The 72,089-nt window shown below is 37.9% G+C and overlaps 2 protein-coding genes across 2 annotated transcripts; one reads left to right on the top strand and one right to left on the bottom strand.

The window, feature by feature from the left end:
* The first annotated feature begins 25,942 nt into the window (after positions 1-25,942).
* Positions 25,943-31,681, top strand: LOC113318656 (V-type proton ATPase subunit F-like). The gene is made up of 5 exons (XM_026566861.1): positions 25,943-26,094; positions 29,459-29,539; positions 30,014-30,095; positions 30,413-30,495; positions 31,270-31,681. The coding sequence occupies exons 2-5, from the start codon at positions 29,480-29,482 to the stop codon at positions 31,432-31,434; spliced, it is 390 nt and encodes a 129-aa protein (XP_026422646.1). The 5' UTR covers positions 25,943-26,094; positions 29,459-29,479; the 3' UTR covers positions 31,435-31,681.
* Positions 31,682-53,246: 21,565 nt separating this feature from the next.
* LOC113316171 (glutamic acid-rich protein-like) lies at positions 53,247-53,837 on the bottom strand. The gene has a single exon (XM_026564389.1). It carries the CDS (start codon positions 53,835-53,837, stop codon positions 53,247-53,249), a length of 591 nt encoding a protein of 196 aa, XP_026420174.1.
* Positions 53,838-72,089: the final 18,252 nt, after the last annotated feature.

Raw genomic sequence — 72,089 nt, forward strand, 5'->3', positions numbered from 1 at the left:
TAGCCCTCAAAAAAATTTCCCAAATCTTGTTTGAATCCCGAATAGAAATCCAAAGCTTCATTAGCATGGCCCTATTAACATCATTCAATTTCTTAATGCCAAGGACACCTTCACACTTTGAGAGACACAGATCATCATATAGAACTGTAAAATATTTACGTTTTTCAGCATCACCAGACCAGAGAAAATTCCTAATGGCCCTTTCAACTTGCTTAATAACCGTGCATGGCCATTTGTAAACAGCCATAGAATGAATAACTTAGCTAGAAATCACCGACTTAATTAGCACAAGCCTCGCCTGAAAGGATAAAAGCTTACCTTTCCAGCCAGCCAGCTTGTCCATAATCTTCTCAACAACTTGACGAACATGAATATGGCGAACAATACCAGGCTTCAATTGAATTCCTAAATATTTATCTGGGAACATAGCTCTCTCCATACCCAAATAACTAGAAATATCAATAGCACGGGAAAGTCTATCACCTCCATAATAAAACTTGCTCTTGGCATAGTTAACGCACTGGCCAGAAGCATTTTGATACAAAACGAGCATATTCTTCAAGTTTTGCAAACTATGAAGATTACCTCTGCAGAAAATAAGGATATCATATGCAAAAAGCAGGTGTGTAGGCTCTACACCTTTTTTACTAACCATAACATTCATACTTCGACTTGTAAACAACTTAACAAGATTGCGACTTAAAACATCTTCAATAAGAACAAAGATCAAAGGGGAGAGAGGATCACCTTGAAGCAAACCTCTAGTAATACTGAAGTAACCTCCAGGGACGCCATTAATCATAATAGAAATCCGAGCTGAGCTAAGGATATTAAGAACCCACTTGCACCAAGAATCAGAAAAGCCATATTGACGAAAAACTTCAGCTATGAAATCCCAACTCACCATATCAAATGCTTGAGCAATATCCATTTTGAGGCCAACATTACCATGCTTCCTTTCCGTATTGATCTCATTAATCAATTCAGACGCCAAAGCTATATTCTCATGGATATTTCTACCATTCATAAACGCCACTTGCTCTTCAGAGATCAGCTTATTTAGAACAGTACCAAGCCTGGTAGCCATAATCTTAGTAATGATCTTGAAGGAAAAATTGCTCAAACCAATTGGCCTATAATCTTTAATAGCATCAGATTTGTTATTTTTTGGAATAAGAACAATAAAACTAGAGTTAATGCCATTGGGAATTTTACGCATATACCAACAGTTTGCAATGGCGTTAAAAATATCTCTAGAAATAATGTCCCAACACTGTCTATAGAAATAACCTGTGTAGCCATCTGGGCCAGGCGCAGAGTCAGCTCCCAAGTCAAAAACCACCACTCTAACTTCCTCCAAAGACGGAATAGCATCCATGAAAGCACTTTCAGCAACTAAATTACTCTCATGATCAATATCAAACAAAACTGGATCAATACTAACGTCACCACCATTGAACTTGGCCTGATAGTGATTAACAATGAAATCCTTAATATCATCCTGCAAAAATAAAGTAGTATCGTTAGAAACCTTAAGCTCTGAGATGATTTTTTGACTTCTCCTCATACGAATGTTATTATGAAAGAAACGAGTATTCTGGTCACCATCCTCCAACCAAGTTACTCTAGACTTCATCTTAAGCATAACTGCCAACTCCGTTCTCACATCATCAACAGCCTTTTTAGCATCAGCCGGATCATAATCAAGAAGATCACTCTCAGTTTCTAGCTTCAACTCAGCTTGCTTCAATCGAAATTGAACATCTCCAAAAATATTTCTATTCCAAGTCTTCAACACCTCCTTTAATCTCTTTAACTTGGAGGTAAAAACAAAAGGGGGAGCACCATTAAGCTCCAAATTCCAGTTCTCCTCAACCAGCTGCATAAAACCTGGATGAGAAAGTCACATTTTCTGAATTCTAAAGGGAACTCTATCCGGCCTTGGATTTTCAAAAGCAAACCCAAAAAGGTGAGAAGGATCTGAACAAACCCTAGGCAAGGCCTTACATCTCCAATTAGCATACTTATAGCACCAAGCATCATTAACAACCGCTCTATCATGCTTAGAAACAATTCTTTGAGCACCACTTCTATAATTAGACCAAGTATATTTCTTGCCAATAGCATCATCCTCAACCAAACCATTATCAGAAATCCTGCTACGAAACTCATTCATATAAACCTCTTTGATCGGCCTTCCACCCTTCTTTTCCTCCAAGCGTAAAACGCAATTAAAATCACCCAACACCAACCAATGAATAGATATATAGCCTAAAACCAATTGACGCCAAAGTCTTTTCCTTGCCACCGGATCATAAGAAGCATGAACAGCCGTTATGAAATCACCCGCAAAGTTCACAGTAATAGCTTGTTTTGAAGAAGATAAAATATCATGCTTCAACAGAGTGTTCCTCCATAAAATCCAAATATTACCCTTTTCTCCATCAACTTCATTTGTAATAACATCTTCACAAAAATCAACCAATTTGAGCGACCTAACAAAACGTACAGTGCAGAAAACATGCGGCTCTGCAATGCAAATTACGTCAGGTTTGTGCAAGAAAAAAAGCTCAGTGAACTTGGCTCTTTCACCCTCCTTATCCAAGCCTTGAGCATTCCAATAAAAGACACGCATTATTTAACCACGCTCCTTGAAGGGCTTGCCGAACCCTTATCATCTTCTTTGCGCGTCTGACTTCTACCCCTTCTAACATCTTGGATTTCCTCCTCAACCTTCTTGGTACCAGGTTTTGGTTTCTTTTTTGGCGTTGTTTTAGAGGAGCCCTTCTTAGCCAAATTGTCCAACTTCTTTTTTTAAGCTAACTCTTTTTTAAGTCTATCTTCTTCATCTTTAGCGGCGCTCCATTCCAAATTTTCAGCTTCAGTCTCTACGTTGCTAGTATTCGCAGATTGCAAGGTATCTGGGGGATTTTCCTTAGTAGGCAAGGCATCAGCTTCAATGTTCTCTTCCTCGTCTTCACTATCTTCAATACCAGTTTCAAACATATTAGAAGTCTCAAGAGCTTCATCATTTCTAACTAGAGAGGTTCTTCTAGCTATTCTATTTGAAGAACTAAAACCATCATCAATTTGTTCCAAAACAAAATTAGTTTGCAGCTCCCCCGTTATATTTGTAACTAGGTGAGAATCCTGAACTAGTTACAAAGGAGGGAGCATAAGTATACCTTTACCAAAGATGGGAGAACTTTTGTAATACGATCTATTGACTCTCCTCTTGAGGGATTGATTACAGCCACTCAGGCTAAACGGTTGGAGAATGCTAGTACAAAGTTCATTCTCCTTCTGATCCGTTCTCTTGAAGAGAAGTCGAGTAGAGTTAATTTGGAATACATTAGCAAACAACAACAAGAATACCTAAGAAGGTTAAGTATGTTTGAACCACCATTACTAGATGATGATGAGATGACAAGATGATCTTGCCACATTTAGAAGATTTGTGGTTTGATAGAGAAGAATCACTCGAAGAAGATTGCATTATGGAGCAAATAGCGACAAAGACACTCCAGGAAGATAATGAGACTTTTCTAAGTAGATGTCAAGGTCAAGTTCCCGGCAAGGAGAGATGTTTCAGTAGGGTGAAAGGAACTCAAGAGTTCCCTAACCTACAAATATAACTTTCACAGGAGTTCAAGTTCTTGAAAGGATAAAATCCTATATTAGGAAGGATTACTTGTTTAGGATAAATTCCTAGTTTATGAATGAGTATTGTTTTGAGCAGTATTCTTAGTTTAGGTAATATACCTAGAAAGGGAATTAGTCCTACAAAAGGAAATAGATTCCTAAGAGGTTTAGGAAACCAAACCAAGCCTATAAATAGGGATGTTTAGCTCATAACTAAACACATCTAGTTAGTGTGTTCTTAATATTGACGCACCTAGACACACAGATACTAGGCAGAGAAAACCTAGAGAAAGCTTGGAACAAACTTATGCAATCTTAGCAAACAGTTTAAGATTAATTCATTGTTAAAGAAGATTGTGAGTGTAGCAAAGAGAGAATTGTAATCGGTTTCTTGTTCATAATCTAGAGAAGATATTTTCTTCGAATTTCTACTTGTGTTCTGTTTTCTAAGTTTCTCGTCTATTATTATTCTAAATTCCGCCTATATAGTAATGGCTACCAAGGTACAGAGATCAATACGTATCAGTATTCTAACAAGTATGAAACTTACAATCTATATTTCAAGATATGAATTCAAAAAGAACAAATCTTGTTTTTTTTCCAATTAATAAGGACTTAAACTATCTAGGTTGAACACCATATTATATTAAACCGCTACAGACACTTGCCTACTATCATACTTCGGACTGGGATGTAGTTGAGATCGATTTAACCCTCCAAGCAATTCAGTTGCAGACGTGTTCCTTAATCCTCTTGAACCTCGCAAGATTCTGCGCACTTGATTCCCTTAGATGACGTCCTTTACAGCCTAAGAGTTGCTTCAACCTCAGCGAAGACTTTTGATACCAATCTTCCCCAGCAAACAAGCATATTTTATTTTCCTTTGCATTTTGAATTCTAGGTTTGGAAATTTATTTACAATAGACAAAGCCCTGGAAACCTCACGAATCAGGAAAACTTTCACTCATTTAGCTGAGAAGCTCGGATGACTAACCACCTTTTAATATCAATTCAAATAAATCATAGAAGAGTATAAACATACATTTGAGAAATCACAAAGTCTGACACGAATAGAACTTTATGATCTCTATCTATTTCATTTCTGATCTGAGATTGCTATAACCTCAAAGGTAAATAAGAACAAGATTTGTATACACGAACTATCAGGTAAAAGATAGTCTGATCGGGCTTCACGAATACCTAAGTGAAGTCTTCAATGTCGTAAAGTAATTATGTTTCTCAGAGAAAACCTAGATTATAGAGGATGACTCTAGCAAGTAACGAGGACATAAGAGTACCAGGGATTAAGAAATGAAGTTGCAAGAGTCTCTCTATTTATAGATTTTCATGGCTCTAGGTGGCTCTGAATTCAAGCTAAAATAGCTTGAGATCCAAGCAAACACTTTCTCAGTTCAGACGAAATTCTTATTAGGAATACATGTAAATGTGTGAGATGTCTTCCTTGAAAATACACAGAAGAATATGCACTATAGTCCGGTGTTCTGAAACCATACACGATGATGGTTCATGTTGGAAAGTATGCTTATTGAACTTACAAGCATAAGTGGTATTCAATAACACTCAAGACTTAAACCATGATCCATAAATTCAAGAGATTTTGTGAACAAAGTTGTCTTATAAGTGTGTATGAGAGTTGTAGCAAAGCCAAACATATTTGTAAAATAGTTCGTGGGCTTCTGCTTGAATCATAACTGGGTAGGTATACGTGCCGGGTATGCATACCTATGAACAGTCCAAGAACTCAAGCTCTAAGGGTACGCGTACTAGGTATGTGCACCTTAGCCAGTTCTCATAGTTAGATCCTAGGGGTACGCGTATTGGGTATACGTACCTCCCCATATTCTCGATCTCAAATCAATAAGGAAACAATTTGAAACATTCCCGATAGCCATTGAAAATAAATAGCATTGCTTGGGCAATTTCTAAATGATCAACTTGAAACAAAAATAGCTCATGAACAATAAATTGTTCTTAGCCAAGATTGTTAAGGATCTCGAGAGAAATATCTAGACAAGCTTGATTCAAAATTTCTACTTTGCAATATTAAATCACTAAAATTATACGATATAGTCTCATAAGATAGAATGGACAATGTCGTGAGTAAATAGGATATACAAACTTCACATACCTCTTTATTGATGAAGTTCTCGCAAATGTCTTTGTTTGTTCTCCAATCTTCAATCTTTGAGGGTTATTTCTATGATGTCTGATACTCAGCTACCATATTCTAATCCTAGTCCTAAACTTGACTTTAGTAGGCTAGAAATAAAGATATAGTTTTGTGCAACTAATGTTCACAAATATCTTGAGATAGCAAAACTTGCGAGTTCGACCGAATAATTCTCTATTAATCTCCCCTTTTGTCAACTTTAGTGACAAAACTACCAATACATAAGGATTCAATAAAATAAACCTTTTATCTCAAATATTAATCATGTTTGATTTCTTGAGTCTTCAACATTTTCTTAAATTCTTTGTACTTCAAGTTCTTCTATGGTTCCGTATATGATCGTTTAAACACCTTTATTGTTGAAGATCTGTAATGATAACAATTTATGAGAATACTTTTTTAAAGCATTTCTAGAATGACAAAGTCCATTTATTCAATGGTTGTTACATCGGTGCGTAGGATTTTTACCTACCTTTGAAGCAATTGGACTTTGAAGCAATATTGCGGTGATATGTTTTCCCCTTAGTCCTTACTTATCTCTTTGCATAATAGGTGAAACCTACGCTTGTAATTCACTCCCCCTTATATAATGCTTCAAAAATCCATATGATATAGTAGAAAACTACTAAATAATTCTCCCCCTTTTTGTCAACAAAATTGGCAAAGGTGAAAAACAAGGGATCATAATGAACTACACGAAAGAGTTATCGAGACTAAAGATAACATACCAAATTTTTAATCTGCAAATAATCTTGGTGGTATTGGTCTAATAGTGCGTAATTTTGTAGGAATTCAACAATCAGCAAAATGCATCCATTTAAAGGAAGTTAGAAACGCGGAGCAAGCTGAAAGCATGGGTCTTTTGGAAGCAGTGAAATGGGCAAAGGAGCAAAACCTGGCTAGAGTGGTCTTTGAGCTTGACGCGAAGTTAGTGGTAGATGCAGTCAATAAAAATCAAGGTGTTGTGGATTGGAGATTGAGAAATTTGATCAAAGATATTAAACAGTACTTTATTTCTTTTACTTCTTGGAAACTTAGTTATATTCCCAAAGAAAGGAATAAAGTTGCAGACATTCTTTCAAAATTAGCTAGAGTAGATGGTGTTCCTCATACTTGGGGTTTAGTTCCACCAGAGTAAATCAGGCATCAATTAGCTGAAGATGCTAAGAATGTAACTCTTTAATTCGTTTCTTAATAAAATCACTTTTTTGCTTCAAAAAAAAGGTACACTCATCTCCTATAATTCCAGATTGGCACTCCCCAAAATGGTATAACAATTAAGAACAAGTTCAAAATTTAACTCTTCCCCATTAGATATCATTCTCCATAGAACAACATGAGTGATCTTTCTCTAACAACAAGAGAAGGATTTCTTGGATCCACAAACAAAGACATTTGCGAAAATTTGCCTTGTGACTCCCACAGAAAACCAATTTCTATTCCCTGATTATATCTAAGCATAATTTGGTCTCCCAGAGGTTGTGTAAAATTAGCCATCTTCTTAGTCAAATGATAGCTAGAAGGTAAAACATGAAAAATATAGCTAGAAGGTAAAACATTGAAATAGAAGCACAAACATTATCATTAAGTTCAATTGGTAGAAACCTTGTTCAAAGATACAAAATAAATAACCTACAAATTCATCCTTTCACCCTAACATGGATTAGCTAGACATGGTTTTCTCAAAAACCATGAATCAATATAAATAAATCCCTAGCTAATCAAAAACGGAATAGAAAACAAAAATCGCAAACCCTTCTCTTATATTGTTTACGGCTCTGTAGCCTCCTCCTCCCGTCTTTCTGTCTCTGTTGAGATATATGTACTGTTGCACAATAAGTTTCAAATAGGACCGCACAAGTCATGGTCCAAATGCCTAGTCCAAACACACCAGCAATATCCAAATTCTGACCCATTAACACTTTTTATATCCGACTATTTTGGACGATTGCAAACAACTTCTCTGTCGTCATTACTAGATTTACATCTCCAGTATTTAGTCCCTCTCCAATCTCCAGTCTTAGTAGAAAGAATAAGCCTAAAGAGATGAGATTAGAGTTTCTTAGTTGTAGAGCGATGCAGACGAAGAGACACTAAGAGAGAGAGAGATATAGAGAGAGTTTTATAGAACTTGTTGTTCTAACTATTCCCGTAGGATCCAAATGTCGCACAAGTATTTGTAAGTGTGCGAGATTCATAAAAGGCTGTGCGATAACGTCGCAGGAGGATAAGAAATAAAAGGAAATAGGAAATAAAAGGAAATATGAAATAAAAGGAAATATGAGCTGTCACCCACTAGGTAGAATCCTATATAAAGAGAAAGGTAGGAGAGAGAAAGGGAGAACTGGATTATTATTAACTTCTTCTTCCTTCTTCAACCAAGAGCTCCAAATACTCATTAATTGAGTCTCAATTGTAATCCATATGTAATTACAAACAATTATAGTGAAGATCCCTAACCCCGTGGATGTAGATCACATTGATCGAACCACGTAAATCTTGTGTCTTATTTTCTATTTTTATTATCTTTATCTTTATTTTCATATCAAATAAGTTTAGATCTAGAAATTATTATCATGATATTATAGGGGGTGTGTTGTGGGATTTCCTGCAACTACATAATGGCGCTAGAAACAGGGACATGCTTGTTTGATTGAAGAAGAATCAAAGAAATTAACAATTGTTGGTGAGAGATTACGCTGGATATATGATATTTAAGGGCAACTATGGAAAATAAAACGAAATCTCATGATTTCAGATAAAGAACCAGCGTCATCAATTGGAGAAAGATCTAAACAAACTGCCTCAACAACTCGTTCGAAAAACCGAATTGATTCCTCATATTTGTGATTTTGTGTTCAACTTTCGGATCTGGAAAGCTTGGACTGATGATGAAACAGGAGACCAACAAAGGCTAGTTGGACTGATGATGGGAAATTACAAAAGAATGGGAGGAATTATTTTTCAGAGAAGAATTATTTTGCAGCGAACATAAGGACTTGCTATGTGCGAACATAAAGGGAAGAAGTCATACGAATTAAAAGGAGCTAGAATATTACTTAACCTCTTATGGTCTTTCTACTTGCGAAGACAAGGGGATGGATTTTGACAGAGTAAAATAAAGCAAAGGTGACTTCAAAGATAGGTTCAAAGTTCCAACACTGGACGAAAATGAAAAAGGAACAACCACAGAAAGGAAGAGGATCGGACTGTGCTGCAAATTCGCACAAGAGATATTGAAGAACGACCAAGGAGAAGACAACATACTTCATAACTGCATACAAAGGAGTTGTCCTATCAGCGGTATGAAGACAAAGGCCAAAAGAAAAGAAGGATGATGAAATCACAGAGATGGAAGAACAATGAGAGCATAACAAATAGATGGAGTAGTTTGTTTATATATCAGGTGTAAACAGGAGATCAAATTTGAAGAAGAAGCTGCGAAGAAATAGCAAGCTGAGATGGGCCACCAATTAGCCTTGAACAAGAGATAGTGTGAAGGGAGATATAAAAGGGCATTCGAGTCAGCAACGCGGAGAAATTTAACAAGCGAAAAGAAGAAGAGTATGCGAAGAAAACAACTTCGACAGCCCATTACTAACCTAACTAATCGCATATAAAGAACAAACATGGAAATTATATCTACATGAGAAGGACTGTATTGTTCTATAAATTTGCACAAGGGATATTCGAATCCCATCAGCTTGAAAACAAGCTTTCAAAGAACAGGAGTTACATCGAATAGCAGGGACGAAGAAAGAGCAGCAAGAAGAATAGTCTACAAACCTAGGAGAAATCATCAAACCTCTAGAGCACGAACAGATAACTCGATCAACCTCTTCAGCGATTTGCATTACCAACCATGGTCACTGGCGGAATAATAAAAATTTCTTTCGCAAGAATAGCTTCAGAAGAGGAGAAAATGACATCTTCGTAAAAAGGCAACGAGTTTGAAATGAATCCGCGAAGATGAAATCTTAAGTTAGATTGCCAGGAAAATCAATTCGAGCAGAATTCAACATGAAGCATTCATGATTGTATTTATATTTGCTTGGCGAGATTGTAACTTTGTGTGGTATTATTTAACAGGGGCAAAATGCAAAAAACACAACAAAAAACGAACCTCAACCAGTTCCAAGAGATTACGATTAAAAGAAACTACTAGTCTATGTATACCGTTGCTAAAGGCAAAGCAATCAACACAGAATGGCGAAATAAGATCCTGCGAAGAGATAAGATCCTGTGAAGTGACAAGATAATTCGAAAAGATACAAGCAATGTTATCCAAACTAGAAGGACAGTGAACAAAGACAGAAGTTCGGAAGAAAAACTTTCTTCGTCAACAAACAACTTTGGCGAAAATAAAATCGGAACTAACCAGCGAAGAAAAGAGATAAAATATTCAAAATTTACTTCACAAGACAGACTCAACGAATCAGTGTACTTCACTAGAGTGCTTTTCTTCATCACCTATCCAGTTCGGAACATCTATCAATTCAGAGAAGAAAATCCATTCAAATCGTTAGAGTTACTTGCATACGTAGTTGGTTCACTAGAAAAGATCAACCACAAATCCGAAGGAAACGAGTAGAACGATTGAGAGGGACGCATTCTTTCTTTTACCACCTTTGACTTTAAAAATTACGTAGAATATATCAGATAATATCGCAAATTCAAATTAGGGTTTTATGATTTGTATTAGGCTTCACATGACAATTATTAACAGCTAATGGTACTCACAGGGGCATGTATATATCAATAGGAGATGAAATGGAGATGAACAATCATGTGGCTCAATAACGGAAACAATTAAAGAGGAAATGCAAGTCCAAATGGAGCTAGTTGCAATCCAAACGCAACGAAGATAAGTAGAGAAGAGATAGATTAACTCGCACCAAAACAACCATATCACCAGCAAAACATCAAGAGAAACATGACTTGGTCAAGCAGTAGACGAAGTTCACCGTCAGCTCAGTAAAGATTAATTGGCAAGAAGAGGATTATTTTCAAAGAAATAAACTTGCGAAATAAACACCCGGAACAGCTCATCTCGCAAAGAGGGACAACTTATAAAAGGAGTCAGCCAAATGAGCTATGCGAATTTCGCAAAACAAAATGTAGTAGATTTCTACCATGAACAATCACGCAAAACAAGATGCAATAGATGCTCTTGTTTCATCATCACATAAACTTCTACCATGAACAGATAAGGGAGGAAAAGTCTCAGCAAATAAAGTTCATCAAGGAAGCACAAGAAGTTAAGGGAGAGAAAGCAAAAGAGTAAGTAACTAATGGAGAAATATCACCTACACAGGAGAAGAAAAGAAAGACAAGACAAAATATATACAAAGAACGATTACAAAAGAATAAGATACGCAAAGTTTACCAAACTAACACAAATGAAGGTCAGTACAGATGGTTCAGGGTGTAGTCAATGAGCTTGAAGACGCAAGTTCGAATCCCATCTTTTGCGTATTTTTGAACTTCCATTTTTACAAAGAATTTCATTCCTTCGCAAACAAGAGAAGAAGGTCAGCTTCGCACAGGAAGTTCGCATACAAGAAAACTAGCACAGTTGGTCAAGAGGCATGAATGCAAGCAGCAGGTCGCAGGATCAATTCTTGCTTCTCGCACATTTATTTTGTGCGACATTTATACATTTCAAGGATGCTAATTTCGCAAGCAAACCATGTACTTCGCGCCAGACGACAGCAACAACAAATCACATGAAACCTAAGTACCACTTCCTTGAACATTTTATTTTACTTATAGAAAATAAAAGATTTTTGATTTGCCTGACAAAAAGCGATACAATCGCATGACTACAAAGATTTCAAAATCACAAAAAACCGAGAAAATTCAATTTATATATTTTTCCAGAATATTTCTTTTACAGAAAATGAAAGATTTTTTTATTTACAAAACGCGATACAATCGCAGAATTACAAAAATTTCATAATTACAAAGATTTCCGAATTACAATGTATTAGAATTTCTATTGAATGTTTGCTTTGCTTCGAATGATATGATATTATGAGAATGAAAGAATGAATGAAAGAAATGACAGAAATAAAAGAATGAATGAAAGAGTAAAGAAACGCGAAAATTTCGCAAGAGACAATCTAAGATCCATAAAAATCTAAGATTAGAATGGGGCGTACACCCTATTTCGCGAATAAAATTTCGCAAGAGGCAAATGTAAGACCTAAAGTACGTCATATAAGGGGGTACCTGTTGCATGACTCAGGGAAAAGGTTACACCGCCCCTGGAACCTGAGTCATGGAAAATTTGGGGTCAATAAAGCCCATCTAGGAGAGGTACCTTGGATTTTCAACCTAAGCTTTTGCTTTAGGTTGGACGACTAGGGGTCTCTCCTAAGGAGTGCAGAAATCGATCAAGGCGCCGAGGTACACGGTTGAGTCAAGAGTGCGGGGGGCGTTGGAGCCTCTTTACCACTCTTGAAAAGTCTTGGCAAATGATACACTCGGCCCGAAGAAAACCCCACTTAGGGTGTAGTCTCGTAACCATAATCCATATAGGCGAAAGGGATAAGAGGCTGCGAAAACAACTGGTTGTTGTTAAGACTGGATGGGAGGAGCTAACCTTGTATGGTAGAAGTATGCCTCCTTGAAGAGGCAACCAGGGGGAAGATAAGGGCGGCACCCTCCATTAGGGAGCTGATAAGTGTCTTAAGACGCAAATGTCATGAGGCTTCTTACTCACGGGAGTATCAAAGCTTGTCATATTCGTGCGACAATCCTGAAGAGACAATAATACAAAAGAGAAAGATAAGACGAGATCAATGGGTCAGTACATCAAAGTGTAAGGACGTCCTGCGATTTCGTCGCAAGACGATAATGTCATGGGGCTTTATTTTCGCAAGAATATTTAGGCATGTCATATTGTCGCAACAATCCTGAAGAGGCAATAATACAAAAGAAAAATTTAAGGCAAAATCAATGGGTTTTTGCATGAAAGTGTAAAGACGTCCTACTATTTTTTCGCAATGACAAGAGGTGGCATAATAAGACCTTTAACTAGGAAGGCAAAATAAGACCACAGAAGAGGGTACGCAAATAAACTTGCGAAGATGATTATATGTAAGCAAATAAGCTTGCGAATATGTACATGGAAATGAAACTGAGGCAGTGAATATGCCGCAGACTTGATATTATGATCATACTGTTATGAGATACTAATAGTGCAGGAAAGAGGAAAGATGAAACACAAGTAAGAACTTGTGAGGAACAATAACTACAAGAAGAGGAATGCATACACTAAAGAAAAAGGCGGATAAATGAAGAATGGAATCAATTTAAAGCTACATCAATTTTAGACGGCAAAATGAGTTAAGTAACACAAACATTAACTATACATTGCAATAGATAAGCATTCTCATCATACAAGCATCATACTCGCATCATAAAAACATTGCATAAGCATTTCATGGCATAAACATCGCATACACATTTCATAACATAATCATCACAAAAGAATTGTATTCACACAAGTACTTTACAAAACTGCATGGAATAATATTGCAGAATTTCGCAATAATATCGCAGAATTTAGTAGAATTATTCAGGATTATTCAGAATTTCGCAAGATTATTCAGAACTTCACAGAATGATTCATAATTTCGCAGAATGATTCAAAATTTCGTATAATGTGTCAAAATTTCACATAATGTGATTCTTCCGAATGATGTGATTATCTCGCTCAATTATTTCGCACAATTATAAGCAACTTGAAGAGATTATATTATCCCATGAGCACAAAACATGAGACAGAGGCAAGATAAGAATGAAGAAACAATTCGCCCATTCAACATTTTCTCAAGGATTCTACCCTCATAGATAAAGAACAGAGGCAACTAGGGATTACCAAGAAAACATTTTATCTTCTTTATCTCCTCGGCAAGAATCATTTCCAAAATGGACGTTCACTAATGAACAACAAGAATCCTCACCAAAAATGGAGTAATAATTTCGCAAGAATAGAGGCAATACTTATTACTCTCATTCAAGGACGGATACTTCTTATATATTTCGAGGATTGAGTACTTCTTATATTTCTTCAAGGATACTTCATACTTCTTATACTTCAAGGGTTGATACTTATTATTTACTTCGCAACGCTCCAGAACTTCACAAAAGAATAGAGGCAAGTACGTACTTTTCAAGTCCAGTATTCTTTCGCTCGTTCCTTCATCAACAAAGATCAAAGACTACTCCAACAACACGTATCTCGCTCCTACAACTACAACAACGGATTTTTTCCTGAAGATCGCTCTTCAAGCAATATTTAAGAAAAAAGAGGCAAGATGTAGGATCCAAATATCGCACAAGTATTTGTAAGTGTGCGAGATTCATAAAAGGATGTGCGATAACGTCGCAGGAGGATAAGAAATAAAAGGAAATATGAAATAAAAGGAAATATGAGCTGTCACCCACTAGGTAGAATCCTATATAAAGAGAAAGGTAGGAGAGAGAAAGGGAGAACTGGATTATTATTATCTTCTTCTTCCTTCTTCAACCAAGAGCTCCAAATACTCATTAATGGAGTCTCAATTGTAATCCATATGTAATTACAAACAATTATAGTGAAGATCCCTAACCCCGTGGATGTAGATCACATTGATCGAACCACGTAAATCTTGTGTCTTATTTTCTATTTTCATTATCTTTATCTTTATTTTCATATCAAATAAGTTTAGATCTAGAAATTATTATCATGATATTATAGGGGGTGTGTTGTGGGATTTCCTGCAACTACAATTCCGTATTAGAATAGCTCTGTAAAAACCCTAATCGCTAGTCGGTGAGATAACGATAAAGATAGAAGATCATCACATTCTCCTAGATCCCAAGAATAGCTAAGGATAGATAACCTGTCTAGTATATCCTTAAGATGACTCCTCGCAAACTATTCTCTTTCTGTGTGGATAGGTTGATGCCCACACGTTTCCGTAAACCGCCAGACCAAAACTCTAAGTTTATTATCCCCCTATTTTTGACGTAACCAGCCTTTGTATGTGATGTGTTGTATGATATGTTAGCATTCTTATGAGTCGTCACAAGTTTGCATATGTTTGCTCATGGAGGCCATTTGGAGTCATGTGAAGATCTTCAGAAGGCTTGATATATCGGTATGTGTCATGCGGAGAGCACAAGCAGCTTGGATGAGGTCTATCGTGACCTAATCGTGAACGTTGATTTGAGTTGTTTGGCCTCGCCTGAGGCGAGTGGTAGAACGTTGACCTATAGGAGAAAGAGATCTTCTACCTTCGAGTGATGAAGTCCTCTTCACCTAGTGAAAGCTCTCCGTTTTGGAGCAATGAAGGCTCTCTTCCTCGAAGCAACATAGGCTCTTCACCTCGGAGTGATGGAGGCTCTTCGCCTCGGAATGATAGAGGTTCTTTGGCCTAACTAGGTTTCTTCAGCTTCGAGATAGCTTATCTTTCTTCAGGAGTTGAAATTCGTCTTGAACGCTTTCTTGGATGGAGTTTGGGGCTTCACACTGACTCAATTGTATTTGAGTTCACACGTTCTCTGCATGGCCTGACAGCTGAACTTACTTATGGGTCTGAGTACCTCGACTAGATTGGACGTTTCAGCAAAGCGACGATTTTTCCTTAGTCTACCAAAATGACGATTTTACGCTTGGACCGTAAAATGACAGTTTTACCCCCAACCATCTAAAAATCCCCTACTCCAAGTAGCACCAATAAGGTCATGTGAAGAATGCACGTGATTTCAAAACATCTATTCCCAGTTTATCTGTAACACCCGGGGAAAAACTGCAAACAAAAGAAATTTAAAATTTGAATTGATCTTATTTAGGTTCAACTTTTTTAGTACATTTGTTGTTCTATTAGTGAGCTAAAAACATACGTTGTACCAACAATATCCTGAAGCTACTTGGTGAAGAAATATGAGCGGAACCAGCATCCCTAAGTGTGTAAAACTTAAACTCAATCTTAGATCTATCAACACACTCTAAGGCTTCATCAAACTCTACCCCCACAAATGAAATTCAATGCCTTTCTGTAGGTGTGAAAAGAAACTTCAATCAGGTTACCAATCTGAACTCAATTTTGCAACCAACAATCTTTGTTCTTTAAACCCCCTCTAAGTTCTCAAAAAACAGCGAGTAACCACTTATTTTCAATGAAACAATATCGTATGAATTTTATTTTGGATTATGTATTAATGAGAATTGATATCGCATACGATAATGGACAGAATGATTCTCATGTGCAGGCTTGAAAATGGAGACAAAAGGAAATTAATCATATCACAAGAGCACAAAGAAAGCAGCACCATTGAAATACCAAGATTCGAAAGCAGAATAAAATCACTCTTTTCTTATGATCTTAGTTTTGTTCTTCTGGGTGTTTTATGAATCATTTTTAAATCATTAATTAATTTCGTAAGAATTTGGTAACATGGATTTGATCTCTAGGTTTTTATGAACTTGAAAGTGTTAGAACTTTTTGAACTTTAATGAGTTTGATGGGTTGATGGTAGTATTCTATCTTCTTATGGGTGTATTGACAATCAAAAGATTTTCCTTTTGTGATAAATGAAAGCAAGTATGGAAGTTATGTCTATAATGTAGTAACTCTAGCAAGAAAATATGTAATAACTATAACAATGAGTTAATAGTAAACCTTCCGTGCTTCTGAAGCAAAGATCTTCAGACCTATTGAATCTCTTCGCAGAGCAGTTAAATGAGAGCACAACTGGATAAATAATTGAGGATTCATCATCAAGATAAAACATCATCACATAAGATAAGTAATTAGGAGTCTGTGATAGTCGGTAAAGCATCAGCTTTCCTAATATGGAAACCAAAAACCACTGTTACCTCTAAATTTTGGGGTAATATAAAAACAATGCACGATCCTATCTCTGCCCCTAAACATAATTTCAAATCTAAATCCAAATATTTCCTGGATATATATTTTACCAGCTGATGTTGAAAAACCTTCACCTATAAAATCCCAAAAAAACGAAATCAGTAAACATAAGAACGTAAAGGAGAAATTATTAAAAACTCAAAAATCAAAATAAAACATAAACTTTAACTTCTTTCTGGTTTTAATTGAGAAACCGTGCACCACCTGGAAAACTTTAGAAAGTGATATAATAAGTAAAAGGCAATGATATGATGAAAATCAAATAAAACCGAGAAAGATGTAAAAGAAAGTGAGAAATTATGATATAAAAAAGAAATGAAAAAAAGTGAGAAAAGGACATTTTTTTCACCTGGTTTACATCTCTATTAGAGGCTAAATTAGGGTTTTCACTCTTGACTGTAATCCAGGGAGAAAGCCTTAATACCGCAACTATAATTTTGTCACTGAATTTTACTCTCTTATTATTTTTGTTCGTTATTCCATTTTCGTCAGTGTTTAGAATTGTGTCCAACTTCTGTTCATAGTCCTATTTTTTTTAATAAACTTTCAAATACCCTTAAAATCTTTTATACGTATAAATTTATTTTTAGCAAAACCTAATTTAAAATATTAAAGAATATTTGTATAATTAGGAAACAAATGTGTTAATATCGTGAGGATTATAAATATGAAATAAATAAATAAGTGTTTTGATAAAAATCTTAATATTAAAAACTACATAAAATTGCTATGAGGATTATAAACAAGAAATAAATTTAAAAAAAAAAACTAAAAGATATCTAAATTTTGAAAATATAACCAATGAAGTAAAGGAGAAAATATTCTACAAATTTAGTTGTGAAATAAAAAGATCGTATAAACTTTATAAGGAATTTAATTTTAGAAGCCACATTTATTTTTGTTTTAAAAGGAATGAATAATTAAGAAGAAAGACAATTTTAGGTAGTTTTTGATATTAACGGTTTTATCAAAACAAAATAGGTAAATCCAGTAACTAAGGGTAGTGTAATAAAATATTATGATCCCCTTAATATTTTTACAAAGTCAAAGCTGACTAAAATTAATAAACGGGGGGAGTATTATTAAACGTCAATTTCGCATAAGATCTTAAATTTTATTACTAAACGTTAATTCTATTAATAGGTTTTGAGTGAAAAAAATAGGTGGGAAATTTACCATCAGGAGCAAGAAATTCTATTAATAGGATTTGAGTGAGAACAATTAGGTGTGTTCGTGTATTTTAAGCGTATATACGGGTTTTTCTCAAATTGGTTTTGGAATTTTAGATTTATTTTCGAAAGTAAATATACACGCCAAAAATCAACACAAATAAATTCCTGACATATTATGAGATTTCCTAGATTTTTCCTAAATTAACTTGGGGATTTAGATGGTTTTTCTTATTCCCAGCACCACTTTCCCTATTTCTCATTCACGTTAATTCTCATCCCAGTAATCATATGTACCACCCTTATATACTTTTCTATATCTTAAATACTATCTATTTGACATTTTATTTGCAACCAATAATAAATCTACCCAACAACTAAATATACAAATAGAAAAACCTAAGTTATAGGTGGTCTTGATTTTATTAAAATGACGTAAATATGGTGGTGTAAGAGTATGAATAAAATTTCAAACAATCAGGACTAAGGATTTTGTCGACTAACCAACATAAAAGAGGGTGTATGTTATCTGTTAACGTGGAGCAAGAGATCGAATGAAAAAAAAAATTACTGAAAATAAATGGGTAGTGTCTTTTTACATAGCAGGCAAGCGAGCAACAAGCTGTGTCGCAAGCCCTTTTTGGATTGCAAAACCTATCCTTTTAAAAACAAACTCTCTCGAACCGGGAGTCATGGCATTACTGTGCATGACTTTCTGAACTCTCTTGAGAAGTCCAACCGCCTCTGGAGCCAAATAACCGAAAGTGTCAAAAGCAAAAGGGATAAAAGCATGTACATTATCAATACACGCTTTCTCATGCTTTGCTATCTTACCTGAAGCAGCTCTCAGCGCTGCTTGGCCAACTGTAAAGGTGTCATGCCCAATGCCAACTAATGGATAAACACCCGTGAGGTCCACACATGCATGTTTGTCGTTAGCCCATCCAAAAATAAGAACATCAGCTGGCCTAAGTGTAGATCTCCCTTCAAATGGGTTAGTCAAGAAATTGACAACCGCTTCTTTCTTTGCTGAAACAATACATCATACAACGTATCCCTCACATGATCATGTCTATATCTATGTTCTCTTTTAGTTATGAGATCGAATTAATTTTATAAAAAATTAACGATCACGAAATAAGAGATTAATCAGTTTTTAAGCCAATTAGAATTCGGGATTTCGTTAGCCACCAATGAAAAAGAAAGCTGGCGCAACTCTCAAAGTGACGTGAAAAAGGAATTGGGGTGTCTAGTTTTTTTCTTTTTTTTGGTGGGATAAAACGGTGGCTCACGAACTAACCACAGTGGAGGGAGTACAAGAACAATCAGACTTCTCATGTGTTTAGAGCGTCCACAGTGGTACGATCCAAACCAAAGATCAAAGACCAAAACAAACGATCAAATTTGAGTTTAGTCTGTAGTGTCACGTTAAGGCAGTGGAGTATATTTAGTCGGGCGGATGTATAATCCACGCTTGCATGTGGAGCGTTGGTATAATCTTCGTTTGGGCTGGGCGGAGATATAGTTAACGCTGGTTGTGGGGCGTTGGTAAAGAATACGCCGGTTGTGGGGCGTACATATAGTTCACGCTCGGAGAAGGGGCGTAGGTATAATCTACGCCTGGTGTGGCGAACGTATAATCAACGCCTGAATGAAGCGTACATATAATCAACACCTGTTTTGAGGCGTACGTATAATCAACGCCTGTTTCAGGCGAACGTATAATGAACGCCTCATTCAGGCGTACGTATAATCAACGCCTCACTCAGGCGTACGTATAATCAACGCTTCTCTCAGGCATACGTATAATCAACGCCTCACTCTTCTCTCAGGCGTACGTATAATCAACGCTTGGTTTCACTCAGGCGAATGAAGGAATCAACGCCTCATGGAAGGCGTACGTATAGTGTTGGACTTGTATTAACACACGTATCGAGCACGTGTGGAATTAAAGCCCAGACAATCTCTAACCACCACGTATAGCCCACGTGTTCACTTGCCCTTTACCCTAATCTTCTCCGTCTTCTTCTTTTCTTTTCTACCTCCTCTTTGTTTCTACCGCCCACAAACACAGCTTCTAAACCAACACATCACAGTAACGAGCAGTAAAAGTAAAGAAAAAAACGAGATACTTGATGAACCCGGGTTAAAAAAGAGGTATGTTTTTTTTTTCTTAATCTCTTTTGTTTTATCCATTTTTTGAAGATCCAAATTCCAGACCATAATTATAGATTTTGTTAACGCCCCACGCCAGGCGTATATATAGTTAACGCCCCATCCCGGCGTTAATATAGTTAACGCCCCACTCCAGGCGTATATATAGTTAACGCCCCAGCCCGGCGTTGATATTGTTCACGCCCCATGCCAGGCGTTTATATAGTTAACGCCTGTTGTTGAGCGGACTTAATAGCTCCGCCCCAAGCTTGAGTTTAAAAAAAAAAATTAAAACGTTAGACAAAATTGATTTTGAAATTTTTTTATACCGTTGGTAATTCGAACGTTGAAGAAAATGGAACGTTGGATAATTTGGAACGTTGGAAAGTTTGGAAGACATTTTGGAACGTTGAAAATTTCGGAAGAAACACCTATATATACACATGAGATCCTGTGACATTTTCCCACGACTAATACTTCAAACTATCTATCACACCAATAAGAAGAAATATTGCCTCTTAATATATTAACCGGTGCTGCGTTGCTACGTTGTTCATAAACATGTGGCCAGTCACCGGGTAGACGCTCATCCTCGACTATCATATTATGTAAGATAATACAAGTTTTCATGATATAGGCAAGCACATCTGGATTCCACATTCTTGCAGGTTGTTTGATGATTCCAAATTGTTGTTGAAGTACACCAAATCCCCGTTCAACATCTTTTCTTGCACCCTCTTGCATCGATGAAAATATTTCCTTTTTCCTACCAACCGGATGTTTAATGGCCATAATAATAGTAGGAATCTCTGGGTATATTCCATCACCTAGATAATACGGCATATCATATGAATGTACGTTCACCTCATAGCTCACCGGCGGTGCTTTTCCTGTTACAAGACTTCGAAAAACATATGAACGGTTCATAACATTAATATCGTTGTTAGAGTCGGGCATACCAAAAAAAGCATGCCAAAACCATAGGTCATACGACACCACTGCCTCCAACACGACACTTTCGCTCCCTTTATACGCGGTGTAAGCCCCAGATTCTGCCGACGGACATTTATCCCATTTCCAATGCATGCAATCTAGACTACCCAGCATCCCAGGAAATCCCCGATCTTTGTTTTGCTTGAGCAACAGTTCAATATCACCAGCCGTTGGTTCACGCAAATATTCTTTCCCATACACATTCACAATCGTCTTACAGAACCTACGAGTAGCTTCCAGCACAATTGTTTCTCCTATGCGTAAGTACTCGTCTATTGCATCTGCCGCACATCCGTAAGCTAACATTCGTACTGCTGCTGTTAATTTTTGATGAGGGTTTAATCCTAAAACTCCACAAGCATCGGGATTTTGAACAAAATATCTGTTTGCATTGGTAACACCTTCCACTATCCGGTTAAACAATTGTCGACACATTCTAAATCTTCTGCGAAAAACATTGGGTGGTTGGTTTGGGTACGGGGAGAAATAGTCGTTCCATAGAAGTTCAGCCCCTGACTCACGATCTCTTGGTATTCTGATACGAGTTTGAGGCCATTTTGAATTTGTAACAAGGACTCCCAAACTAACGGCCATGTTATTTTTCATAATTGCTATTGCATCATCATCCGAGGAATAAAAACTACTATTAGAAGAAGAAGATGAAGAAGAAACAAAAGAGCAATAATGAGCGGTTTTCTCATAGTGTTCCATTACTATATGAAGCAGAAGAGATGTATTGTTATTCATATATTGAGTGATCAGGTCTTTAATTTATAACCCATTTTCAAGAGCATTAAAAAAACCAAAAATAGATATTTTTTTGGGTTCACGCAAAAGTGTTTTCCAAAAAAGATAAAGTGTTTGTCAGTGACCTGATATGACTATACTATATATGATATGACTATACTATATAAGATAAGAAAAGATAACTCCAAAGACAGGTCATCTAAATAGTCATAACAAATTAACCCTTCATATTATCATTATCCGAAGTCGAAGATCTTGGTGCCATAAAAGGCATGTGCGTTCTCGCATTGGTATTGACTGAGGACATTGTTGAAGCTGATCCTTGATTCATACAACTCCAAACTTGTGATGGCATTGTTTGGGAAAAGGAACCGTATCCAAGGGGAGGTTGGACAGTGTGCGGCATACGGAAAAGAGATAGTTGTTGCTGCAAATCAACGTTCGCATTATTTAGCCTTTGTATTTCTGCTTCTTTCGACATAATAACGTCCATCCTCTCCTTCGTTTGTTTTAATGTAAATTCGCGAAATTGTTGATTAAAATCAGCATTTTCTTGAAATAATGTGTAAGCTTCATGCTGTCAAGAAAAAATAAAATACATAAGTACAAATATACCAACAAAAATCGAACGTACAATAAAAAGTCGAAAGTACACTTACGTGGGATAATAGATGTGGAGGAGGGATATGTACATGTTCAACAGGTTGTTCAATTGGGTCCGTATACAAGTCACTGACATACCCATATGTTTGGGCTTCCCAAATAGGATGAGTCACGTAATCTTTGGAGTTGGTTACCATTCTCCAGTATTGTAAATATATATCATAATCTTTAACAACTTGCACTATCTCTGTTGCATCGACCAAACCTTCTTTTTTTAGGCGTTCGGCTTGAATATTGCCAATATCCCCTATAACTGTGTGTAGTCTTATAGGAACAGCGAAAGTACAATGGTTTTGCCGCCAACACCTTTCACCAAGATACATGTTGTGTTGTACAGTTAGAAAGGGAATAAGAATTTAGTAAGTATGTTATATAGAAAAAAAGTATGTTACATAGTAAGTATGTTATATAATAAAATTTAATTATTAACTCACAATGCCCATGTAAGAAAATATATATCTCGAGTCTGATAGCCGCGTAGCCGTGCATCCCATATCAGATGCAAGAACTTCTCTGTATGATTCCCATGGGCGTCATGTCACTTGTTCAGCAGTAAGCTTACTCAGTAAATCCCTACAACGGAAAATATCATTTGTATTCTTCGGTACATTCTGTACTCGCCTCTGGGATTTCTGGTCGACATATGCCCAGGTATTCATACCCCCAAAACTACTCCATCAAAATAATTAGCCAATTTAATAACTTAGCAACAAAATAAACAATGAGAGGAAAAATAACTAGATTGAAAGAATACCTCTAATACTTGGAATGGACCACATAGTGCCTTCTGTCTCCTCCCAAATAAACGGAGTGCCGCATACAATTTCGAAAACGCAGCACCACCCCAGTCATATGTGGATACTACATCAAGATTTTCAAAAGCAGCTAACCATCCAGCATCAATATAAGTCTTTGCATTAGAAAAGAAAAAATGTCCCAAAACATACATGAAAAAGGCAATTGCTACTCTATGAGCAAGGGTGCTATCATTTTCAGCCGCAACCAACTTGTCTTCGAAGAAATATGACCTTAAATATTTAATTGTAATTGAATTTGAAACCCACGACGGTGCTTTTGGACAGAGCGTGACATCTTGGATATCCGGAAAGATATGCTCACGAACATGTTCAAATTGGTACTTCCCCGAATCATAAGGAACATCAGGCCCATCACCGATACTCAGTCCAGTCAACATGAGCCAATCTAGGGGGTGAATCCCATCTCACCAAATGGGAAGTGAAAAGTGTTTGTTGTATCCCAAAACCGCTCAGCAATATAATCAACCATTGAATGGTTGGTTTCGCTACATTGTATGTCCAGTAAATTTTACCATCCCGCTTTTTCAATAATATATTTAGCTCTAGGACAGTGTTGTGAAATAGTTTGATAGTGATGAATTACCGATGCCAAAGATCCACGATGTTGATACTTCAATTTGTGCTCCCCTGTAAATGTGATGTCCGTAGTAGCGTGCGGTTTATCATCTTGCAGTATAGGAAACCTCCCTAACCGGGGAATATCAACCTCCTTAATTGTACCAGTAGGGATTAAGTTATAATCCTCTTCGGCTACAGATTTTTGTTTCTTGTTCGTCTTCATGCGACCATTGAACCGCGCTGTGAATTTGTTCAACATCTGTGCACACACAATATAGATGCAGTTACATTATTAAAAGACCAACCCTCATTAACGAATATTTTTATTAGTCCATCACCATTTATATTCCAAATACTATAAATCCTTAACACAAACCATATCAATTCCAAATTCTATAATTCCACAAACACAAATTAAATCGTCACCGATGCATTTCGAAAATCATTACAAGATTCCACAACCCAATTTAATCACTTCAATATTCCATAAAAATCACTAAAAAATCAATTCCATACTCACGCAATTAGCTCTTCTACATATGTAACTCCCAAAATTTACATAACTACAATTTACATAACTAAAATTAATCACCTCAAAATTCAATAAAAAACAATACAAATTCAATTATTGGTAACCATATTCACATACAACATGCAGAAAAGCAATAATTAATCCAATAATTTACATAACTACAATAATTTAAAATTAATCCAATAATTTTAAAATTAATCCAATAATTTACATAACTACAATTATTGATAACCATATTCACTAAAATTAATTACCAACAGACAACATGCAGAAAAGCAATAAAAGGAAGCTCTCAATTGAAATAGGTTGATTGAAACAGATGAAGGGTGAGAACTATTTCCCACATAATCTACATAACCACAGATTTTTACAATACCCAAAAATTATAAATCTATTCCGCCCACAAATTAGATCTTCTATAACTATTTTAAAAAAAAAATTAACCAAATTTACATACGCAGCAAATATGGTTTTTTTCACATACATATTACTCTCTAAAAAAACATAAAACACACATACCCAATTAAATTTAACCAATTTCATATTCATATTTGTTCGTTAAAACCCAATTTTATATAAACTAATTTTAACAAATAAAACCCTAAATAAATTATACAACAATATGGATAAAACAAAAGAGATTAAGAAAAAAAAAATACCTCTTTTTTAACCCGGGTTCATCAAGTATCTCGTTTTTTTCTTTTCTTTTACTGCTCGTTACTGTGATGTGTTGGTTTAGAAGCTGTGTTTGTGGGCGGTAGAAACAAAGAGGAGGTAGAAAAGAAAAGAAGAAGACGGAGAAGATTAGGGTAAAGGGCAAGTGAACACGTGGGCTATACGTGGTGGTTAGAGATTGTCTGGGCTTTAATTCCACACGTGCTCGATACGTGTGTTAATACAAGTCCAACACTATACGTACGCCTGCCATGAGGCGTTGATTCCTTCATTCGCCTGAGTGAAACCAAGCGTTGATTATACGTACGTCTGAGAGAAGAGTGAGGCGTTGATTATACGTACGCCTGAGAGAAGCGTTGATTATACGTACGCCTGAGTGAGGCGTTGATTATACGTACGCCTGAATGAGGCGTTGATTATACGTTCGCCTGAAACAGGCGTTGATTATACGTACGCCTCAAAACAGGCGTTGATTATACTAAGCTTCATTCAGGCGTTGATTATACGTTCGCCACACCAGGCGTAGATTATACCTACGCCCCTTCTCCGAGCGTGAACTATATGTACGCCCCACAACCGGCGTATTCTTTACCAACGCCCCACAACCAGCGTTAACTATATCTCCGCCCGGCCCAAACGAAGATTATACCAACGCTCCACATGCAAGTGTGGATTATACATCCGCCCGACTAAATATACTCCACTGCCTTAACGTGACACGACAGACTAAACTCAAATTTGATCGTTTGTTTTGGTCTTTGATCTTTGGTTTTGATCGTACCACTGTGGACGCTCTTAGAGACTGTTGATGGAACCAATCAAATAAATCTAACTGTCCAGCCAGGCAGAGACACAAAATTCAAATCAATAATTCGGTGCAACAGTAAGGGTATAACTGACAATCGGGTTTTCTGATTTTCAACACCACATCTTCAATCTCTGCTCGTGGAAACACACCAGGATCTCTTTTTCGTTTTGTCTCTATATCCAACGAAGAAGAAGAAAGAACCATTAATTATCCAGCAAAGAGGTTTGATTTCTTTTCCACTATGTTAATTAGGCTTTTACGTTGTATAATTGAGTATCTTTGAGTTCGGAGATATTAGGGTTAGTAATTCTCTTTAGTAAGAGCAAATTTTGAGCTAAATCAGTCCTTAGACCAACATGTTAGTGTTTCTCATGTTTTGTGGCTAGAATTTCATAATTTTCTTAATTCTTAGTAGGATTTTAATTGACATTTATAGTAATCATTTAACTGTAATAGGATCTAGTTTTCTTATTTCTGATGGTGTTTGGTCTCTCGAATCGACTAATTACATAGATGCTTAATTTTTGATTTCATGTGCTGTTGATTTGAATTTTGAAGTGATTAAGTGATCATAATATTTGTTTCCTACTATAGTGATTGCGAGGCTTAATGTCAAATCACTGTTGATTTATGGTGGCATTGTAGTGAAGTTTCACAATTTGTTGGAGTTTATGGATATAGGATTGAAAATGTTGGTTTTAACAAAGGCTTAATATACTTGATAGGAACGCACACAATTCCGTGAATAACCCTGATCTACTATAGATAGGTTTAGTTTTTAGTCCTATACAGTATGTATGTACTATATACTAAGTGGTGAGGGAGGCCATTTTTCGGCAATTTGGGTTTTCGTTAAAATTGTTGGCTTGAGTTCTTCTCTCTTTTCTCATTAATTCAGGGATCATCATCGGAATTCACTAGTTCTTACAGAGATTAGACCTCTAATTCATGTTGTTCTATCATTAAATCTAATCCTTTTCATTTGATAAAGTCAAAATTCTCAATTCCTTTTAGTAAAGGTATTTTATGCAGTCGAGCTAAATAAGGAGAAAGACCAAACTTTAACCCGGAGTGAGGGTCCTTGGAAGGTTGAATCTCAGTATCTTAAGATTAGAGAATGGCCACCAAATTTCAAACCTGAGAATCATAAAAGTTCTTCTGCCTTCGTTTGGGTGAATTTACCAGGTTTAAGGTTAGAAATATTGGAAGGAGAAAGAGATTTTGTTCACCGGAAAAGCTGTTGGTAGACCTGTTCAAGTAGATGAAACTTCTTTGGTTAGAAACGTTGGGTACTATGCGAGTGTATTCGTAGAAGTTGATTTTGCATCGTACTGTTCTTAATAGAGTGTGGGTTCAGACTGAATTGGGTTTTTTTTATCAATAATCAGAATCCCAGAAGCTCCTTAATTTTAAGTCATTGTAAGATTGTAGGGCATCCGGTGTCTGTATATAAGTTGATGATTTTCTACTTTGGATTTTGGTAACTTCGACATGGGTTTCATATCTAGCCTACCCCGACTTGTTTGGGACTAAAGGCTTTGTTGTTGTTGTTGTAGTGAATGTTTACAAAAGAAAAAGAAGAAGATTTCTAATATGTGTAAGGATATTATTCGAAGGGGCGTTGGAGGTAATGTTTCTTATGTGATTTCAACCATAATAACTTTGACAATTGATCAGAGTCTGATTATAGTGAATGTGAAGAAGCTGATGAGGCATCTTCTAATGCTAATATGGATATGGGTAGTCTTTTAGCTGCTGTAGATATCGTCCTGCCCCTGGAACTGTGGTAAATATAGTAGAGAGTATTGATGGTAAGATAACCACAGATTTGATCAATATTATTCCTCAAACTACTTCTTTGTCTCAGAAAGAAGGGAAGGAGGATCTGAAGAATTGCAATAAATCTGATTCTATCATAGGCAAGTCAGTTCATCTACTGCAGGTACTGTCGAGGAATTACACTCGAATTGAAGTCTAGGATAAGGGAAACCTTTGAGATTTCTGGTTTGTTATTGTTCATGGTTACTGTCCATTGTACTATTAGGTTTTCATGCCAATGTTTGAAGTCAGTTGTAGATGTTGGTTTCTAGCTCCAGGGTGAGCTTCTTTCTGGCTGTTGAATTTTTCTTAAAATTGTGTTTGGTATTAGTTTTGAGTCAGCCTTGATGTCAATTGTTTGCTTTTAGTGCTATGCTCATCTGAGTGAGTTTTCTTTTGTTAGTATTTTGGTGGTAAATTAGGTTATTTTCTAAATAATAAAATGATGATTAAGCAAAAAAAAATATATATAAAAATGCACTACAAAAAGTAAAAGGGAACATGTAGATGGGTGCAATTGGTCATCTCAGAGTTAGTTCTTTTTTCCTTTTGGTTGGGAGTTGTTTTAGTTGGTGCACCAATCTACAAAACTGGGCTTAATCAATGTATCCATTATGGGCTGTCCATTGTTAGTTTAGAGTCTGCATATATTTCTTTTGATATTGAAGTGTTTCCGGAATAGTTTTGACAGGGATATGAATAATGTATACTCCATTTGTCAGGATCTTGCCATTAAGGCCAGCTCTGAGTGGCTTTTATGTTACTAGGAAGAATTTCTTGAGAAGTTGAAGTAATGAGTGGCTTGAATCATTTTTGGATTTGGTTGGATAAAGATCTGAGGGTTACCACCTCCTAGACTTGATGATGAAGTGATACGTGGAGATAAGGTAACAGAAAATTTTGTTTCCAGCGTTTTAGAGATGGTTACCTGCAAAAGAAGGTCAGGAAAGGAAGTAAAGAGATGGCAAAAGAAACCTGCTGATGTATTTTCATTAGTTAATAACTGCTGCTGGGATTCCATGTATCTGGTAATGCCACCACATTTTCACCAAGTAAATCCGATCTCAAGAAGAAAGATTTAGTTCATAAAAAAGTTTGTGCTTAGGAATTGGAAATCAAGATGTCAAAGAATCACCTTGATATTACTCCCTAGTTAACTGGCGGTGGCCAGAATCAATGTTTGACGAACTGCTGCTATAATGGGAACGACCACATCACATTACAGTTATTGCAGTGTATTATGCCGTTCCACGTCAGTAATAACGGCTGTTATAAACGTCACATGAAATATTTGGTTGTGTTTCTTGTGTAGTTCCTTCAAAAAAATTGGTAGTAGCAATATTAGGGACCAAAATAACCGATGTATCGGCCGTTGTAACAGTCCATATTACTGGTTTTAGTTATCCATTTATTATGAAAGCCACGGCAATGGTAAAGGACAACTTCAAACATTGGCGAAAATGGCTTAAACACCTTATTTGAGAGCCTCGTGAAAAAGGGTAGAGATATTAGACCATCACTATTTAAATAAACCTATGAGTACAACGAATAAAAATAAATGGTAGATGGGTGTGGTGGGTAATTTAGTAGTGCAGTCATTTGAAAGTCTTGATGGTGATTTTGCCAGTGTTTTTATCCTCATCCACGTGTCTTCTTTGATGCTTACATGATTTATGTTGTATACTTACATTGAAAATTAAACCTGCTTTCATTTAGTTAATACTGTGCCCATATGCTCTAACAAGTGTTATTCTCCTGCTTACATCAGAAATTTGTTGTCTGTCTTTTGATGGCGAATAGGGGAACTGCGTCTAATAACTCAGCACTCATTGCTATGATTGCTGATGAGGTATGTGTATATAAGTTGCTTAATATATGCTCCGTGTACATTTAAATTTCATAAAGGTCATTTCATATTTGGGAGGGTTGGATCCCCCATTTCCCGTCTCCTCTGTGGTTAAAGCTGAGGTTGGACTTTGTTGTTAGAGATGGCGGTTGGATCAGCAGTGGGGCTGATCCAGCTGGCTGAATCTCAACAGTGGAGTTAGGTCCAGCTGTGCCTTATCAAAAGAAAAGAAAAAAAAGAGTTAAAATTGGAGTTCTAGACTCTTATTTATTGATTGGTTCCCTATCTGTTAGTTTATTTTCTTTTGTTGATCTAGTAGTAGTATCTTTGTTCTTTAAAGATTGTATTCTGAATTGCAATGATTTCCTTTCTGTAACATCACAAAGTTAAAAGGACATATTTCAGAGTCAAGTTAGATATTGAGGATCACATATAGTTTGTAGTGCCCCTTCTAATACATGATTTTTCTTTATGTAGGACACTATAACTGGATTTTTGCTGGCTGGAGTGGGCAACGTTGATTTGCGTAGGAAGACAAACTACTTGATTGTTGACTCGAGTATGATCATCTTTGGCTGTGAATATTATGATTTATGATATGTTCTGCTAGAACCTGCATGAAATCACATGCATGCTACTTCATATTCTAAATTAAAATTGAACTTTGATTTAGCAGTACATGCTTAGGTATAAAACTGACACACACTTGGTAACTGTATACACTTGACAATGAAACGTTAAGGAAATACGTGCGTTTTCTTTTTCATACCCGCACTCTCTCAGCTGATGGAACAAACTACATTGATTATCATTTCAACCTCTTCCTTCGTTCTTTTAGTTTGTTGCATTTTTAAAAAATGCTTTGTTTTGTTTCAGAAACAACTGTAAAAGCAATTGAAGATGCATTCAAAGATTTTATCTCAAGGGAGGATATTGCTATCGTCTTGATTAGTCAGTATGTAAGTTGTTAAATTGATAGCATACTGCTCGCAAGCATATAGTTGTTAACTGTTTAACTATAATTACTATCTAGTCCCAATGATTCCTGCTTTTCTCCTGGCAAGCATTTCTCTTTTTATGTTATTTTTTTTGTTTGTTTTTGATAATTTTTACCAACTTTTGTTAATCTTTAAAGGGACTCCTTACCAAGGGATTTCTTTGGTATTGTTATCCTGACAATGTATGGTTTGGAAAGATTAGAGATATGGTACATCAGGGTAATAAAACCATAAGATTACAAAAATGAACCACTGTTGCGACATTGTTGAAGACTTTAGAATGGATCGGATTTTTCTTAGATTGATGTACAAGAAAGAAAGAGCAAAACTAATAGTGGCCATTTGTCTTATTTACTATATACAAAGAGAAGACGTGAAAAGGGAGAGATAAAGTTGAGTGGGTTAAGTAGGAAGTAATACTAATAAATTGAATCTTTGTATTGATCTTGAAGGATCTCATGAGTAGCACAGATTAGATCTTTGTATTGATCTTTAGGGGAATCTTAAGAGTAGCACCAGGGGTCAGGAGGATTCAGTACCATGGATGGAGCTATTTTTGGTACAACCTAAAAAGTATAGGATGAAACCTTTGAATCACACCCTAAACGACTAGTTACTGCTTTCTGATTAATTTTATTTTCCTTGCCTGACAGTGGTTAATTGAATAGTTGGAAATTTTGTATACTTGTTTCTAATGGAAACCTAATTAGTTTCTCTATGCATTTCTTTTATCAGGTGGCAAACATGATAAGGTTTCTAGTAGACAGCTACAACAAGCCGGTCCCCGCAATTCTTGAAATTCCTTCCAAGGACCATCCATATGATCCACAACATGATTCGGTTCTTTCACGAGTCAAGTACCTCTTTTCTTCTGAATCAGTGGCTGGAGACAGGCGGTAGGGCGATATGCTTCTTTTTCTTCAGGTTGTTTATCTTTATATATGAGCCTCGAGTGTTATTCCCGTCCTTATTCTTATTGTAATATGTAGCCTTCCTTTTTATTTCTATAGGAACTGTAACTGCAAATTGACAGATGCGTGTTGTGAAAATATTTCAAATAAATTGTGGAAGTCTCAGCGAGAAGTTTCTTTTATTGTTTGGATTGTTGAAGGGATTGAAATACAAGTTGAGTTGGTTTTTCATCTTATTACTTTTGTTGGCAAAAAGGAGTAAACTGTGGCTAGTTTGGAAGTAACGTGACTTCTTTTTTCTGGTCCTGCACTTAGATTTTTTTTTTCCCTCTCTTTTTAAGGAACTAATGGAAATTCAAAGTTACAATGAGTTTAAGATCGAAAATAAGAGAATACAAAATAACAAGAACATACCGTACAAGTACAATACCGAGAAATCCGACAAGAGAAAGAGAAGGATTACCGGAGTAAGACAAATACAAATATGAATAAGATCCGATTAAATCGGAGGAAGAATGGTTTTTCACGGAATCAGAATCCAACCATTTAGTTTTTTTTCTTCTTTAGAAAAATATGCCCCCAAAATAGGAGTGATTTGCTCAAATCTCTTGAAACTAGTGATGGAGCTTCCGTCGTCAAAGAAATCATCGATGAAGATGAAGATTTCGTCGTTGGAGAGCATCACTATCGATCTTGAAACCCAACCCAATAACCAAGAACCATCATTAAAGCGAAGATAAACCTCAAAAGTGTAGATAAAACCACCATAATGGTGTAGATAAGAAGAAAACAAAATAAAAATTAAGCTATAACTACTAACCTAGAAAACAAGAAATAGTGAAGAAATCTGCTCAGATCCAGCCCAAAATGGACTAGATCTGAGCAGAGAAGGGTTGTTCTTGATGGTATTGTTGTTGAAGAAGGAGTGAGAGAGGAGAGAGAAATCTGATGTGGTTATTTCTTTAACAAAGTCTGGGTTTTATGTTTTCACTAGATTTTAAGTTTTATATGTGGTCCAAACAGGAGATTCAACCAAACGGCTGTTACAGCGGTTTTCTTTTTTCTTTTCTTTTTTTGTTTTTTTTGGGTTAGAGCAAGGGCTATAGGTAGTCTCCACTCCTTCACCCTGAAATATCATATTAGGGAGTCTCTCAAACCCTCCTTCACCCAAAGTATACACCTTGAGATGAAAAAGTTGGGAGTTTTTTTTCTTTGGACATGTTGCGAGACGGCTGACTAAAAACGCAGTGGGTTTGGAAGCTACCCATAGCCCTTACTCTTATAAGTTGTTATTGATAAATGTGATATAAAAGTATTTTTTTTTTCTCTTTCTAATATGAAATAGATGCAAATTAAGCGTACGCAAATTATGTCCTCCTATAGTATCCTTATAATACAGGTAGGAGCTAGGAAAACAAGTTTTTCCTAGCGTATATGGCTACCTCATTAACAACCACCTGGCCAGTCTATTAACTTAATTCCATTTCCAACTATAGAAGTCTTTGAACCAAAAGAATCCTTAGAATGGGATTCCAACTTTAGCATCTTTTAAGATTTCAACAAGAGTATAAGAAAAAAACAATTTTGGTATTTAAAAAAAAAATCTTGGATCATACTATTTGTAGTCCGGGAAATACTAGCTAAGGACCCATTAATGATCGCAACAACATTCTTGCAATTTCTCTCTAGGTGTCCAATTGCTTATTTTTAGCATATTTATAACTTCTAAAGCTGATAGGGCATCTGTTTGTTCCTCATCTATTATTTTGTTGAAGGTGCAATTCTCTATGTCAAGCTTGCATGATTGTGTAAATTAATCGTGTTCCCATATTATTTGTATCTTTTAAAAAAGATGTATGAAAATTAAGTTTGAGTTCCTCACTGACCAGAGGATTTCAATTTATATTATTTCTTCCTATGACATCTTCGTGAGAAGGTACCCAATACTTATCATTAATGTTCTTCCAGTTAAAAAACATATAACGTCTTGGACAACTAAGCATGAAATAGCTAATTGAAGAACTGACGTTAAAATACTTTTCTCCTTGTCTGAATAATACTTTAAGTAAAAAAATGAGAAGGTAATTTAATACTTTCCATTGATATTCTTCTGATTAAAAAACATATAACATTTTGGACAATTAAACAAAAAATAGCTAATAGAAAAACTGACGTTAAAATGTTTTTCTCTTCGTCAAAAAATGATACTTTAAGTAAATAAGGAGAGAAGGTAATTTTTAAGTATTTTTTTCATTTATATCCTTGTTGAAAAGGAGAGGATACCAAGTACACCACCAACTTTTTCGTTCGGAAAACCGTATGGACAAAACCTAATAGAATCACAAGTTTGTCAAAGCAAAAACCCTTGAAGAAGATTGTATATAGAGCTTCTCCCCTTCTCTTCTACAATCAATATGTATACACCAAAGGTTTGTGTACCTGATTGTGTAAAGAGCTCTTGGACGATCTATGTTAGATCATTTGTCGGATGAACCCACCAAGCGTTGGTATGTCAAATTTGGTTGTCATATTTTGGCTCCAAAAATCGAAGCTGCTTGATTAAATTACTAAATTCAACTTCGTTAGGTTACAGTTAGAACATTATAAATGTTTAGACAAGATCATATTACTCTGAAGAACCTGAAGACGTATCGGCATCAACAAACACATCATTTAGCTTCGATTGTGTCTTGTATACTTATATAAGATCTAAGCAATTGAAAAACTCTCTAACTAGTTCATTTGAGTCATTTGAACTAGTTATGGTGAAGAATAATATGGTTAATATGAAAGTGCTCATATGGCTAACCATTGGGTTAACTATTGTTGAACCAACAAATGTGCATGTTTGGGTACGGTTACACAAACCTATAAACGTGCATTTTATTTGTGTGTAACAAACTAAGTTTTCGACCTAACGGTTGAAAGATATTAGCTTGAATCTAATCAGGTTTTCATCTAACGGTGAATATTGAATGCTTTGTTACCAAGCTAACATTGATTGCAAACCCTGATTTGAAAGACTATATAAGGGAGAACTCTAGCAACTGGGAAACCTAATCCCCACACCTCCTGTGTGATACTAGTTGTATTATCTAGAGTCGATTCTCCTTTAACCTTTGTTTTCTTCTTCTAAACCAGGTTAACGACTTAAAGACTTCATTGGGATTGTGAAGCCAGACCGACACTATTTTCTTGTAGTTGTGTGATCTGATCTTGTTGTTTCTATCATACGAGTACAATTGTAATAATTGGCTTGAGATTGATATCTCCGATAGGCAAGATATAAAAGTAATCACAAACACTTCTCTCATCGTTTGTGATTCCGCAATATCTTTTTTCTTTGTGTCGATTAAGATTAGGTTAACGACTTAAAGACTTCATTGAGATTGTGAAGCCAGACCGATACTACTTTCTTGTAGTTGTGTGATCTGATCTTGATGTTTCTATCGTACGAGTACAATTGTAATAATTGGCTTGAGATTGATATCTCCGATAGGCAAGATATAAAAATAATCACAAACACTTCGTCTCATAGTTTGTGATTCCGCAATATCTTTTTTCGCTGCGTTGATTAAGATTATTGTGAGGTGATTGATAATACTAGGCTGTTCTTCGGGAATATAAGTCTGGGTTATCAATTGGTTCTTGTTCACCTTCATTTATAAAAAGACGGAACAAAACTCGTAGGTATATTCGTGGGAGACGGATTTATCTATTACCGTAGACTTTTCTGTGTGATACAGATTTGTTTATTAAAGTCTTCGACTTTGGGTCGTAGCAACTCTTAGTTGTGGGTGAGATCAGCTAAGGGAATCAAGAGTGTAGTATCCTGCTGGGACCAGAGATGTAGGAGCATAACTGTACCTTGGATCAGTGTGAGATTGATTGGGGTTCAACTACAGTCCAGACCGAAGTTAATTTGGAGTAGGCTAGTGTCCGTAGCGTCTTAATACAGTGTATGTTCAAACTGGACTAGGTCCCGGGGTTTTTCTGCATTTGCAGTTTCCTCGTTAACAAAATTCTAGTGTCTGTGTTATTTCTTTTCCGCATTATATTTTGTTATATAATTGAAATATCACAGGTTGTGCGTTGATCAATCAATTAGAATATCCGACCTTTTGGTTGTTGATTTAAATTGATTGACACTTGGATATTGGTCTTTGGTACCATCCAAGTTATCTCTCTTTTATTTGATAAAAGACTCGCAGATTTCTGTTTGCTTGAGTAAAGATCAAATCGACAGATTGAGATATAAACTCTTTGATATACTTTTTATCTAGATTGAGTCTGACTGTCGAGTTGATTCTATAGAAAGTATATTGGAGTTTTTTCATACAAATTGCTAAGCGAAATATTGGGTGTGGTTGTTGTACCCCCGCTTTTTCAATTTGTTATCACTAAGGAAAGGACAATGGTGCTTTAACGTTATATCTAACGAAAGAGTAAAGCATAGACTAAAGGGGAATAACATATCATATTGATACTTGTAGTTATATGGACTACAAAGGGAATAAAGAAGACGTGCGGATTGAAAATCTACCGATCTCACCTTTAGGAGGAGTATTAGCTTTGTTATTATAATGTCAAAAACAATTTATGGATTGAATGTATACAGGTTATTGTGCTGTTGAAACTTGGAATCAAGCGTATGTGTAATGAATTCTTGTAATTTGTTTATCCATATGATGTAAGAGTTTTGTCACTAAAATTGACAAAGGGGGAGATTGTTAGAGCATTGCTCGCTGGTGCATTCCAACTCATACCTTTATATGCAGCTGGGGAGAGTTTACTATTACCTTGGAAGATGTTGTTGCTTTGTTGCATCTTCCAATCACATGTAACTTTCCTGAAGAGCTTTCGACGGAGGAGAAAGCAATTTCCAACACCTTAACAACTGAGATGAAGAGAATTAACAAGGCTTCTGGCAAAGGTTGTTATGCTCACTGGTTAACACACTGGTGGCCACGATATGTCCCTCTCGATGAACCTAACAGTATGTTGTCTATTGCTGCTTTCTTGTGTTTATGGCTGTCCAGGGACGTGTTTGAAGACGCCAAAACTTTGCTAAAGCCGTTTGTAATCCCTTTTTCCATTAAGATGGCTCAAGGTGAACAACTTCCCATAGGTAGCTTATTCTTGGTTTCTTTGTACTCTAACCTGGACTCCTTGGTTATAGACTCCAGTGTTTCGAACGGCTTTATGAAGATTGAATGCTACGCCAATACGATGTTTCTCCAGGCCTTGATGTGGGAACTCTTCGATAAGTATGCACCTATTCCCTGTAGTATCTTGCAAGGGTTGAATGTTGCTGATTCTCGACGTATTTTCCCCGAGAAGGATAACGCCAGGATTATGCGTTGGTCAACAAAACAGCCTCAATCCAAGACGCGCTTCATTGATGTAGTAGACGATGAGTCTGAGTTTAACTTCCGTCCCTGGGTGCCGATTCCTCCTCATGTTTCCCAATTGATAACTTTCAATGCTGGAGAAAGCATGGCTTTGAAATCTGGTGCTGACTTGAGCGATGGCGAAAGATCCTTCATATTGAGCTGCACTCCAGGTTATCTAATAGCAGCAACATATGGAGACTTTTCGATGGAGGAATACAACATTGACAGAGCATCCCATCAGATGGGTATGGATCAATGCATTCCAACTTTTCGGAGGAGCAAACCATCGGTGGAACAGATTAAGACTTGTTTAGACCGTACACATGTCGAAGGAAGCTCTTATTGGTTCCCTTGTGCTGACCGAGTTACATATGTAACTCCGGGTTATATAGATTTCTGGAACCAACAATTTGAACGCTTACATGATTTCGTAAGGGTTAATAAACCTTTGGTGAAAGGGCCTCCTTCTGCTGATATGATTGCTTCTCGACCCAGATTGAAACACATCTCCGGCGGCGATAAGCGAAAGACATCTCCAGGATGTTCACCAGTATGTATCTTTTGCACATTCTTCGTAAAATTGAAATAATTGCCTTTGATTATCACCTCAATTTCTTTTGCAGGACGGTCGTGCTGTGAGACCTCGTCTTGAAGTGAATTTCTCAGAAGCTGAAACAGTTATTCACGATGGAGAAGGTAGGAACAAGAATTGTAAGTTGTTGTCTAACACCATAAAGTCCCCGGTTGTTTCTTTGGTGAGTTGTCGACACTTTTCCGCCGTGACTTCTTCTTCCCGTATTACTAGGATCGTAAAACCAATATTTGTTATTTGGTTATAGAATTTTGCTCCGTCTAGTATTGATGGTCTTCAATTCTCTGCTGCTGGGCAGACAATTTCTGATTCGAGCGTTGAAGAAGAAAATGACGTGAGTACTCTTCCTCATAGCCAAATATAATGCTTCATATGTAAAATGCTAATTGTTTTAGAATATGTCCAGTAGGATGTCTCCATGGAGGTGGAGAGTGCTGATACTCGGTCATCCTATGAGAATAGAGATGAAGAAAATTCCAAAGGTTCGGAACCGAATGGAAGTAATGAGCCTCTTGATGTTGACACGGGCAATCCCAATTCTTTGATCGCTTCGGAGACTCCCCAAGTAAGCACATATCTTGTAACCTCTTCATAGAAGTATGAAATTGTTTATCTGTGAATGAATGAATGAGAATCCATGTGAATATACGAAAAACTTTGTCGAAATTCGTCGTCAGAAAATTCAGAACCCAGTCTTTTAGCAAAAATACCATAAAACCTTCATCTGAAGTCGGATTTTCATGGTCTGGATATGTATCTTTAAGCCCATAGAATTTCCAAGCTTTATCATAGAATATTTTTAAGTTTTGAGCGCGTTCAGAGCCTTAAAAGGGCGAAACATTAAACTTTCAGGAGATTTTCAGAACTTTTTCAGACTGTACGTTGTTCGATGTTTTGACCACATCTATTTGCTAGTTCATCGGATTGTTATGAAATTTTGATATGTGGTATAGGACATCCATACAAAGAGAATGGTATATAACTAATCCTCAGATTCCTTGTATATTTCTCCTAGTTTGTCATCTAGTACAGGGAAGAGTACAGTCTCTTCAGACGAGCTTGCCGCAAAACGTATTTTCATGACTTTCATGCTATTTGCTCGTGCCTTGAGTGTATAATTATGAACCTTGATGATGTTGGACTGCTTGTATATTGTATTTTATGATCTCATTTGGTTTCATTTTTAGATTGCTCTAACCTCATGTAATCTTCGCATTAGGTGTCAAATAACGAAGTTGAGGATACTGAAACCAATAAGGATAACTCGATCTGCCCTGGAGTTATTGATGAAGAGACAAACATCCCTGTACTTCAAGGCCATGAGAAGGTTGTCACTGAAGTTATGGAAACCCCGATTATTTCTGGTTCAGTGGTAGAAGAAACCGAGCTACCAGTAGAGAATACTGAAGAAGTTGTTGCCTTGACTGTAGAAGTTGCTCCAGTAACTGAGAACTGTATAGTGGTGCATTAATATCCAAGTGCAGGAGTTGCTTTTGATCCTCCATTTGATGCATCACTCCCATATCATGTACGAGAAAATATGGAAGAAGTTTGGTCACATCATTGTTAACAGGGATCCTGGACGCGCTTATGCTTTAATAATGCAAGTAAGTGTTGTCTTGCGTGTCGTAAGTGATATACGCGCTAGGGCCAAAAATACTGTGACTCCAGATGTACTCTTTGATTGGGAGTTCAACTTGGAGAATTCTGAAAGACTAGGCTTCAACGTGAAGTGGCTTCGTAATAAGATAAATGATATCAATAACTCGTGTGAGAATAACATACCCTTTCCCAATGATGTTGTGATGGATAAAGAAGACAAGATCGCCAAGCTGACTGAGGAGCTGAACATGGAGAAGGCATCCTTGCAAGTCTTGAAGGATGCAGAGGAGCGAAAGTCTTTTTATGTTGATTTTCTTTGATTTCCTTTTCATAATCTCCTGAACTTCTGAACTTCTGAGAGATGTGAGGTTTTATTTTGGTTTTGATATCGATTGGTTTTAGACTGAGTAGATGATTGAGGATTTCTTTTTGGATTTAGTAGAGATTTTCTTTAAGTAAAATGAACTGAATTGGATAAATTGCTGAATTCAAATACTGATTGCAAGTATTGCAAACGTTTTGGAGGAATTAAAATACAATGAAAGAAAATTCTAAATGCCAAACCCCAGACTCCATGAATGCTCAAATGTCCAGTACCTCAAATGCTCAATAATTTCAGACAAATGCCTTAAGCCAATTCTCGTGAATTACTGGAAGGGTTCTGCCATCTGTGTTGATCAACTTGTAGTATCCTCCGGTTATGGACTTAGCAACCATAAATGGTCCTTCCCAATTGGAGTTCCTTGCAGAATGGAGATCACGTTTAGTTGCCTTGAAAACCAAATCTCATTCCTTGAATTTGTTCGGTTTAGTGATCCGCGCCTTGAATATTTTCTGTTGATTCCATGGTTGCGGCACATATGGACACTCGTGCAAAGGGGAGTATCCATCATACTATCTGTCATGCTTAGCCACGTCTTCAGAAATGAATCTCTCGATAGAATGACCAATTTGAAGAGGCTCTGTGCGTAACCACTTGGTGTAATATTGCTGAGGTGATACTATCCACTCGTAGCTTTTTGTAATTGCTAAGTTGTTAGCAGGGAGAAGTCCCTGGACTATAGTAGCATATTTGAACATTGGTATTATTGGCGCATGAAGAGGGATAAGACTTGCCTGAGTACGGAACCTGTTGTCAAAGGCGTGTGCCTTTTCTCCAGGTTTCTATGTGAGCTCCATTAAAGTTTTAACTTCCTCCAGATGCTAAAATGGTGGGGGCATCCTCTATTTCCCCCCGAGTCAGAGCTTTCTTCGACAGTAGGATGTGTTGAAGGCATTGGAGCCATCCCTCCTACATGAATCCAAGTTCTTCCAAGGATCATGTCATATCCTGGGTCTTCCCGGATTATGTAAAACTTGGTCTCGGTGCAGATTGAGCTTTCTTTGACTTTGAGGATGATGTAGCCATATGCGTCTCTGGAAGTCCCTTCGTGATCCATGATTGCCATGGGAGCGTGAGTAGCCTCTTGTCGAGTAATGCCAGCAGCTCTGAGAGTTTTCAAAGGAATGATGTTGATGGCAGTGCCGACATCAACAAATGCCCTCTTGAATTCATTTCCTTTAAAATGCACCGTGGTGAGCAGTCCCCAGTCATACATTTATTTGTCAGTGGCTGAAGGTTCAGGAGGTACTTCTGGAATCAATAGGTATTTTTCAGACACTATGTGGTTCAAATATGTGAACATGTCTCCCCTTTGCGCCTTCGACAGATAGAGTAATTCGCAGACATGCTCCATCAATGACTGAACTGCTTCTTTGACTGGTTCTTCAGAGATGGAGAAAGTCCTGACTGGGAGGGGATCTCTGTGCACTCCTTCAGCCCCCAGATTAAGTTCTCCTGACTCAACTTTTTCCCTGAATATGCGTTTCAAAACTTTGCAGCTACTTGTGGGGTGACTGACGAACCTTTGGAAGAGGCAATAACGAGGATTTTACATGTCTTCTTCAGTTGGCTCTTTCCTGACATTTGGCAATTTGATTGCACCATCTTGGATCCAGACATCCATTAGTTCGAGCACCTCTTCAATGGGAAGGGGAAATTCGGGTGCATCTTGATCAGGAGTCTCTGTACGTTGGCCAGGGGATTGTGCATCTTGTTTATCCTTTTTTGTGTTTTTGAAGGAGTTGCGGTACGCTTATGCGGAGGTTCGGCTTTTCGTTTGCTCCCTTCTGCAACAACGTTTGTGGAGGGTTGTAGGTTGTACTGCTTGTTGATCAGACGTCTGTTTCCTCGAGTGTCTCGCGATTCTTCAACCTTTGTATATTTTTCTCTTTCCAATAGAGAAGGTGCAGTATTTGCCGATCTCTTTGCAGCTTCGTGAAGCTCCGAGAAAGTCTGGAAACGAAGATTCTCCATTAAAGCTCTGTAGATCGGGATCATGCCATTGATGCATAAGTCCACCAGTTGTTGTTCCGTGATATTTAGATCATGGCAGTCCAGGGCCTGGACTCCGAATATCTTCACGTAGTCATTGGGAATTTCACTGACTCTTTGAAATATTTTTCCAAGATCAGAGAGAGTGACTTGTTCTGACACAAAGAAGTACTTTCTGTAGAAGGCATTAATCATTTCTCCCCGATTGTTGATAGTCCCTGGTGCGATGTTGTTGTACCAGGTGTATGCCTTGCCTTTCAATGATTTTGAAAATTCCTTGAGGCGAACAACATGGTTGTGTTCGTGTTCCCCCAAGGCTTCCAGAAAACGAGAGACATGTTCTCGAGCGTTTCCAGTTCCATCATACAGAGTGAAGGTCGGAGAAGTATAACCTTTCATAAGAGGAATCCTTTGCGTAGCGGCAGGGTATGGAGGCTGGTGACGATGGACATGTGATGTCTTATCCTTTCCACGGTTCTCCAAAAGGCGCTCCAAATATTCCCGAGTAATGAAATTTGATGGTTCCTTCGCTGATGGATCGTCTGTGACTTTGCGGACTTCGTCGTCATCCACTGTATGAATTGGAACCTCCTCAGGATCAGCATCTGAGGATTTCTCATTTTCCTTTCCCTTTCCTTGAGTTTTCTCTGACATCTTGTCAGTGAGAGTCTTCAGATAATCAAACAGCTCCTTTTGTGTTGTAGCCATATCAGTTTGATTCTTTGCAAGAGTTTCTTGCATTTTGATGAGATCAGCCATGGTGGGTGGTGGGTTTCTTCTGGCTTTCTCAGGATGTCGGCGGAACAGAGGATGACCTTTCGTGTTAGCGTGAGGAGGAGTAACATCACCACCGTCAGTGTTAGAGGCCGGAATGGTTTCCGGGATATCCTCATTGTTGTTGTTGCTAGTGCTAGCGTCGTTTGTATTGGAACCTGTAACTAACCCAGACCTAAGACCAGACATCTTTTGAAATTGTGAGATTGCAACGGAGAGATTAATCTCCCACTATGGTCGCCAATCTGTAGATGGGGAAAAACGATTTGTTGGTTTTTACGGAATTGAGGAGACGTCTGTGTGAAGACTCCTTGAACCGAGCGAAATGTTGAACATCACACAGATGCACTGCAAGAAGGAAGTGCTTTAAGTTCGAGAGATCAATCTGTAGGACTCCGTCCTAAACCAAGAACAATGGTCGTTCCAGAGTCAATTCAGTCACAAGAGAAGATGGGTTGATCTATAGGATGGAAGCTGAGAAATGTGTGGGATCAATGGTGAGCTGAGATTGTAGGTGTGTTGTGAATTCAGCGCAGGAAAGTTCTGAATGATTGAATTTTACTCAATTGAGAGTGATTGCTCAGACGATGAGTTCGTGTAGACGAAAGATTGTCTGTATGAACTTGTCGAGAAATTCATGTCCTTTTCAATCCTGATTCAGAGGTCTTTTATATTGAAAACACCATGATCCCATGAAGTGTGACAGTTTCTGGAGTCAGGGAGTGGGGAAGTTGGAAATCATGTCAAAACCAGTTGCTCATCGTGCAGAGACTTGGTTAATTTTCCACCCACTACTTTGATGACTCTTCCAACTGATTGCACGACTTTCTCACATTCTCGTCGTGTGTTTAGACACACGTGTCGTAGACCGCCAGACCAAAACCCTAGTTAATATCCCCCATGTGACACAATTGATGTCTCGTGATTGTGGAGTCAGTTGCTGACTTTGTGGGACGATGAGTCCTTGTATTGCTGAGTTGAACATAATTTGCAAATGTTCTGAGACTCATGGATCGAACATGCCTGCTGAGGAAAAAATTTCATTGTCAAATAAATATTGATAACTTGAGCAAACCGTGTTGCTGAATTGTTGAATATTGATAGTTGAACCAATATTCTTTAATCTGAGCAAATATTGCTAGTTCGAGCAAATAATATTGCCGGTTTGAGCAAATATTGCTAATCTGAGCAAATATTGCTCGTTTGATGAATTTTTGGTAGCAGGACCAAATAAAATACTAATTTAAGATACTGACTGATGGGCCGAGTATAATAAATAAAAGTGTTGATCACGGGATCAACATAAAATTATCAGTATTTGAATCTGTTCAGAATTATGTTTTGCAGAACTCTGGATTCAAAACCCTAATTTTAATGAATTGATGATTTATTGAAAATCAACCGCAGAGCAAAGCAGGGACCGGCTACATGGGATGATGAGTCTACCATGTAACACCCAGATGCTCGAATGAGCAAAATACCAAAGTCTCTTGAAGACTAGTTGGTGAAAGAATGATTAAATGCTGGTTTAATCATTTATTAAAATGATGCTCGTGTGAGCGATAGGTAGTAAAACCTAGCCATGAAAAGATGAGGGACCGACCAAGAGGTCATGAGACTGGCCCTTGGTAGTCGTGGGACCAATTAGTGGTCATTTGAGCAAACCCTCAATTGTTTGAAAAGAGTTTGGACCTAATACGGGCAATTGAGCAAATTAGGTCAAAATAACTAAAACATGTGGGACCGGATATTTGCAAGCCTTAGGGCCACCCTTGGTCGATCAAGGGGATATGCCCGTGTCACCATGGTGTTCGTGTCTCAGTCCTGAGAGTTTTGATATTTTCTGATGCACGTTTGAGCAATATTTTGAGAAAATATGCAGAATCCAGGGTTTTGCTGAAACTAGGAAAAATTCATGAGATGATGAAAAATAGTTAATAAAATAGGGTATTGCAAAGTGTGGGACCGACCATGGCATGACCGGCCAACTAGCAAGCTCAGTCCCGCAACACTTTTCCCAATTTTATATAATTTTCTGTATTTTTTCTCTGATTTGAGGGAAATTCTATAAAAACTGAAGAATTTCATGAAATTAAGGAATTTCCATGAGATTAGGAAAATAAAATAATAATAAAATAGGGAATGATGGAGAGTGGGACCGGCAATGGCCAGGGCATGGTCGGCCGGCCAACGGGCACGGTCCCAGGGCACTCTTCCCAATTTTATGTAATTTTCATGATTTTAGGGAAATATCATAAAATCAAAGAGTTTTGTTGAAACCAAGGTATTTTGTTGAAATCAGAGAGTTTTCATGGAATGAGGAAAACAAAACAAATAATAATAAAATAAGGGACGTGTGGGACCGGCTAGGGCATGACCGGCCGACTAGGGCCCGGTCCCACGGTTTCCCTAATTTTATAATACTTTTCATGGGTTTAGGGAAAAATCATGAAATCAGGGAGTTTTCATGGAATGAGGGAAATAATAAAATAATAAGGAACCATGAGGTGTGGGACCAGCCACGGCTAGGGCATGGCCAGCCGGCTAGTGGGCTTGGCCCGCGACACCTTTTCCTAATTTTATTATTTCCTTGGCGTGCGGAAACACCATGAGACTGGGAGTTTCCTTGAAACGAATGAGATTTGCTCAAATGAGAATTTTCATGAGATCAGGGAAAAATAATAAAATATAAAATTGGGCGTGGGACTGGTCATGGCATGACTGGACGGCTGGTGAGCCTTGTCCCCTGGCGCCTTTGCTAATATTTTATTATTATTTTTCTTCTTCCTATTTTGCATAGGTTCATCGTTCCTTCGTGTTCCGAAATGCTCGTTTGTGCATTCAGATGCTGGTATGTGCATTATTGCAAGTACACTTGCACCATTTTAGTCAAGGCTTATTCGATGCTCAGATGCCCGTACGTTGAATATGTATTACTAACCCATGGAACTCTGCTGGGAAGAACCATAAGTTGAAGTAACGAAATATTCGAATAATCGTAGAATATAGTTGCATATTCAGTTACGATCAGAGATAATTAATTGATGGCTCTATACTAGCAGGCATGCTGTCTAGGAGTATTAATTATCTGAGAGTTGAGCAATATGAACTTGCTGGAGTGTCATATTTCTCCTATATAGTCAGGGAAAACTTGGTTGCATCCTGAAGACGTTGTTGCTCTATACTAGCAGGCATGCTGTCTAGGAGCCTTCCAATCTTTCGATTCTATACAGAAATAATTACTGAAATTGCTCAGTATTCATGAGATGTGTCGTGGCCTCAGCTGGGAGACTACACATCTACATATACTCTGAGAGACATCCTTCTCAGTCAGAGATTTATGGCATGAGCTTTCATGCTTTAATGAGAGACATGAGTCTCACTACTCATACGATTGCCGGATCCGGAGTATGTATAATTATGGTTTTACGATTTTACCCTTGTCGAAAATCCACCATCTACAACTTGCTCAGTTTCTCGAATAACCCACATATATTCAGTAACTCATCAATATTCAACAACTCGTCGAATTTACAATATTTTCTCAGACGAGCAACATTAACATATATTCATGAATCGTTGAGCATTTGTCAAAAGTGATCGATTCAACAAAACCTAGACTCATTGTTTGATCGGTCAACAACTGACTAGCTAAGACACATTTGTCATACAGACTCCACGATTCGTGAGACATCAATCACGTCAAAAATGGGGGGATATCACTTAGGGTTTTGGTCTGGCGGTCTACGGCACGTGGATTCATCCACGACGAGAAATGTGCGTAAGTCGTGCAAACAGTTGAAGGAGTTAGCAAAGTAATGGGTGCACGATCAGTCAAGTCTCCACAGGACATGGAACTGACTTTAACACGATCTCCCATTTTTCCACTCTTTCACTCAAGAAACCGTCACACTTACAGGGATCAATGTGTTCACAACTCTGACAATATAAATAAGTCTCTGAATCCATGATTGAAGAACAGAATTACATCATCAGTAATCATTCATACAGAATTTCTCGAGTAACTACTCTCAAGAATTCGTCAATCTACGAGAACTTATTCGAACTTACCAGTTCACCAATTATTGCAGAAACCTTCAACACATCCACAATCCTTGATCATCATTGATCCCACACAATTCTTAGCTTCCCTCCTACAGATCAACCCATCTCCCTCCTTGCGACCGAATTGACTCTGGAACAACCATTAACTTGGTTTAGGACGGAGTCCTACAGATTGATCTCTCCAATCTAAGCACTCCCTTTGCAGTGCATCTGTGTGAGGTTGAGAAGTTTGCTCGGTTAAGGAGTCTCGACAACACGTTTGTCTCTTCATTTTCCTAAAAACCAGCAAACCGTTTTCCCTCATCCACAGATTGGCGACCACAGTGGGAGGTTAATCTCTCAGTTGCAATCTCTCATTCTCACAAAGATGGCTGGCCTTCGATCTAATATAGTTTCTCAAAACTCCAGTCAGAATCTTTCAAATGGTGACGCTTCTCTGGCTCATCCGAATGATTCTGGTAATATTCGTTATCCGTACTTTACTACTCCTTTTTCATCTATTGATGCATTTGACGGAGAAATTCCGTCACTGGATGAACAGGAACGAAGGCAAGAGATTTTGGAAAGGAACATAAATCGATTGAAAGAAGTAATTGATAATTTGTTCAACTGCATGGTGGACCTGACAAGAATCTTAGGAGCTCAAGTGGTGGAACGCTCATCTCTTGACACCACTGACGGTATCCCTCAAGCCAACATCTTCACCACCTATGAAAAGCCGGTGGAACAGGAGGTCACACATTTGATCGATAATCTATGTGAACTCCTGCATTTCTCCAGAGATCAACGTACCGACACGTTTGCCGCACTCAACAAAATATCATCTGATGCGCAAATGGTTCCATCGTCTTCGGAGGTTGAACAAGTGTCCATGATATCTGAACTTTCAATCAATAACATCACCTTCACTGAGGAAGACCGGATGGCAGAGGAAGGACATAATCGAGCTCTGTTCGTAACTGCTTCTATCAAAGATTCTGAGTTTAGGAGAGTTCTCATAGATACAGGTGCTTCTACAAACCTTGTTACTATGAAGACTCTCAAGGAGGCCAAAGTTCCGCAAAGTAAGGTCGTTCATCATCCCATATTAATGACGGGTTTTGAAGGAAGCCAGAGTCACATCTACGGGTATGTCTATGTCGATCTGAAAGTAGGGCCGATTCAATCCACTGCCAAGTTTCATGTGATCGAGAAAGTCCCAGATTATCACATGATACTCGGGAGACCATGGCTTCATGACAATAAGGTCGTTCCTTGAACATACCATCAATGTATGAAGACTTTGTTCAACAACAAAATTGTCTGCATCCCAGCTTTACGCTCCGGTTTATGATGCTGAGTTCCTGGAACCTCCAAAAAGCATCCCCGAACCTCCAAGCAAGATCTGCAGCGTTCCACTTCCAAGTTGGAAGACAATTGAGAGCACTGCCAAACCTTCATCAGTGGGTACTAAATCTGTCAAATCGCCCACCACACCGCTCAAGCGTCGTCAAGGTCAAGGTACGGCTCACAAAAAGTCAAATTTCATTACTGATTATGATGTTGAGGGTAGAGTCATTTATCTCCGCTGAAAATATTAACAATTAACAGTGGAGGTAGATGAAAAGTCTCCCCGCCCCGAAGAATCATGCCAGAGTGAGCAATCACTTGATGAAGAAATTCGAGATGCACCACGACAGCTGCAAGATGGTACAGACTACATAACTGATGACCTTGAGACTATCAACATTAGAACAGAGGAAAACCCGAGGCCAATTTTAATTAGTTTTGCTCTCTCATCTGAGGAACAAGAAGGATTGATCATCCTATTGAAAGAATATCAAGATATCTTCGCCTGGACGTACGAAGAGATGCCCAGCCTAGATGATAAATTGGTCACTCATCATCTCCACATCACTCCCGGTTCCAAACCTATCAAGCAACCGCCCAGGCAATTCAGACACGAAGTTGAGGAACAAATCAAGGTAGAGATCCATAAACTACTGAAAACAGGATTCATCAAACCCATTCAACATCCAACATGGCTGGCGAACATTGTCCCAGTAAAGAAGAAGAACGGTCAAATCCGATGCTGTGTAGATTTCAGGAACCTGAATAAATGTTGCCCGAAGGATGATTTTCCTTTACCCAACATTGATATGCTCGTCGATGCAACCAGCGGTCACGACATGTTTTAATTCATGGACGGTTACATCGGGTACAACCAAATCAAGATGTATGAACATGACGCTAACAAGACTGCATTCCGGACTCCCATTAGAAATTTCCACTACACAGTAATGCCTTTCGGCTTGAAGAATGCAGGAGCCACTTATCAGCGAGCCATGACCGCAATATTCCATGACATGATGCACAAGCAAGTAGAAGAATACGTTGATGATGTGGTAGTGAAATCAAAGACTCGAGCGTCCCACCTGGACATTCTGAGACAAGTCTTCGAGAGGTGCAGAGAATACAAACTAAAAATGAATCCTATGAAGTGTGCTTTCGGGGTTTCTTCTGGAAAGTTTCTTGGATTCATAGTCACTACAGAAGGAATCAAAGTTGATACAGACAAAACGAAAGCCATCACTACCATGCCTCCTCCACGAACTGTGAAGGAACTCCAGAGTTTCATAGGCAAGGTAAATTACATTCGGCGTTTCATCCCTGGACTGGCTCAACTCATTGGTTCATTCACTCCTCTGCTGAAGAAAGGAGAAAATTTTACATGGACAGTCGTTCAACAAGAGGAATTTCAGAAAATAAAACAAATATTACTATCACCTGCTGTCATGAAATCTCCAGTGCAAGGACGACCCCTGATACTTTACACAGCCTCCAGCGATGTCGCTATTGGAGCACTCCTCGCCCAAGAGGATGAAGAAGGCATCGAAAGTCCAATCTACTACTTTAGTCGCACAATGAGGGATGCTCAACTCCGATATCCAAAGGTTGAAAGAGCGTGTATAGTATTGGTTCATGCAATTCAGAGGTTCAGACATTATCTACTATCAAACAGGGTCGTGTTGGTGGCCAAAGTTGATCCCATAAAGTTCTTACTGTCGAAACCTGCTCTGATCGGGAGACCAGCAAAATGGCTACTTCAAATGTCAGATTCGACATAGCGTGTGTCCTTCCAAAATCAAAGGACAAGCGGTTGCAGACTTACTTGCTGCTTTCCCTGGAGAAGACATCACAATGTTGCATGAAGAAGTGCCCGGTGAGTTTCCGGAAATTTCAATCATTCAAGAAGAAACATGGTTACTATATTTTGATGGATCTGCCACTCCGAGCAATGATACTGGTGGAGCGGGCATTGTGCTAGTATCTCCATCCGGTGAAGTCTTTTCACATTCATTCAAGCTAGATTTTCACTGCACCAACAACTCGGCATAATATGAAGCTTTTCTCCTAGGGTTATCTTTATCCAAGAAAGTCGGAGCAAAGCACTTAGAAATCAGAGGAGACTGAAAGTTGTTGGTCAATCAATTGAATGGCGTATACTCTCTCAAAGAAATAACACTTGCTCCATTCAGGACCGAGGCGCAACGACTATTAACTCATTTTTCTGATGCAACAATTGTTCATACCGGCCATACCAATAATAAACATGCTAATTGTCTAGCGACTCTAGCATCCAAACTACAATTTGAAGGGTCCGAGAAATCCATCACTGTACAAAGGCGCTCTGTATCATCTACTTGGATTACTCAAGTCGAAGATGCTCAATCGAACGATTGGCGATATTCCATCATTCATGAATTGAACAATTCTCTTAATGAGGGGAAAATTAGTCTCAAGGAATTGAAAAACTTTTTCCTGCTGCACGGAGCGTTATACTATCGCAATCCTGATGGATCCATGTCACGATGCCTTGGAGATGAAGAAGCCAGTTAACAACTCAAACACATACATGAGGAAATATGTGGGCAAACCCTAGTGGTCACACTTTACAGAAGGCTTCAAAGGCTTGGTTACTATTGGCCCTCTATGGAAGCTCAGTCGAGGATGCTACAAGGATCCTGTCCCAATTGTCAGACACCACCTCATCATTTGGAGATTCTAACAATCCATCACACTGGGGACTGGAGAGAGCCTTACATAAAGTATCTTCGCGACAACGATCTTCCATCAGAAAAGAAGGGAGCAATCAAACTCATTCAGAGGGCCAAACATTTCGTCTACCTGGAAGGGATTTTGTATCGCAAAAGCTTTGGTGGGAACCTCCTGAGATGCTTGGCTGAACATGAAATTCCTACAATCTTGAAAGAGATGCATGAAGGTGAATAGCAAGGAAAGAAGAAATTATTTCTCCAAATTCATGAGAAATATTATTGGCCAACCATGGAAGATGATGCAGCCGCATATGTTCGAAGATGATGCAGCCGCCTATGGAAGATGTCATCAATACCAAGTTCACGGTAATCTCATTCACACTCCTTGTCTCCCGTTAAATTCTGTGAGCAGTCCATGGCCCTTCTACAGCTGGGGACTGGATATTATCGGGAAAATCAATCCAGCATCTTCGAAGCAACATGAATATATCATTACAACAACTGAGTATTTTACCAAATGGGTTGAAGCTATTCCTCTTCGAAGCACCACTGGAGTCACAATTACAGCTTTTATCAAAGAATATATCATATGCAGATTCGGCGTTCCTAAACACATTATCATGGATAATGGAACTCCTTTTGCCAACAAACATGTTGCAGAACTGCTCGAAGAATACGGAATCAAACAGATTTTCTCCACACCATACTATCCCCAAGGAAACGGACAAGCGGAGAGCACCAACAAAACCCTGATCCGGATTCTAAGTCGAACAGTTCACGACAATCCACGAACGTGGCATGAGAAATTGCCAATGGCTCTGTGGGCCTACCGAACCGCACCAAGAAGATCAATCGGGACTTCACCGTACTCTCTCGTCTATGGCGCTGATGCCATTCTTCCGGCAGAAATCAAGTTTCCTTCTCCAAGAATTGCAGCAGCCAGCGGGGTACAATGTGATGAAGCCGAGGTTTCAAATTCAAGAATTGCTGAATTGGACATGCTCGATTCAAGAAGAGAAAAAGTGGAAAAATATGTGGAAACCTACAAACAAAGGGTTTCCAAAGCCTACAACAAACTGGTAAGACCTCGAACATTTCAAGTAGGAGATTTGGTTTTGAAAACAGCAAAACATATCCAACAAGACATGTCCGCCCCCAAGTTCTCTCCGAAATGGGAAGGGCCTTATGTGATCATCAAGGCTGTATCCGGCGGATATTATAAAATCTTAGCTGTTAATGGAGGAGTGGAGGGAAACACCATCAATGGAAAGTGGCTCAAGGCGTATTACGCTTAAATGATCAGCAAACAATTACATGTTAATTTTCAAAATGTAATTTCTATTCCTTCAAAGAGTATATATCATGCTCATTCACTCAAAATTTACAATTTTCATGAATCTCACAAAAATACTTCCAATCATGTGCTTTATTCAACAAGTCTCAATCCCAAAACAAAAAAAAATCCCTCTCAAATGCTCACTCAGAGCAAACCATCCAACAGAGGATAATCTCCATAGACCCTGTCGAGCTTCTTCCGGAAATTTTTGGTCTTCATCTTCCAGTATTGGACTTCCTTCTCAACTCTTGCTGACTCCAAGGCAAGTGTCTTCTCCTCCTCCAATATGGCAGTGGTCGCAGAAATCGCATCAGCAGCAGCCGCCGCCTTGTGAATTTTGATCATCTCGAGCCTATGACAAAGCCATCCTATGTTGAACTGCAGGGTTTCGCAGTTTTAAATCATCTTGTCCCATCTGTGCAGTTCATGATTCTTGACATCTCGCAGATGCATCCGGTTCATATCCTCAATGATCGGTGACAACCCTGCAACTGTAGTCAGGAGGGTTGGTAGAAATCCTTTCCATACTTCAGTCGTAGCAATATGCCCGTACCTTCCCCAAATTTTGGTGTACATGGGGGCGTGACACCTAGGAATGAAGAATCCACCAACCACTTCATTATTCGGGCAATTGTTGATCATGGGAGCCTCAAATGGGAGTCCAGCTGTTGGATACTCAGGAGCATGAGCTCTAACCCCAGTCTTCACAGAATCAGTAGAGTTCTTGTCAACTCGGTTGCTGCTATCATCAATCACAACCACGGATTTCCCGTTCTTCCTTTTTCTAGCATCGACAACAAAGCGAACATCAACCTGCGATGAAACGAAGGAGTATTTAATTGACCATTGAGCGTGGTAAGAACTTCAGTCGAGAATTTATGGAATTACTTACAGACGTTCCGGCATCAGCAGGAGCCGACCTGTACCGGGCAGGAGCTTTAACAGCCCGTTTGGGTCTCAAGCTACAAGAGGAAGGCTGATTCTTCTCATTATCCTACGATAAATTGTTTTCTTTTATCAATCATCCTAATTGAACAAAGACAAGAGAAAATATGTAACTCACTGAGACAGATACTGCCACAGTATCGGCACGAGATTCAATTCTGGAAGAAACACTGCTTCTGGACATGGTGACGAGAGGTGAGATTTTGATCAAAATTTCTTTTGATAATACACAAAGGCAGCGGATGGTCGACTGTTTAAATAAAAACCTAAAGTACTACAAGTCAAACGTGGAAGCTTATCCCTTAACGGATAAACAAGTCTGTTGCGGTTTCTACTGAAACCCTAAATCTCGAATCAGATGCATGACCGATGGGAGAAACGTAACAATACTTGGGACTGACAGTTCGGGCATAGTCAACATTACGACTACGGATCAGTTGTCTAGAAGGCCACGTGTTTCCTACATAGATCATTTGATTGTGTTCCGTGGGTAATTATTGTCTACGTGGACATTGGTCCATCTACTGGAGATAGGAGGAAAGTTCAGAAAGGAGACACTACAAGGAATTACGGTTCGAAAAATAATCTCTAACGAAACATCTCTACAGCCAAGCTGCTCAAATAACCAGAAAATATCTATTTCAACGGAAACTAAATAATGTTAGAGAGATTCATGAGCAAGATTAATCGTCAGATTCGTCAGAGTCATCAGATTTGTCAGAATCATCAGATTCATCATCATCGTCCTTTGTGGAATCCTCTTCGAGTTCTTCATCATAATCATTATTAGGGCTATTGACGAAGTCCGGATGAATATCAAGATCAATGTACTTCCAGTAATCTTCTTCTTCACGCTCAGCTTCAAGGTCAATTTGAACCAACCTCTCAATCTCCCTAGTGCGTCGGTCTGGCTTGATTTTGCGCTCTGGTGGCACCCACACGGGTTCGTCTTCCGAAGCATCCGAGTCTGAAGCTACACCCTCAGCACGAGATTGAAGCTTCTCCTCAGCTGCTGATATCTGACGCTGGATTTGGTCCCTTCGTTGTCGACGATCAGCTAACATGTCATCTTCAGCTTTCCTTTTCAAGAGTTCCTCCCGAGTTACTCTACGGTTGTTAAGGGGTACGCCGCATTTCATTTCCGCAGAATGGTCCATCTTGGCGCGAGATTTTGTTGTAGAAATCTTCATCTCTGGAACCTTGGAATCCTCGTCCGAAGAACTGGAGGAATACTCATAATCATAGTCACTGCTACTGCTATTGGAAGTCACCATTGTCTGGAACCATAAGCACGGGATTACAGATATGCTAATACCGAATTCATAGCCAAAATGGTAATCCTTAATTCTTACCTATTTACGATTTCACGAACTTAGTGATAACAGCGTAAAACCCCAAAACTTGCTCGTTCTTTCAAACCTGCAAAGCCGAGCAAAAAACGTATTATTTAAAGTCAACATTGGCTTTTCATGAAACTATGAATAATTCACATAACCTTCCATGTGAACATTCGCTGATTTTTACGTGTACATACACTATAAAATCGCTAAACCCATACATACATTGTGAATCATCAACTCATAAATTGTTTGCTTTCAACAATTTTTTTCATAAATCAAAACTTTATTTATATTTAATAAAACGTGAATAAGTCACGTACCTTTTATAAAAAAAAATCGTGAGTTAACAACTCACGTAAATATATAAAAAAAAACTTTTTTGCTCAAACGAGCATTCGTCTATGAAACGAGGGTCTTTTCTATTTTGTAAAGGTCCACATATTTCAAATAAGATGTTGAAAGTTCACAAATAAAATTTTATCATGAACTCCAGGTCTTTTCAAAATTTCCTTTAACCCTAAGGATCATTATTTATTACTTTTATTGCGAACAAACCTACGTTCCTAAAAGTATTTGCAAAGTTCATGCTTTGAAAGTAAATTCGGGTTTTCATGAAACCTAATAAACAAAAAACTTTTCTACTGCAACTAGACCATGTCTATGCAAAATTTTATGTATCTCTTCCATATAAGGATTTTTTCTCGTTTCCTAAGCTAACGAACGGGAGCCTATATGCGTTTTCTAAAAATCCTTCATAAATCATGCGCATGCTTGCAACTATGGGGTTTCGTCTTGTGAACAATTCATGAATCATGAAACACACAGCAAAAAAAAAAGAAAAAATTTGCACGGACTTACCTGTCGGCGTCGGCCGGAAATCTGCCGGACGGTGATCGGACATCGGCGGTGTTGGAGCTGGCGTGAAATTTTTTTCCTCCTCCATGCTGCTCGAGCATACAATGAAGAGAAGATATGCTCAGTTGATCAACAATAAAAGAAATATTAGGGTTATTTACCTTTTATATTAGTTTTATTTCCAAAACCTAATACGCATGGGTTTCCTTTTTTGGGCTTGGGACCCGCTAACGCTAAACCGACAAAAATTGGGCTTTTTGATCAACCAAATCGGAAACACCTCACCTCTTCATGTTCACAAAATAACACTTTTTCATACCTTTAGGATCCGCATTTGAACATTTGCTCATATGTGACATCATTACGGCAAATCGTGGATTCTGACAACACCTTTTTAGACTGAGTTCAACCACTGATATCGTCGACTAAAAATCACCATTTAATGCATACTGCGAAACATGACTGTCCCTCGCTACGCAGGGGACTTAATGTTAATAGTGGATTTTCAACAAAGGGAAAAACCATAAAATTATGATACATGTTTCTGACACGGCTTTCAGGCATGCAACCATTCATATTTTATGAAGCGACAACGAGTATGTCTTTCGAGAAGCCTCCACTAGCTGAGCGTTCGATCCCTGACAGTTCATCGTGACCTCTATGCAGAATAACATAATTGGGCGGTTGATAGGTGTTGTAAACGCCTTGATATTTATCTATTGTTTATGCTTTCTTTGCGAGTTTTCGTGTGAATTATGTATCTTATGTTTACTTTTGAGTGTTTAGGTACTTTGGAGTCATTATGAGCGAAAGAAGAAGAAAGCGTCCATTTGGAGCATAAAGAGCAAAAGCGCCAATTCTCATGTGCAACTGCCATTGGAGGCGATGTCGAACCAAGCAAATGATATGAGACAACCACAACCACTACGACTTAGTATAGAGAAGCAAGAGGTAGATCTTAGTGTCCCTTAACTAATGAGTAGGTGTCTAAGGACATTATTTGGTTGACCCTTATCTGCTTCATCAAGGTGGCTATATCCACTAGCCTTATTCCTACGCATCCCTTAAGGTCAGAGAAGTTTATCTTCTCTCAATCATTTGTTCACTAAAAGAAATGATGAAAAGAAATTGTGGCTGCTGTAAATCGAGGATGAAATCGAAGAGAAGAAGTCAGATGTGCTACCATGATTTAATTGAATATTTGGCAGCAAGATGGTTCCATTTGTGAATATGAATTCGAGCACAGATGTAGATGAAGAACTCGGGGATAAGACGGAAATCGAAATGAGGGTTTCTGAGCTTCAATTATAAACAGAGATGGGTTCAATAGATTTTCTCAGATGGATAGAAGACATGAGCAGATTTATGAAGATATAGGGTTTGTATTGGTTTGTATTTGAGGATTCAGAGACAGTGAAGATAACCAAGGGTTGTTGTTGATTTCAGATAAGATGGGTTCGAATTGGAAGCTGATTTGGGTCAGTTCTGGTTTGAATTGGTAATGGTGGTACGATGGTTGATGTAAATGAAGAATAAGGAAGTAAGGGTTTGAGCTGAGTCTGGTTGTGGTGGTTTTGGCAGAAATGGATCTGGTATGAGCTTATGAAGTTGTCAAACAAGGATGGAATCGGACTGCACTGAGCAGGGTTGTGTTGCAGGACCAAAGCTGATCATAGATGGATGTTGTATTAATGGGTTTTGAGAGGTTGAGATGAACAAGAAATCAAGATGGAGGAGAAATTGAGGCTCTAGTTGAATCCGTGTTGGAGTTGCGCCATACATGGGGGTTATGATGGGTTTGAGCATCTGATGGAAATGGAAGATGACAGTTGCACACGGGCTTGGTGGACCAATTGGAGATGGGTTTTGAGAAAACCTAAATTTGGAAAGAGTATCCTTTTGGAATGGGAGAAGCATATAAATAAAAAAGTTTTTCTCTAAACCGAGATATCTCCATGAGGGAGACTTCTATTTGGTTTCTAAGGTTTCACATAATAGTTTTTCTTTGCTTTCTATGATGATTTCCATAAACACAAGTAGTTGATTTTGTTATTAGTTAAAGATGTAGTTGGATTTTGCAACCAAGTTATGATTTTTATGAATTAGTTTTCTCTCAATATTATCGTTTGATTTCTACTGCGTATAATAATTGCATGATTGATGTATTGCAATATGATTGAATGTTTGTTTGGTTTAGTCTAGAATTGATTGAACTCACATCCATAGCTATAGCTAATTTAGGGTTCATCATCGAGCGATAACCTTGAATACGAGTAGCATGATATGATTACGGTTTGTAGTGATACACTCTTGTAATCATATGTGGAAATTGACCTTTGTTCGAATTGTTTGCGCAATGTATTTCAATTGCATTGATTAGCCTATTTCTGAAACTTAATGCTCCTAGGAATTGAACTTAATTAGCGCAAGGCGTTAGGTTATTCTTTAGGTAGAGTTCACATATGCAGCTCTAATGTGTGTGTTGATGACTTAGGAAATTTACAGAGTATTCTTGCAATAAGGTATTCTTTGGCTTTTGATGATAGCGAGATTAAATACGAATTCTAATCATACATTCAAAACTTGTTTGCTAATGAAGATGAAACCTTTACCCAATATTTCACATCCTTGATTTGCGTGTTTATTTTTCATTGTTTTTGCTTTTATTTTATTTTAATTTATATAAAAATCAGAAAATCCCCCGTGTTACTTTTAGGAAACCGAAACATATTGACAACCTAATACCTCTCTGTGGGAACAATCCTTTCTTTCCCTTACTATATTATATATTTTGAGTAGTCAGAAAGTAATTTATTTTTGACGCATACGACATCGATCAGCGGTTCTCCGTAGATTGAGAGCTTAACGCCTTCAGGACGTCAGTGACACTCATTGTTCCCTGACTGCAGGAGAGAGACCCACCTCCACATAGAAGAATAGGTGGGCGGCGGACGCCTTCAGGACGTCGTGACACTTACCATTCCCTGACTATGTGGAGAGACCGTGTATAGATTCAGGCGGTTCTCCGTAGATTGAGAGCACTAACACTTTCAGGTCGTAAGCAACACTTGTGGCTCCCTGACTATGCACCCTTTGGATGGATATGACGCCTTAACTGGCTAATATCTTTCCTACAATAGATTAATTCTGCCGTGACATTTACCACTGAATTCCCAGAATAATCTATTATTGCTCATATTCCATGGTCGAATCCACGGCCTGATCCCATGTAATGGCAATAACCATTGCTCTGATTCCATGGTCGAATCCACGGCCTGATCCCATGGAATGACAATAACAACTGTTCCGATTCTATGATCGAATCCACGGCTTGATCTCATAGAATGACAATAAACAACTGTATTATCTCATTACTCCGATTCCACAAATCTCATGGAATGGTAATAGGTAATTTTATTACTCCGATTCAATAGTCGAATCCATGATCCCATGGAATGATAATGCCTGTTTTATTATTCCAAGTTCATGGTCGAATCCATAGTTCATCCTATGAATTGATAATAAATAAATACTTATTTTATTACTCCATTTCATGAATTATTCTCCACTGAATTTTGTGAATTAGTAATAAATACTCAACAACCGGGCATTTGGACCATCACTGAGTAAGCCCCACATAAATGGTGAAAGTGTACTCGACAATGATGCACGACTGAGCACCCGGATGCACAAACGAGCATCCAAAAATGTGGACAGATGAAGAATCCTACCAAAACTGGAGAAAAAAACAAATAATAAGAGGCGCCTAGAGGCCGGGCCCACCGGCCATGCCCTAGCCGTGGCCGGTCCCACGCCTCTTCCATTATTTTGCCCTATTTTGTTATTTTCATGGACTCATGAAAAACTCCTTCAATTTAGCAACTTTCCTTGTTTGAGTAAAACTCATGGATTCTCCGTAACTTCACGGATTCATGAAAAATAATATTATAAAATAGGGAAAGGTGTGCGGGACCGGGCAACCAAGCCGGCCGACCATGCCCAAGCCGTGGCCGGTCCCACACCTCACAATCCCTAGCTTTTTACAATTATTATTCCCTAAACTCATGAAACTCCTCCGTTTCAACGAAAACTCATGGATTCTCCATAACTTCACGGGTTCATGAAAAATAATATTATAAAATAGGAAAAGGTATGCGGGACCGGGCAACATAGCCGGCCGGCCATGCCCTAACCATGGCCGGTCCCACACCTTGCAATCCCTAGTCTTTTATAATTATTATTTTCCTCAATTCATGAAACTCCTTGGTTTGAGCAAAAATCATGATTTCGTCGTAATTTCTCAAATTTTGCTCGAATCATGAAAAACCAAAAGCCAACATGGTCACACGACCGGCTAGCCTCTCATGGCAATTTTAAATGTTAAAATAATCTTATTTTAGTATTTACAAAATATTGATCAATTGAGCATACATGCTCATTCCAACAAAAATCAAGAATTTCAGTCAAGATGAAACTCTTCTGAAAATTCACAACTTTACTCGAATGCACGTCAGGAAATAGTGAAACTCTCAGTACTGAGACACGGACGCCTTGGAAACACGTGCATGCCTTAGTTACCGACCAGAGTCATCCCTAGGGCTTGCACAAAGCCGTTCCCACAGGATTTCATAATTTTGACCTAATTTGCTCAACGGATAATGGGTCATTTGTCCAAATATTTTTAAATCACGGTTCAAATGGACGAGTAAAAAATAGTTTGGGTGAAATGGCCAAAAAAAATAGTAAGTTTAAAAAATAGCAAGGATGAATTTGAATACATCCTGTGTAAATTAAAAATAAGAAAAAATATTTGAAAATGGGCATGATGAAACTGGTTACATCATGCCTATTTTTACATTTTTGTCCATTTAAATAATATCAAAATCTAACTTTCCATTTCACCCAGGAATTGTTGATTTTGCTCTTTTTAACCAATTTTGTGTTTGCTCAATTGCTCATACTGGGCCCAAATTATCTCCAACTAACCTGGGGATTTGCTCAATTGAGCACCAGATGGTCCCACACCTCTAAGGGTCAGTTTCATGCCTTCTTGGACGGTCCCTCACTTCTCCATGAATTAGGTTTTATCACCTAACGCTCAATCGAGCAACTATTTTCAATAAATGATGAAACCGGCATTTTGTCATCATTCCTTCACCAACAGTCCAACTGAGGACCCTGGTGCGTGCTTACTGGAGCACTTGGGCATCATATGGATGTCCATAATCTCATGTGGTCGGTCTCTCCCTTACTCATGACCAATTTTCAGCAATTCGTCAATTGATGAAGGATTGATCAAAAATTAGGGTTTCGAACAAACGCTCCACGAATTACCATTCCGAGCAAGTTCAAACACTAAATTATGTTGATCCAGCGATCAACATTTGAGTTAATTATACGTAATCTACCAATATTTTATTGGATCATGTCACCAGTAAATAATTCGTCGAATTGAGCAATACTTGCTCAGTTGCTCGAATATTGATCTCATTATCAATATTCGGTAATTTATCAGTAATTCGTCGAATCGAGCAATACTTGCTCAGTTGCTCGAATAACCCACATATATTCAGTAACTCATCAATATTCAACAACTCGGAATTTACAATATTTGCTCAGACGAGCAACATTAACATATATTCATGAATCGCTGAGCATTTGTCAAAAGTGCTCGATTCAACAAAACCTACACTCATTGTCTGATCAGTCAACAGCTGACTAACTAAGACACGTTTGTCATACAGACTCCACGATTCGTGAGACATCAATAATGTCACAAATGGGGGGATATCACTTAGGGTTTTGGTCTGGCGATCTACGGCACGTGGATTCATCCACGACGAGAAATGTGCGTAAGTTGTGCAAACGATTGAAGGAGTTAGCAAAGTAATGGGTGCACGATCAGTCAAGTCTCCACACGACATGGAACTGACTTTAACATGATCTACCATTTTTCCACTCTTTCACTCAAGAAACCGTCACACTTACAGGGATCAATGTGTTCACAACTCTGACAATATAAATAAGTCTCTGAATCCATGATTGAAAAACATAATTACATCATCAGTAATCGTTCAGACAGAATTTCTCGAGTAACTACTCTCAAGAATTCGTCAATCTACGAGAACTTATTCGAACTTACCAGTTCACCAATTATTGCAGAAACCTTCAACACATCCACAATCCTTGATCATCATTGATCTCACACAATTCTCAGCTTCCCTCCTACAGATCAACCCATCTCCCTCCTTGCGACCGAATTGACTCTGGAATGGACATTGACTTGGTTTAGGCCGGAGTCCTACAAATTGATCTCTCGAATCTAAGCACTCCATTTGCAGTGCATCTGTGTGAGGTTGAGCAGTTTGCTCGGTTAAGGAGTCTCGACAACACGTCCGTCTCTTCATTTTCCTAAAAACCAGCAAACCGTTTTCCCCATCCACATGGGTGAGATCAGCTAAGGGAATCAAGTGCGTAGTATCCTGCTGGGATCAGAGACGTAGGAGCATAACTGTACCTTGGATCAGTGTGAGATTGATTGGGGTTCAACAACAGTCCAGACCGAAGTTAGTTTGTAGTAGGCCAGTGTCTGTAGCGGCTTAATATAGTGTGTATTCAATCTGGACTAGTCCCGGGGGTTTTCTGCATTTGCGGTTTCCTCGTTAACAAAACTTCCGGTGTATGTGTTATTTCTTTTCCGCATTGCATTTTGTTATATAATTGAAATATCACAGGTTATACGTTAAGTTCAATCAATTAGAATATCCAACCTTTGGTTGTTGATTTACATTGATTGACACTTGGATATTGGTCTTTGGTACCATCCACGTTATCTCCCTTGTATTTAATTAGACTCGCAGATTTCTATTTGCTTGAGCAAGAATTAAATCGAGAGATTGAGATATTATAACTCTTTGTTATACTTTATTGAGATTGAGTCTAGTTGATTCTCTTGAAAGTATATTGGAGTTAGTCCATACATATTTATAATCGAAATATTGGGTGTGGTTGTTGTACCCCCGCTTTTTCAAAATGTTTTTCTGATTTCGTCTATTAACTTAGGGTCTGGATAGCTATCGAAAATACGGTTCGGTTAATATGAAAAGTTCACAATGTTGACATAATATTTTGAACATGTGCTAGACTCTTATTACTTAATGTTCAAGTATTTTTATTGATACTCATGGTGAGATTCCAAAACGAAATATGTCATAATATCTTTTTGATATTCGAAATTTATGTGCCATTCATATCCTAGTGGATAAGTACATATCTGGTTGCTATATTAATAAAGTATATTTATTTGTTATCTAATATTGAGTTGTCATCCAAGAGAGATTTCTGTATATTAATGAAAAAGTAGGGGTCTAACAACCTCACCCAATATTTCGTTTAGGCAATCTGTATGGACAAACTCCAATATAATTCCAAGAGAATCAAATTGACAGATAGACTCAATCAATGGAAATATATTCAAGGATCAATCAATTTCAATCAACAACCAAAGATTGGATTTCCCAATTGATCGATTCAGCGTACAACCTGTTATATTTCAATTATATAACAAAATATAATGCGGAAAAGAAATAATACAGACACCAGAAGTTTTGTTAACGAGGAAACCGCAAATGCAGAAAAACCCCGGGACCTAGTCCAGATTGAACACACATTGTATTAAGCCGCTACATACACTAGCCTACTACAAACTAACTTCGGTATGGAATGTAGTTGAACCCCAATCAATCTCACATTGATCCAAGGTACAGTTGCGCTCCTTAAGTCTCTGATCCCAGCAGGATACTATGCACTTGATTCCCTTAGCTGATCTCACCCACAACTAAGAGTTGCTACGACCCAAAGTCGAAGACTTTAATAAAAAAAATCTGTATCACACAGAAAAGTCTACGATAATAGATAAATCTGTCTCCCACAGAAATACCTACGAGTTTTTGTTCCGTCTTTTGATAAATCAAGGTGAACAAGAACCAATTGATAACCCAGACTTATATTCCCGAAGAACAACCTAGGATTATCAATCACCTCACAATAATCTTAATCGACTAGCGAAAGAAGATATTGCGGAATCACAAACGATGAGACGAAGGTGTTTGTGACTTCTTTTATATCTTGCCTATCGGAGAAATTAATATCAAGCCAATCTTACGATTGTACTCAAACACGATAGAAACAGCAAGATCAGATCATACAACTACAAAGAAAATAGTTGGGTCTGGCTTCAGAATCTCAATGAAGTCTTCAAGTCGGTAACCTACAGGGTCTCGAGAAGAAACCTAAGGTTAAAGGAGAATCGAATATAGATAATACAACTAGTATCACACAGAAGGTGTGGGGATTAGGTTTCCCAGTTGCTAGAGTTCTCCTTTATATAGACTTTTAAATCAGGGTTTGCAATCAATGTTAGCTTGGTAACAAAGAATTCAATATTCACCGTTATATGAAAACCTGATTAGATTCAAGTTAATATCTTTCAACCGTTAGATCGAACTTTGTTTGTTACACACAAATGAAATGCACGTTTATTTAGGTTTGTGTAACTGTACCCAAACATGCACAGTTAGTTGGTTCAACAGTAGTTAACCAAATGGTTAGCCATATGAGCACTTTCATATCAACCATATTCTTATTTACCACAAATAGTTCAAATGACTCGAATGAACTAGTTAGACAGTATTTTAATTGCTTAGATCTTATAGAAGTATACAAGACACAATTGAAGCAAAAACGATTTGATTCACTCGAATCAATTCATGAACTTTATAGCCACGGTTTGCAAGTATGTTGTAGATACCAAAAATCTAACGTGCCACATGGAACAATATAAAGGTGGAGCAATTTATTATGTTACAACAACGCACACTACATCTCTATTTAGGATGCTAAGTTATAAAGTTATCTTTATCAACGTGTGGCGCAAAGTTAAAGGTAGGAGTATCAAAGTACGCTACAACAGAGTACATCAAATCACTACCAAGATTGCTTAATTATTAAGCAATAGGTTGTAGTATAGGCACATGGGTGTATCTGTCTGTCAGAGGTAGCTGAGCAGTCTGCACAACTTTTAGTACAAAGGCGCAGTCGTCAACCACGTGGGCTCAGAGTACGTGGCATCCTCTGACTGGCGAAGGTACGCGGACAACGAAGGTACAACTTGTACGGAGGTTTCACAGTTCACGATGGCACGTGGGGGAAGCTAAGGTGGCATCGTCCGATTGGAGATGGTGGGCGGCCAACGAAGGTACAATCTGTACTAAGGCTGGGTAGTTCCCAAAGGAACGTGGGTCAGCTGAGGTGGCAGAGTCCGATTGGATAAAGTTTGCGGTAAACGAAGGTACCATTGGTACGGAAGATATATCAGGATATGATGGATCCAAAGACAACAAAGATATATCTGGAGCAGAAGAGGCTATAAATACCAAGCTTCACCAACAAAGAAGAGGGACAATTGGGATGGATAGAAATTAGGGAAAGACTCTCTCTCTCTTTACTCTTTTTACTTTAGGAGCTTCATACTCTCTTTAATGGAGTTCTTCCACCCATTTGTACCAAGAACATTAATAAACTTATCATCTTTACCCGTGGACGTAGGTTAAGATTAACCGAACCACGTAATCTCTTGTGTGTTGATAACTTAGATGCACTTACATTATCTTCTTTCTTAGAGATTTACTTACTGAATTATCTCTGTTCTCAGAGTTATCTCTGTTTTATGAGTTATCTTTGTTCTCTGAGTTATCTTTGTTCTCTGGGTTGTCTCTGTTCATCTGAGATATCTCTTTATTTATCTTATTTGCTTACTTATCTCTGTTTTACAGAGATACCATTGTTTTCTTAGAATCTGCTCTTGCGAAGTATCTTTATTTACTTAGTATATGATCTTCTGAGTAGATCTTATTTCGAACATACCTTTTACTTACTCAACAATATCAGTTCAACTGAGGTATCCATACTGCTTAGTATATGATCCTCTGAGCTGCTCATATTACGTAGACTATGGGAAAATTAGTAGTCACATATGCATTCCTTAGTTTATATAATTTTAAGTTCACGAATAACCGTTTTTAGAAAATAATCAACTTAAGTACGCATACTAGTACGCGGACTTAAGTACCCGGAATAAGTTTGTTTTCAGTTTACAAACTCCAGCAGAAATTCACGGGACGTAAACTTCCGAAAGTGCGCGTACTGGTACGCGGACTTTAGTTCCGGTTTTCCTGAGCAGCAAAGTACGCATACTTTGGTTCAAGGAATAAGGACTTACACACGTATGTGTTGCCACACAATGTTTATATCCTTCCAAGGTTATATATTCTAAACTCTCATTTCAATCATTGAAACATTCTTAGAGGACGTTATATAGTTGTTGTTCACAAGCTATTTTTCGTCAAAGCAATTTTCAAATAATTGAAACTAATATGACTTTCGTCACTAGTAAAGATGAACTTGGCCAAAGCGAAAGCTTACTAACACATATTTCGAGAAATATATAAGCGAGATAAACTCGGCTCGAAATAACAAATGTGTATAATAAAAGTCTATACAACAATATGACTTTTGTCTCAAGATGGGAGATAGAGTAGATATACTTTTGAATGATAGATAAGTTGAAGTCTCCACATACCTTTTAGTCGATGAAGTTCCACCAGTTCCTTGAGTAGTTCTTCGTCTTTGTATGATGATCGCCATGGAGTCTTGAGCTCAACTACACTTTCTATCCTAGTCCGAGACTTGGGTATAATTAGACTAGAAATCAAGACTTATGGTTTTGATCACTAACATTGACAAACATGCTTGAGATAGCAACGCATGCGAGTTCGACCGAGTAGTACTCTAACAGGTACCGTTCAAGTTACTCATCTTATTCAATCGGGCTCGCAGATTTCTATTTGTTGATTGCGGATTGAATTAAGAGTTAGAGATATTAAACTCTTTGATATACTTTAATCTAGATTGAGTCTGACTGTCTAGTTGATTCTCTAGAAAGTATATTGGACTAAGTCCTCTCAGATTTCCAAACAAATTATTGGGTGCGGTTGTTAGACCCCCGCATTTTCACTTACATTTTGATCAAGTACCTCGGTGTTCATTAAGGCTTTGAAGGCAATGTCTTTACCGGAATTAATGTCATGTTCATTATCAAAGATTTTTAACTTTCCAACGAGGTTGCTTCTAGAAAGAGTTGAAAGATCATTTCCTTCAATGATGGCATGTTTCTTAGACTCATATCGGGCTGGCAAAGATCTCGGAATTTTCATCATAATATCCTTTTCAGAAACCATCCTACATAACGCATGAGAGGCATTCACTATTTCGGATAACTTTTACTTAAATTCCTCAAACGAATCTTCGTCATCTATACGAAGGTTTTTTCAGTCAGAAGTTAGATTTTGAAGCCTTGCTTCCTTTTCTGAGGTATTTTATTCAAATGCGGTCTCTATGATATCCCAAGCATCCTTCAACGTGTATACACATGATGTCAAAGATCTTGGATTATGACATGGATATATAATAGCATTCACTTCGTCAAAATTATGCTTTGCAGCACTGATTTCAACTCTGCTATATTCAGTTATATCCTTAACAACAGTTTCCCTGTCTTTTAGAACTGTTAGAGGAGTATAACCCTTAACAACTTGTACCCATTGTTGACACATTGTTGAATTACAGTTGGTTTGGGTTCATGAAAGGTTGTACACACACCTACATCAGTCATTTATCCATGACATGTATAGTGAATGCACGCGTGATGTGGATGCCACTTGAATTGGTGATTAGACAGCCAAAACTGATGCAAAAACGCAAACACAAATTTAATTTGGCCTTCTCGCTAGACTTGCTTGGAGACTAATAGAGAACCCAGATAAACTTTGGTGTGTATAATTTTCAAATGTAAGTACTTTCCTAAATCTGGCCTTTTAAGGTAAACTCTCTTTGTTGTTTTTATTTTTTTGCCACCAAAAGTCCCTTTGTAAAGCACTAAGTCTATCAAAGGTTTTATTAGGATAGAGAAGCACATCATTTGGTACATCGGCATAGTACTGGTGACGAAACTAATAAGAGTGGTTTTATCAGCTTGAGATGGTAATTTGGCTTTCCAACCTTGGATTCTACTTTAAACATAATCAAGCATGTTTTGGTAATTAGATCTTTTAATCGTATAGAAAAAAAAGGTGTACCCATATAAGTATCAGTTTTGGTTATTTTATTGACTATGAGAATCCTAGCTAATAACTTATAGTATTTACTTTGGATTTTTTTACTAAAGTAAGTTCCCGATTTCTGCTAGTTTATAATTTGTCCTGAAGAATCATGTGACTACTCGTTTTCCCGTAGTCTACGTAATGTATACAGCTCAGAGAATCAGATGCTAAGTAGTATCGATACCTCTATTGAACTGATAATGCTAAGTAGTAAAAGATATTAAAGATCACAATAATAACAAAGAACACAAATATAATGTAAAAGCTTCTAAGTTATCATGAGACACAAGAGATTACGTGGTTCAATTACTTTCAGAATTTCTCTGACGTGAAACGGTCTGTGAATAACGGCTATATAATGTCCTCTGAGAATGTCTCAATGATTGGAATGAGAGTTTAAATTACATAACCATGTATTCCTTAATCCGAAGTTTTCGAACTTTGTTGATTGAGAGAAACCGGAGGAATTGGCTTTGCCAAGTCCGTGAACTGACGAAAGTTCTCTTGCCAAGAATTTCTGCTGGGATTTCCAAAAACTCGTTTGCGTGTTTAGTCCGCGAACTCAGTCCACGAACCTAGTCCGCGAAATGGCGGAAGTCTCTTTGCCGAGATTTTCTGCTGAGTTTGGAAAACTCTGTCGGTTGCCTTAAGTCCGCAAACTTGTTTGTGAGCTTAAGTGGTTATGATCTAAAGATGTGCTCTGAACATGAAACTTAAATTACTAAGGAATGCTTTATGCAAATCGTGGCTATAAAGTTCATGAGACGATTCATCGAATCATCTTTGTTTCAATTGTGTCTTGTGTAGTTACATAATATCTCATAGCAATTGAATAACTCTATAACTAGTTCATTTGAGTCAATTGAACTAGTTATGGTGAAGAAGAACTAGGTTAATATGAAGTGCTCATATGGTTAACCTTTTGGGTTACTATGTTGAACCAACATACACGTACACGTTTGGGCATGGTTTTCACAAACCCAGTAAACGTCTACCCAAGTGTGTGTGACAAGCTAAGTTTTCGATCTAACGGTTGAGAAATATTATCTTGAATCTAAATCAGGTTTTCATCTAACGGTGAATATGGATTGCTTTGTAACTAAGGCAAAACCCTGATTTTAAGGCTATATAAAGGAGACATCTAGCATTGTGCAAAACTAATCCCCACACGTCTGTGTGATACTAGTGCGCTCGCTAGAGTCAATTCTCCTTTAACATTTGGTTTTCTTCTCTAAAACCAAGTTAACGACTTAAAGACTTCATTGGGATTGTGAATCCAGAACGATACTACTTTTATCGTAGTTGTGTGATCTGATCTTGCATCTTCTATCGTACGAGTACAATCTTTGATTGACTTGAGATCGTGAGAGTTCTCCGATAGGCAAGATAAAGAAGTCACAAACATCTTCGTCTCACTGTTTGCGGTTCCTCCACAAACCGCTTGTGTAGTCAAGAAGGATTGTTGAGAGGTGATTGATTAATCTAGGCTATTCTTCGGGAATATAAGATCGGATTATCAATTGGTTCCTGTTCACCTTGATTTTATATCTTAAGACGGAACAAAACCTAGGGTTTTTCTGTGGGAGACAGATTTATCCTTTGATAGACTTTTCTGTGTGAGACAGATTTGTTTATTATCAAGTCTGCGATTTTAGGTTGCAGCAACTCTTAGTTGTAGGTGAGATCATCTAAGGGAATCAAGTGTGCAGTATCCTGCTGGGATCAGAGGCGTAGGAGTACAATTGTACCTTGAATTAGTGGGAGACTGATTGGGGTTCAACTATAGTCCAGTCCGAAGTTAGCTTCGAGTAGGCTAGTGTCTGTAGCGGCTTAATACAGTGTGTATTCAATCTGGACTAAGTCCCGGGGGTTTTCTGCATTTGTGGTTTCCTCGTTAACAAAACTTCCGGTGTCTGTGTTATTTCTTTTCCGCATTATATTTTATATAATTGAAATAATAAAGGTTGTGCGTCAAGATCATCAATTGGAAATCCAACCTTTGGTTGTTGATTGATATTGATTGATCCTTGGACATTGGTCTTTGGTACCGTCCAAGTTATCTCTCTTTGATAAAGACTCGCAGATTTCCATTTGCTTGAGTAAAGATTAAATCGAGAGATTGAGATATAAACTCTTCGATATATCTTTTTATTGATTGAGTATAACTGTCTAGTTGATTATCATAAAAAGTATATTGGAGTTTGTCCATACAGATTGCTAAGCGAAATATTGGGTGGTGTTGTTAGACCCCCACTTTTTCAATTGGTATCAGAGCAAACAAACACATTAAAGACCTCAAAAGTCTGTGTTTGTAGCGATCTGACTATATGAACTATAAAGTATCAATAGACGCTTCACCAGGTTTAAAAAACAACCGCAAGAAAAGGTCTGACAAACTGGTGTATCTTCAAAAAGGGTTGGATGAACAAAACCGGATCAACTATGGCCTTGATGCAGAAATTGTAATTCTTAAGGATTTGATATCTGGAAATACTCCCTTTGAGAAGTTGAAAAATCTCAGTTGTTCCTCTTTCAAGAAAAGTCATAAATCAGATAGTAATCAACGACATAATGTTTAGAAAACTGATATGACAAGGAACAAGTCAGACAATCTTCAAAGCATAGGCTCATGTTTTGATCCATCCGATCATATACATCAAGCTTGTATGTCCTTTCAAAAGAGTCTTAACGTTGCAAGTAATCTTTGTAAGAAATCTAAACAACCTAATGATTCTCTAAAAGTTCATACAACACTACCAGGAAACTCTAAATTGAGAAGTACTGGTAGTATGGGTGCCTTTGCTTTAAGATCCACATCTCTCTTTCAATGGTTTCTTAATAGTGGATGCAGTCGACATATGATAGGTGATCTCACTTGGTTTATTTCGTCTGTTGACTATAAAGGAGGTCTTGTAACATTCGGAGATGGAAGTTGTTGCTACATTACCAAAAAGGGAACGATCAAGCTACCAGGTGTTCCAGAAATCCATGATGTGGTATACGTTAAAGGTATGACTGCTAATCTTCTTTCTATTAGTCAAATTTGCGACAAGGGCCATCGAGTTGTCTTCAATGCGAATGGATGTGACATTGTTGACAAATCTGGGAAAGTGATTTTTCAAGGAACTCGTGGTAAAAACAACTGTTATCTTCTTGATACACAGTTTAGCAACCGTTGCAATTTTACTAAGGTGGAATCTACACATCTTTGGCATGAGTGTTTTGGTCACATCAATTATCGCCTTCTAACTAAGATCATTAACAAAGAACTTGTTAGAGGCATTCCCAAAATCAATGCAAAGATTGAAGGTGTATGTGGTGCCTGTCAAAAGGGTAAGCAAACGAAATTTCACCACAAATCATCTCGAGATATTCTCACTAAAGCTCCACTTGATTTAATTCATATGGACCTCTTCGGACCAATTCAACAACCCATTGTTGCCGGTAAGAAGTATGCTTTAGTTATGGTAGATGATTACACCAGATTTACTTGGGTTTCATTCCTATCCCATAAGAATGAAACCCTTAGTGAATTCAAGATTATTGTTAAAAGGATCCAGAACGAACAAGGTCGCAAACTAAAGAAAATTATAAGTGATCGTGGCACTGAATTCAAAGACACCAAGGTATTTGAGTTCTGTGACGAACTGGGGATCATTCAACAATACTCACCACCAATTACTCCTCAAGCTAATGGAGTTGATGAGAGAAAGAATAGGAACATCCAGGAAATGGTCAGGGTAATGCTCCTACTGAGTTGCCTCCAACTGAGACAATTAAGAAAGTCAAAGAAATTCCAGAATCAGTTGAAGTTATCCCAACTGTTACTAATCCTGACATTTCTAGTGACGAGGAGAAGAGCACTGATCAAGCCATTTCTGATGAACAAGAATGTGTCCCTCCACGACATATTTGGGTTCAAAGGAATCATGACCCCAACAGTATCATTGGAGGAAGGGATTCTACATCCAAAACAAGGGGTCAACTTCAAAATATATGCAATTTTGGTTGTTATCTTTCGCAGGTGGAACCAATGAATATTGATGAAGCTCTGAAAGATCCCTTTTGGGTAAATGCGATGCATGAAGAGTTAAATCAATTTGAAAGACAAGATGTATGGGAACGTGTACCTTGTCCTCCAAATGTCAATATTGTTGGTACCAAACGGATATTCAAAAACAAGTCTGATGAATTTGGCACAATTGTCAGAAATAAAGCTAGACTTGTCGCTCAAGGATATTCACAGATTGAAGGAATCGACTTCGACGAAACCTTTGCACATGTGGCACGTCTTGAGTTTATTCGACTTTTATTGGCCCATGCCTACTTTATCAAGATTAAGTTGTTTCAGATGGACATAAAATCAGCGTTCCTAAATGGAATTTTAAAGAGAAAGTCTATGTCGCTCAACCTAAGGGGTTCGAAAACCCTGATTTCCTAGATCATGTGCTAAATCTCAAAAAGGCGTTATATGGATTGAAGCAAGCACCAAGAGCCTGGTTTGAGAAACTTACTACCTCTCTTATTAGAAAAGGTTTTTCAAGAGGAGGAGATGATAAAACATTGTTTACCAAATGGAGTGGGAAAGATGTGGTCATTGCTCAAATCTATATAGATAATATCATTTATGGATCAACTTCTGAAAAATTCGCAAAAGATTTCCAAGTCTCTCTTGCTAAAGAATTTGAAATGAGCAATGTTGGTGAATTGAAATTCTTCTTAGGATTACAGATTCAACAACAAAAGGAGGGTATTTACTTATCCCAAGAGAAGTACGCATGTAATCTTGTGTCAAGATTTGGTCTGGATAAGTCGTCTCCTAAGTTGACTCTTATGCCTACTACTGGTAAATTGTGCAAGGATGAGAATTGAGCAAAAGTGGATCAAAAATTATATCGATCCATTATAGGTAGCCTTTTGTATCTTACAGCTACTAGACCTGACATTTCTTTCAGTGTTGGTTGTTGTGCTAGGTTTCAGGCGGATCCAAAAGAATCTCATCTTGCAGCTGCAAAGAGAATCATACGATATATAAATCACGATGTTGGGTATGGTCTCTCGTACACTTTTGATACTAATGCTGACCTTTCTGCTTATTCTGATGCTGATTGGG

The sequence above is a fragment of the Papaver somniferum genome, chromosome 10 (genome assembly GCF_003573695.1).
Source record: "Papaver somniferum cultivar HN1 chromosome 10, ASM357369v1, whole genome shotgun sequence".
NCBI lineage: Eukaryota > Viridiplantae > Streptophyta > Magnoliopsida > Ranunculales > Papaveraceae > Papaver > Papaver somniferum.

Bases quoted from the DNA above. Each gene is read 5' to 3' on its own strand.
- LOC113318656 (XM_026566861.1), top strand. From the start codon at position 29,480: ATGGCGAATAGGGGAACTGCGTCTAATAACTCAGCACTCATTGCTATG. The intron at 29,540-30,013 runs GTATGTGTATAT...TTCTTTATGTAG, and splicing joins TTGCTATGATTGCTGATGAG to GACACTATAACTGGATTTTT. The intron at 30,496-31,269 runs GTAAGTTGTTAA...TTCTTTTATCAG, and splicing joins TCGTCTTGATTAGTCAGTAT to GTGGCAAACATGATAAGGTT.
- LOC113316171 (XM_026564389.1), bottom strand. From the start codon at position 53,837: ATGGTGACTTCCAATAGCAGTAGCAGTGACTATGATTATGAGTATTCC.